General features: G+C 41.0%; 4 protein-coding genes across 4 annotated transcripts; 3 read left to right on the plus strand and 1 right to left on the minus strand.

The window, feature by feature from the left end:
- The first annotated feature begins 3318 nt into the window (after nt 1-3318).
- Nucleotides 3319-11150, plus strand: FGG (fibrinogen gamma chain). The gene is made up of 10 exons (XM_083755867.1): nt 3319-3505; nt 3616-3666; nt 3978-4161; nt 4269-4362; nt 5034-5164; nt 6517-6650; nt 6768-6952; nt 8265-8542; nt 9595-9761; nt 10724-11150. Exons 1-10 carry the CDS (start codon nt 3443-3445, stop codon nt 10736-10738), a joined length of 1302 nt encoding a protein of 433 aa, XP_083611993.1. The 5' UTR covers nt 3319-3442; the 3' UTR covers nt 10739-11150.
- A 5867-nt stretch (nt 11151-17017) lies between these two features.
- Nucleotides 17018-24504, plus strand: FGA (fibrinogen alpha chain). Its single transcript, XM_083755662.1, has 6 exons — nt 17018-17171; nt 18930-19058; nt 19733-19916; nt 21597-21742; nt 22244-23258; nt 23655-24504. The coding sequence occupies exons 1-6, from the start codon at nt 17121-17123 to the stop codon at nt 24356-24358; spliced, it is 2229 nt and encodes a 742-aa protein (XP_083611788.1). The 5' UTR covers nt 17018-17120; the 3' UTR covers nt 24359-24504.
- A 3891-nt stretch (nt 24505-28395) lies between these two features.
- Nucleotides 28396-36925, minus strand: FGB (fibrinogen beta chain). Its single transcript, XM_083755813.1, has 9 exons — nt 36731-36925; nt 36487-36507; nt 34891-35097; nt 33958-34141; nt 32530-32757; nt 31588-31701; nt 30487-30609; nt 29347-29632; nt 28396-28721 (listed from the first exon to the last, which is right to left on the minus strand). Exons 1-9 carry the CDS (start codon nt 36833-36835, stop codon nt 28493-28495), a joined length of 1497 nt encoding a protein of 498 aa, XP_083611939.1. The 5' UTR covers nt 36836-36925; the 3' UTR covers nt 28396-28492.
- Nucleotides 36926-41850: 4925 nt separating this feature from the next.
- PLRG1 (pleiotropic regulator 1) lies at nt 41851-57067 on the plus strand. The gene is made up of 15 exons (XM_083755784.1): nt 41851-41998; nt 46522-46628; nt 47655-47797; nt 48514-48567; nt 49502-49595; nt 50400-50490; nt 50684-50785; nt 51203-51295; nt 51604-51753; nt 51855-51956; nt 52922-53024; nt 53605-53713; nt 53904-54043; nt 55097-55290; nt 56532-57067. The coding sequence occupies exons 1-15, from the start codon at nt 41990-41992 to the stop codon at nt 56589-56591; spliced, it is 1551 nt and encodes a 516-aa protein (XP_083611910.1). The 5' UTR covers nt 41851-41989; the 3' UTR covers nt 56592-57067.
- The last annotated feature ends 14044 nt before the right edge of the window (nt 57068-71111 follow it).

Below are 71111 nucleotides of genomic sequence, written 5' to 3' on the forward strand. Positions count from 1 at the left end.
GCTTCCAAATCTTGTTCATTGTATGAGTGCTCAGTAGGTAGAGTGTGAGACTCTTAATGTCATGGTTTTAGGCTCAAGCCCCACGTTGGGCAAAAGAAAACTGCATTATTGAGGGTTAGACTAGATGGCCCTCATGGTCCCTACCAGCTATACAATTCTATGATTCTATGAACGCAACCACATCTTACAAACTCTGGAAGACATAGAAACTACAGCAGAAAAAAATACTATTGTATTTCTAATGCTATTATCAAATTGTCTCCTTTATAATCTAAGATGCAGTTTAATCTTCAATCAGACATGTTGAATAAAACTCATGTGATTGTTATAAAGGGATGTAATTTTCCCTCCTCTGAATTTGGTTTGAATGTGGCACTACTGTATGTGTAGTCAAGCAATATTTTGTTGTCTCTATTGCCAGGAGAAGCATGTACAGTAGCAGCAAAATGAGTATTTTCAAAATAAAATTGGTAATGAATATTTTCTGTGTTATGTGGAAGCAAGAGACTGGCAGGTGGGCCGAGACGCAGAGCACACCCCAAACAATGGCTCTGCCCGCCAGGAAGAAAGCCAAAGAGGGTGAGTAAGTGAGGGTGGCAAAACACTGCAAGCAGCCATGCAAGCTCCCCCCCCCCCCCGCTCCATCATGCTCTTTTTGCGTTATTTTGGCACTGTTTCTTGCTTGTTATTATTCATTTATATGTTGCCCATCTGACTGCATTGCCCCAGCCACTCTGAGCAGCTTCCAACAAATTATAAAGCATCAAACATTAAAAACTTCCCTATACAGGGCTGCCTATACATGGTTCAAATCATGTATTTATTTATTTCACAGTGATGCGCATAATGGGGGTGGGGGTGGTTGGTTGCCTGTACAAGTTCTGATTCCATTCTAAAGCAGGAGCTCTAAACTTCAATCTTCACGTTAACACAAAGTACAACTTCCATCCCATCATTGCTGTGGTACACAAATGTAAACAAAGTTGCTATGTACGTTCTTGCTGTGTCCTAACCTATTGCCCAAGTTTCTGAACTGCCTTATAAACAGATATTTCCATTCCCATTTCGCTTTTTAAAAAAACAAACCCAAAAGTTAATCTTAACAGGAATGTTCAGGATAACTTTCCAATGTCCCTTTGAAAGAAAAGGCTAACAAAGATCAGCTCAAACCTCTATGTACACAACCAATGGGATTTATAAAGTTTGACCTAAAAACTAACCAAATACCATTTTTACCTTTCTTATCAGTTTGAGAAAGGTACATGAGTATCTAGGCTTAAGAAATCTGCCTTCCATCTCCATCTGCATTAATCATTCAGGAGCTGCTTGAGAAATCCGTCAATAAACCACAAAAGCCTCAAAATTGCTCAATTCAGTCCACAAAGGGATTTACTTTGGCCTCTAAAAATGAATTGCCCATTCTTCTATTCATTTTCTAAAGATTTGTCTCTATAAGGACACCTTAGCAAAACCAAAAGCACTTAGAATGGCAAAGTAAATGCTGTCAGGGTCTTGATTAAATGCAGCAAATTACCTCTCTTCTGACTCCCTCCCTCCCTCCCTCCCTCCCTCTCTCTCTCTCTCTCTCTCTCTCTCTTGTGTGTGTGTGTGTGTGTGTGTGTGTGTGTGTGTGGTGTTGTTGTTGTTGTTGTTTGTATCAACATAACAACAAAACTATGAAGAAGAGTAAGGAGCATCTTGGTTTGTGCCAAAATTTTATCAAGAGATTTTAAGGATCAACGTTATTTCACAGCTTTATTGCCCATAGCAACAGCACTGTATTTACTTACTTACTTACTTACTTACTTACTTACTTACTTACTTTATTGTTAAGAAAAGAAAAGAAAACAATCCTCTAAGCGGTTTACAAAATTTAGAAATCTTTTTGCAGGATAACTAACTTGAGCTTTTTTCAGCCAACGGGCTTCATTCCCTCACAGGCAATTTTCTGTGGCCCTGCATGGCCGTGGCTGATGGGTCCACGGGCAAAAGTGTGAAGCAAAGATGGGACTCTTCCCTTTGTACACTAGGCTACATGCTAACCATGAAAATGCCAGAGGTTTCTGCATCCATGTACATCAAGATGCATTATTTCAGTCCAAGCACAGGCAAAAGCACTTGAGAAGGGTACAGAGCAGGGCAAGTAGGGATGTTGCTAGATGCGGGTGTGCAGCCTCGGTACAAACAGAGAGAGGCCCCAAAGCCTCAGGTTCCCCACCTCAGATGTCTCCAGCTCTGTAGAGTAGCTCATTCTTCCCAAGTGTGGGATCTTCTTGAAGGGATACCACTCAGAAAGAATGTGGCACTCTGCAAACCCTGCCTGGAGCCTCCACAGGCCTAGATGACATTTATCAGGTGGTTTGTGTGGTGGACTTTTAAAGAAAGAAATAGTCAGTGCAGGGGAGCCCAAGTAATATCAGGTCTGTGGCATAAGGAGAGGGGACCTTTATTCCTTAGAATCAGATCACATTGATGTCAATGGGAGCTTTCCACCCACAGCAAATAACCTAGAGGGGTTCATGCGCAGGAACTCCAGGATTCTGTTCCAGCTCAGGGGAACCACACAAAAGCTATTTCTTTTTTTGAGCATTAGCCGCACAGAAACACTTTCCATGCTGCTACATCCCCAACACTCATACCTTCCAAATTTTTCCAAACCTTTAAAGTTTATACCAATATAGTGGTACCTCGGGTTAAGAACTTAATTCGTTCTGGAGGTCCGTTCTTCGCCTGAAACTGTTCTTATTCTGAAGCACCACTTTAGCTAATGGGGCCTCCCGCTGCCACCACACGATTTCTGTTCTCATCCTGAAGCAAAGTTCTTAACCTGAGGTACTATTTCTGGGTTAGTGGAGTCGGTAACCTGAAGCTTCTGTAACCTGAAGCGTCTGTAACCCCAGGTGCCACTGTAATTTTTAAAGGCGGGGGTCCAAGAGCACAGCATAAGCCATTTTACAAAATAACACATTCACTTGGAGCTGTTTGAACTTTGTGGTGGCGCACGTAGACTCTTCTTGCGATCTTTGCTATCTCTGATCATCAGGCCCTTCAGATATACAGGTCAGGCTTAGTGCAAGTGGTTCCTGGAAGCGATTTCTCCATAGGGCAACTTGTCCATCTTCTAAAAACTTTTTTCTTTTTGTTGTTGTTGTTCCCTGCAAAGGAACGTGGGTGCTGAATGAATAATGCACTGGTGCTAAAAATGGGAAGAACAGGCAACAGATCCCGGAAACACCCCCGCAAGGTCAGGAAGAGGCTGCCCTCCCTCCCCACTCTGTCCCCGCCTATTTACAATACTGTGTCCACCCACTGTGTCCCACCTGATCCCTTAAGCTGCTGCTGTGTAGTCGGGAGAGCAATATCAGGTCCCTGACACTTGCAAAGCCGCACTGATTAAGCACTGCCTCTTCAGTGCTTGGGAAGTCACAGAGCCACAGGCACAATGAAACCAAGGTTCAACATTTGGCTGCCTCTCCTGTCCTTCCTTTTTTCAACTTGCAGCACAGTAAGTGTAGCAGGGCAGGGTAGCAACCTCTTAAAGAAATGGCTGAAATAGCTGTCATAGTAGCAAAATCACTGAAAGTCTCATTTTATTTTATTTATTATTTCACATAGTATGATGTTCCTGTGACCCGTGATAACTGCTGCATCTTGGATGATCGATTTGTAAGTCAATATCTCTTGTTATTCTTGCGCTTCTTACTAATATGGTTACTACTGGCATGTTGGTATGTGTATTCCTTTGTGAAGCAGTTGTTAAAATGTGTGGCTGCTTTTAACGTTGGTTACGGACTGCATGCAATATTTTAAAATAAACTCATTTATCATTGTGTTTTAAGCTCTCCTCTTGTCTAGCCTACAAGGGGGTGATTAATATTCATCAGGTTCTGCATGAGTAGGGGATGAAAAGTTATAGAGTCAGGCTGTTAAACATTTATTCTTCTGCAGTGTGATTTAAAAGTTCTCTTTTCCTTTAGGGTAGCTTTTGCCCCACCACATGTGGCATTGCAGATTTCTTGAATACATATCAGCCTACAGTGGATCGAGATCTCCGGATACTTGAACAAATCCTGGAACAGATCTCTAACTCTTCAGGTTTAACGGACCAACTGATAGCTCAGATTCGTCAGGCGTACATAGGATCCCCTCAAACTCAGCCAAGTGAGAAAGCAAAGGCCACTACAGTACAGTGGAAACATTCCTTTATTTCCCAGTTCATTTAGCAGCACATCCCTAACATTTTGCATGCTTTTGTTCCTGTTCTGCAGATGTGATTCCAGGTTATACTCAAAAATCCAGAGAAGTCATTGATGAAATCATCAGATATGAAAACATCGTTGTGGCCCATGAAAATACAATACAGTATGTATCTTCTGTTACTGCAGCTTTGAGAACTTTACTTAATCTTACTGCTTTGCTTCCTCAATGAAGTTCTGCTGATGTGTTAAAGAAAATGTGTGTGTTCTTATAACTTAATCTGTGTAAATAGACAAGTTGTTTGCTTAGTTAAGGTTTATCACCTAATCAAGCTATTTAGTTGTTTAAAGTTATAATCCAACCAAGATAATTAATCTATCTGTGTAGCTGCAGCTCCTATACCTGTTTACTTGGAAGCAAGCCTCACTTACTACATTGGCGCTAACTTCTGAATAAACCAGTTTAATCAGACTACAGTAGATGCTTCTTACACATCTAAAGAACACAGATACAGCCATCTATTATTCCTCCAATGAGCTCAAGGCAGCAGACATGGAGGCATGCAGTACAATTATTCTTTTAGGTTATATTAGTACAGGGGGGGAAAACACTTGCTCCTAGTATACTGACTGCATCGAGGGGAGAGTGGGGTCCCTCACTGGACCTGCCCCAAGCTCTGTGCCTTCAGTGGACAGTTTGCTGGACATGCAGAGAGTGAGGTAACTTGAGATAAGACATGATTCTCTGCCCCCCACCACCTCCTCACAATCTAAATGAATTCAGCTTCAACTGTTGTTCCAATAAACCTGTCCTGTACTGGGTTTTTCAATTGCTAGGCAACTGACAGACTTGCTGATTTCGAACAATAACAATATTCAACATTTGAAGCAGAAGACTGCTCAGCTTGAGGCACAATGCCTACAGCCGTGCAAAGACACTGTCCAGATACAAGAATTAACTGGAAGAGGTAAGAGTGAGAGCCTAGTACCTGTTTGATGAATTGTGTGCCATCACTCCCATCTAATTGAGGTCGCTAATAGCTCTCTTAAAAAAATTAATCTGTTTCTGATCATGAAGTCCACTCAATTCAAATATATACAGAAATTAATGGGAAGTCGCAGTGACAGGATAATGCCAGTTTATTGTGTACTAACATTTTATGGAAAGGCACTGCATGTGGCTAATTGGCCATTTTATAAACTTATTTCATTCTTGAGCATGAAGCCCAGCCATTTGAAAGCATATTTTTAAATCTGAAAGAACTGGATGTGGGTACAAAGACTGTGGGATTGAGATCAATAAAAATAACTCTTCATTTGACAGTTGTCACTATAAAATGGTTTCATCACTAAAGCATGGAAACAAGCAACTTAGTTCTAGTGACTTAGTTCTAAAGATCCAGATGGGCTTAAGTCCAGGCTAACATCTATGGGCTGTCATTCTGTTCTCACCTCAAGTCTAAGCAGAAATATTCATAGTTTCCATTGATGTCTGCTGCATATGCTCACAAATAAGTATATTTAAAAGTGGAGCCTTGAGGTCGACATGTTTACTGCATTATATCTACTTGTGTCCTTCCACTGATGGAATCCTTTTTGAATGCAGCACAGACTTCCATCAGCTTAAGGTAGTTTTTGCAAAACTTCCCTTTCACCTGAAGTTCCCACTTCACCTACCAAACTGTTCCAAAATTCCCCCCTCCCTCACCCCAACATAACCTTTGGAGCAGTTGCAAGAGGCCTCATCTCCTTCCCATTAGTGGAAGTCCCGGCTGGACCAATGAGTGGAGACAACTTGTGGTATTTTCTGAAGTTTCAAAAGCTTTGCTTGACCTATAAAATTATCAACATCTCTATCTATATAAGTAAAGAGGAGGAGGGCCATAGCTCAGTTGTAGGTTAATACAGTTCCAAGAAAACCACATTTTGGTGCAAATAGGAATGTATCTCATTAATTCTGCAGACTTGCAATGAATAATGTAGGTACATCTCAGTGTCCAAAGTGTTTTGTTAACAATCTTTAAATTATGTACTCCAGAACAGTTTCCATGTAGAGCAGAACCAGTGGTTTGAGGGGTGTGGGGTTAGTCTTAGGCCAGGGAGACTTGGGTTCAAATCTCTGTTCAGCCTAAGCTACTTCATGTGATTCTTGAGTGATTAAACTGTGTATATTGCCCTGAGTTCTTTGGCTAAAGCACTGGAGAAGAATGCAAATTATAATGATTGAGGTATGTGGTGTATTTAGTCTTGTTTAGTTAAAATGTGAATACCATAGACAGCAGTTTCACTAACATATGTTGATCCTGTTTCTTCATTATAGATTGTCAAGACATTGCAAATAAAGGTGCCAGACAGAGCGGTCTCTACTTCATCAAACCTCTCAAAGCCAAGGAGCAGTTCCTGGTCTATTGTGAAATGGATACACTAGGAAATGGGTGGACGGTTTTCCAGAGGGTATGTGATCTGCAAAGCGAATGTGTGGCATGCATAACATATAAGAGAAGATCAGTCGTATAAAATGAATCCTAATCCTGTTCATTTCCCTTTCCTACCTTTCCAATTCCTTATCAGAGGCTTGATGGGAGTGAAGATTTTAATAAAAACTGGATTCAGTACAAAGAAGGCTTTGGACACCTGTCACCAAACGACCAGACAGAATTCTGGCTTGGAAATGAGAAGATTCATCTGATAACCACTCAGTCTGCTATTCCATATGCCTTGCGAATAGAGCTGGAGGACTGGAGTGGCCAAAAAAGGTATTCCTCCAGGAGGATTTCTTCAGTAGTTCATGACTCTTATGCTGGTGGTGGTCAGACATTGGCTTATTAACCACATGCTCCTTCCAGGAGGAACAATGGGGATTTCCCCTTCCCAAACTTCACATTTTCTTCCCATGAGAACTTTGTACCTGCTGGTAACACTTCATTTGGCTCAGAAGGTTAAGAGGAAATAGTGCAATAAAAGCAGGAACACACATGAGGCCTCCCCACAAAAGGGCTTCCCAGGGAGTAAAAGATGGGTGAGTGGGGTCTGACCAGAGGCCAGGAGGGGAAAGTGAAGCAACGGTTGTCTGGAGAGAGGTACAATGGTGCCAGTGGAAGCAGGGAAGGAGGGCTTTGTGGGGGAAGGAAGAAGAGGTAGATGCAGGATCTGTGTATGAGCATTGCTGAGGTAGAGGAACTGTAACAGCAAAGGCTTGTGACTTGTTGGGGGCTGTTAAGTGCAGCAGAAAGGACTATGTTCTACCTGGTTCTTTGTCGCAGGACATCATCGCTCTTAGACTTTGGAACTCTGGCTATCCAAAGTTTGCACTGTAGAGCTGCCAAATTCTAAGGTATAAACTAGATCATTCTGCTGTCCTCTTCACCCATCCATGCCCCCACTCCAGGTCTGTGGGCCAAAGTCTGCAAAGAGAGCTCTTGCTTTGTCAACACCTGGCAAGCCTGTTATGCTGCGCCATCATCTTTCTGCCCGTTTGCTACCAGCCAATATAAGTCTTAAGGCTGTTGTTGGTTTCTGTGGGTTCTACTGCTTCCTGCAACATGTGATCCAGGCTCCTTCCCAGCAGCCAATCTGACATTGATATGTGTTCCGGCCATTAGTCCACAGCACTAATGAAAGACCACTGGGCTGTCCCCAGTGTTTTTTTACCTGACAATATTCCACTGAAGAGCATAAAAAGCACAATCATATTTGTTTAAAATAGCAATTTTTAAATTATAGAAGCAGGTAAAGTTACTGTACAATGTTATGACCCAGGCATGGTTTGCACCTCATCTCTCAAACAAGCTCTAATTTACTCCCGCAGTAACTGTAATAGCAGAAAACTGCTTTACTATGGTGCCCAGAGCAGAGGAGTGCGATCAAGTCCTCTACGTTTATAGACCTGCTAAGATGAAGTACTTACCAGGCAGTTGTTTTAGACAGTTTCTGCGCAAATGCCCCCATTTTGTATCCTTGAAATGCGTGCACCACGTAATATAATTAACGGACATGTCTGAGGAATCAAAAGTAAAAGACACTTAATGCTAGTAAAATTTGGAACGTTTAACTTTCTCCTTTCTACAGCTATGCAGATTACGCCCACTTCAAAGTGGGAACTGAAGCAGACAAGTATCGCCTGACTTATGCCTTCTTTTCTGGCGGTGAGGCTGGTGATGCCTTTGAAGGCTTTGATTTCGGAGATGATCCAAGTGACAAATTCTTCACATCCCACAACGGAATGCAGTTCAGCACAGCTGACAACGACAATGATAAATTTGATGGCAACTGTGCTGAACAGGACAAATCTGGGTGGTGGATGAACAGATGTCATGCTGCTCACCTCAATGGCAAATATTATCAAGGTAACGCTATGAGCTTTTTGCATGCCCCAAGTCCTCTCTCCCCCCCCTCCCCTCCAAACTTTTGAAGGTGGACAGGTAACGGGGCCTGACTCATCTGATCTCAGGTTGCAGAAAGAGATGGGCAAACATAGACACCTCCTCACATAATCTGGAAATAGTTCCACTTATTCTGAGCCAATCCAAGTTAAAATGGACTCAATCAGGGGTGTTTGATAGGACTGGTTTTTTTCTCCCTCCAGTCCTAAACATTCAGGGTAGGATCCAACAAAAGTGAATCCTAGGCTCACTGAATATAGTGCAACTTACTTCTGAGTTAACATGCATAGGTTGCTCCTTTAAGCACTTTTCTGTCCCATTGATTTCAATGAGAGAGAAATCAATTCAACTTTGATATGCTAGCCTTTGGCTACAGCCAGTCTGCAGGTGCTTCAGATTTTCCAGGATCAAGTATCCGCTGTGCTCTGGATCTGGATGGCCAGGTATATGCATTTTCCTGTGGTTTATGATTCTGAGATATCTTGAAATAGGAAACTTTAATACTGAAATGGTGCCATTAGCTGGTCAATTGACTCCTTACATATCACACATGAGCGATTAAGAATTGTAATTACAAAGTATGCCCCCTTCATCTCACTTCAGATGCTTACTCTGAGTAAGCCTGAGAAGGAACCATTTGCTTGCCAATTGACATTTTATATATCACATATTTATTGTGTGTATAACTAAGTGCCGTGCTTTTCTTCTTCAAAAATATTTAGGGGGACTCTCAGTTTCCTACTCATATTGAAATACTGCCCCTCAATGAGGCCAAACTTAGATTCACAAAATGTTTAGGATACCCCTGCGTCCCTTCAGAAAAAAGCACTGTTCTTATTATGAAATGTCCCATTCAACTAAGTGGAACTGACTTCTGAATAAACAAGTTTAGAAACTTGCTGCAGAATTGCTGAGGGCACAGAGAAGGGTAAAGTTAAGTGCAGCTTATCTTCTCATTCTGTAAAAATAATGTTACCATCCACTTACATAATATTATGTTGCTGCTTGTATTTTAGGTGGTTCTTACACAGAGAAAGATGCCGGTCCAAGTGGTTATGACAATGGCATCATTTGGGCAACCTGGCGAAGTCGGTGGTATTCCATGAAGAAAACAACTATGAAGATCATTCCATTCTCCAGGCTTTCAGTAGTAACAGGAGGGCAGGCCGGAGGAGTAAAAGAGGTTATTATTATTATTTAGTTGCTTTGCCTTGCCAAAGCAACCGAAAGTGACTTTCAACCAAACACCGAACAAACAAACAAAAAACCAAACATAAATACATTCAAATTGGGATGGTGGGGGTGGTGTGGTTGTACTTTACAAACATCCCACCCACTTATAAAAACCATACATTGTTAAAGGCCAAAGGTCTGTGTATAGAGAAAAATGGCCCGGCACCTAAAGATAATATGCACTGAAGGTGCCAGAGGAGCCTCCCTGGGGAGAGCATTCCAAAAGTGGGGAGCCACCACAGAAAAGGCCCGTTCTCATGTTGCCACCCTCCAGATGTCTCGTGGAGGAAGCCCATGAAGAAGGGCCTCAGATGATGATTGCAGGGTCCAGCTAAGTTTATATAGGGATAGACTCTTTGGGGAGAGGCTGGATTAGGAGGCCGAGGAGACATTTAGGAAGACAACAAAGTCAATTGAAAATTGAATTAATGGAAGCATTGCACCTGAACAATGTTAAGAGCATTTTACTGGCATCTTATGGAAAATATTCTCAGAGCTATTTCATTCTGAATACTGTGTTATCACATGAAAATCAAAATGGCATATAGATGTGTATATCGGACACATGATACCTGATGCCATGTGATGTGGTGTTGGAACTCTAGCAGAGAATGGCTTTAAAATAGGAGTAGACAAATTTCCTGGTGGATCATTCTATTGAAACTATCATTTAGCCATGATAGCTAAACAGAACCTCCATGTTCAAAATAAGTGTATCTTTTAATCCCAAACTGGAGCGGAGATTATTGTCCGTTATGGTCTTCCAAAGATTCTTAATTAGTAATGTCTTTGGTTGGAAATTGCAGGACTCTTTTGTTTCTGTGCTCACAAAATCCTCTTTATATATGTATATCATTCAGTCTTTTCTCAGGAGAAAAATGACAGTTGTTCCTTTTTCTTTCTTTCTTGTAGGTTGGAGATGTTTAAAAGAACATTTTAAACAAAGATATAACTGGTCAAATTCACAAACTTTTATAAAATGCTACTCTGAAGTTCACAAAGCATCCAAAATGTAGGCTCTGGAACTACAAGCAAATCATTAAATGTTCTTTTCCACCCTCCAATAAAAGACATTCATTGCTTACATTTTTCGCTGCATATTCACAGTTGCACAATTTTGCACAAGGTTGTGGAAAACTGAATAGCTCACATGTTTAAAAGCCTGGATCCTGAAGTTCTCCAGATTATGTCTGTATGCAACAATGGTATAGCAAAATCCACATGCAAGAAAATATCCTTCAACATAGGCAAAAACTGTTCTAGATTAGAACCACTATTTGTAGTTATTGTTCAATATTTCTTCTCCGTATATATTTGAATAAATATTAATAAATGAAAATGTACTATTAATTGCTTCTTAACTGCCACAATAATTGAAAGGAATTCGGCAAATGTTCAGAATCATCTTCAAAAAATTGTTTATAAATCTGTAAATGCACTCCTAGCTTTATTCATCAGCGCCCTAAAGGGACCCCTGACCATTAGGTCCAGTTGTGACCGACTCTGGGTCTCGCTTTATTGGCCGAGGGAGCCGGTGTACAGCTTCTGGGTCATGTGGCCAGCATGACTAAGCCGCTTCTGGCAAACCAGAGCAGTGCATGGAAACGCCGTTTACCTTCCCGCCGGAGTGGTACCTATTTATCTAATTGCACTTTGACATGCTTTTGAACTGCTAGGTTGGCAGGAGCAGGGAGCTCACCCCGTCGTGGGAATTCGAACCGCCAACCTGATTGGCAAGCCCTAGGCTCTGTGGTTTAACCCACAGCGCCACCCGCATCCCTTCATCAGCATCCTATATTGTTCAATAAGAAACAATACCATACAAAGCCCAATCTATTACATATAGTTGATTGCCATTTATTTAATGTCACCAAGTTTTATTTATGATGGACCACTGATGCAAATTGATTTTGCGAATAAAAGGAGCAAATTACCAGATTTGGCAATTTCATATCCAAACTCATTTCATTGAATCCCTTATTGTTAGGTAAAGGTGTTTGTGTAGTAAATGATACCCCCATCCATTCACATTTAAAACAAATTATTCTTCCCTTGTTATTTATTCATATTCTAGAAATTACTTCAGTTTATTTTAAGGGAATAGGAACAGTGCTTTATGAACCACACTGTTTTAATTAGGAATAAAATATACTTACAGCAAACACTTTGTGGCTGAAATTAACCACTAGTAAAATAACAACAACAACAACAATTTATTATTTAAACCCCGCCCATCTGGCTGAGTTTCCCCAGCCACTCTGGGCAGCTCCGAATCAAGTGTTAAAAACAATACAGCATTAAATATTAAAAACTTCCCTAGATCTGACAGATACACAGAACTGGCTCACTAAAGCTCATTCTTCAAGAAGCATCAACATAATAAGGCTAAGACTCAAGCTGCCGCTGTTTAAGGCAAAATTAAATTGAGATAGTCAGCTATGATACCTTGATTTGTGCAGTTGTATCCGTGTTACTTCTAGTTTGCTTTGGCACAAACATCATACTACCTTCCCAGATATGCTGCTAAATCTATTATATGGAAATATGGTGTTAAAATAAAAAGAGTTTGCATTGCTCTGAATATAGTGTGGACAGGTGGAGTCCCCCAAACCCTGGGCAGCCCCCGTGTTGAATAATGACTCAAGACAATGTGCTATGGGATTAAAATTGGCCACAACTTTATTATGTTTTAGATGTGGGTAGACCTTGGCTCAGGCCAGTGGCGTAGAGAGGGGGTGCACCGGGCGCAACATCTGGGGGTTAGGGTTAGGGGGCCCAAATCCACGGGTTAGGGGCGCAAATTACTTGCCTTGCCCCGGGTGCTGACAAGCCATGCTACGCCACTGGCTCAGGCATTGGGCATTTATACCTCCCAGTCCCCACCAGGGATCTGGGGAACATCAGAGTTATCCAGTGTGTGGGGTGGATGGGCTGACTCTGGAGAACACATGTTCAAGCAGAGATAGCCACCCCCATTACGCCGCTGTTGCAGGGGAGAGCAATGACAACCTCTAGGCGTACGGCCAAACCGCCCCTCAAACAACCCCTTTAACAGGGAACCCTGGTATCGCCGCTGCAAAGAGGAGGGGGGCGTGGGTCACCGCTGCACGCCCTCCCCCACTTAGGGAAGATAGAATAAAGGATTCTGCCCAAGGCCTGACATTGCCAAAGTTGTGACGTTTTGCTACGGGAAAGGCAAACCTGCCAATGTAGGAGAATTCCTTTCCGGCCCTTCAACAGCGACCTTGATGTAGCAGCGACCGCATTCCTGTGGAGAAAAGGTTAACCTGCAAAGGAAGTCTTAACTGAGGGTGGGTAGGGTGGGAGCCAACTGATGATTCCCAGGTAAGATCCTCCCCCTACTGTGTGGGCTGGTGGTCCCTCCCCCTACCTGGCCTGATCACCTGGGCAACGCCTCCCCAGGCAGGATTGGGCAACTGGCTGAGGTAGGCAGAGACCTCCAGGTATCTCACCTGGGGAAGGCGAAGCCAAGCCTGTGGTAATGGTGCTGCATAGGGTCCAGGGGGCTGCGCACGACCACGCAAAGGGCGTCCCCCATTTAATGTGAGGAGCGGTCATTGTGATATAGCATTAACTATACATCAGGTATCACTCCAGATAAGGATAGTTGGAATTAATGGGTTGGATCCATATCTGCCATTCTGCAAATAGAAGGGATGTTGAGAGACAGCACTGAGATCTAGAAGAGGTTCTTGCTGGAGGAAGAAGGTGCTGTTGGGTGATTTTGCCAGTTCCTCCTCCTCCTAGCAGTGCTACTTCCCACACTATTCTGGAAGTCCCACAACTTTATACATCTGTTGTGCTGATTTGAACAAATCTAACTCAATCCTCGACAGAAGTAGAAAAGCGGATAACTGATGATAGCCCATGAACGGGATATAGTCAAGAAAGGTTACACAGAAATATCAGGTATTAATTGCAACACAAATGTTATGCAAATCTCTATTCACTTTTTGGGTAATGCATTTCCTTTTTGTATGTAATGTATAGCAGGCCACCTTAGATCAGGTAGGCCTTTCATCTGGCCCAGCAAGACTTTTCTTATATACCGGTACTTGTCTTGACCAACCCCTGCAGAAGAATTTGTAGCAAACACAAGTGAAATACAAAAATACTGGATCCTGTTGTCATAATATCACTACATATTAAACAGCAGGCTACTAGGGGGCTTACCTGGTTTGAAGCTATGATTGTAGAAACAGAAAGCATGATGTCTCCCAAATACACAAACTGTGAACACTACGGGATATGGGCCACAGCAGGAAGTTTAAAACACATGTAGGAAATGTACTTGGAAATAGAAATTGAAGATGAATATTGGTTTAAGATCTGAGAGAAATTCCCTTATAAGTGTTCTTCAGCTGGTATTAAAGAAATGATGCTGAAAATACTGCAATAAAACTTTCTTATATTCATAAGAATTCTGTTGGAGTAGATGGGGTGACAGAAGCAACTACTGCCAAATGTGGTGGATGTGCCTGAAAAGTGTAATCATTTCGGGACCTGGTGGTTCGTGAAATACGCAAGATTTTACCCACCAACACATTACAAGATCCCGAAAGCTGCCTTATTGAACTTATACATGAACAAAAACAGGATTTGACTGATAAACCTTTACTTTGATACTGACTCTTTACAGCACACATGGTTATTGCCATCATGTTCTTTCTGCTTGTAGGCTTCTCGGAGCAATCAGGTGACTCCACTGTGGGAAATAGGATGCTACTTTAGATGGATTTTTTGTCTCTTCTATCATGCTCCTAAGATCCTATTCAAACCTTCCAAGGACATGCAAAATCTGTTAATGACCGCTCCCCACTTAAAACGGGGGTCGCCCTTTGCGGGGACGCGTGCTGCCCTGGATCTGGAGTGGCCCCATAAGCATAGGCTTTGCCTTCCCTCAGGTGGGATACCTGGAGGTCCCCGCCTACCCCAGTGAGTTGTCCAATCCCACCTGGGGGAAGCGTTGCCAGGGAAACCAGGCCAGGTAGGGGGATGGATTACCTGCCCACACAATAGAGGGTGGATCTTAATTGGTAATCCTCACTTGGCTCCAGAGCTTCTTAAAACATTTTGAATAGCCTGTCTACCATGTATATTTAAATATGCATTGCCTTCCTAACATGATAAATTGAAACTAGAAGATTGAACCGATAGAGCAGAGCTTCCCAAACTGCTCCATGACCATCAGTTTCATTCCAGAGACCTGTAGGGTCTCAGTGGATTTGTGGTTGACCATGGGAGATGGCATATCCATCACACGTAATATTCATTATGACATTTAATTATATGTTTATTGCTTCTGTATTTTATTGTATTACAATTTGAATTCTACAGATTTACAATTGCTACAATAAGAGGGCACTCAGCAATTTTCAGGTGGAAAGGACTGCAATGATTGGCAGTTGCATGACAAAATTGTTTTATGAAATAAAAGAAACAGACCATAGCCACTCTTTTAAAGCAAGCCACTTTCCAGAAGCATGTCACTTCGATCAATAAAAAGTTAGAAATTGGAATCTTGTACAAAAAATACCAAAGCCCTTGAAAAATAATCTTCCTGATTCATAGTAACCTTTTCTTTTTTGCACCAAGCACATTGACAAAAATATCATCAGGAAAGACTGAAGTCCCACTGATGGTTAAGACCACCATGATAGTTGAATGTGTGGCTCATTCAAATAGCCATCTGTCCATAGTCTTGTAACTCTGCAACTCTCCCATTAGCATGCTTTATCTTTGGACTGAGCCTAGCACTCATTTACTGATAGTGTTTTCAAAATGTGTCCCATATCAAAAGCATGCACCCTCGGTCCTACACAGATTGGGCATAATTGAACAAATGTCATTCACAAATTCTTACTGTGTAATTGGTGGGGTACACCTCTCTCAGAAGGGGTGTGATCTGTCCTTGGGGGGATCTACTGCAAGGCCTGCAGTCCACATTTTGGAGTCATAGGTAAGCTGAGAAATGACAAGTTAGGCTGGCTCTGTCTTGCAGCAGGCATAACGTGGGTGGGGAAAAGAAGGTAAAGACAGCGCATGTTCCCAGTGGTGAGCACTCTGAGGCATCACCCTGGTGAAGGGACATTTACCCAAGACAGTTCCGCAAACCTTCCCAGCTTGAAAGAAACAGGGAGAGGAGCCAACCTTGGGCAACTGAAGATTCACTGATCCGAAAATCTGATGCTTTGGGACTCATGGTAAATCAGCAACCTCTTCAGCACCAGCCATAAAGATAGCTAATGCTCTGACCTAGGGTGAGGTCACCTGATGGAGGTAGATTGCAGAATGAGGAATCCTCCTTCTAGCCTCAGAGGCAAGTACGCCACCCCATCCTCTTTGGAAAGTGGGAGATTAGGTTATTCCATTAACTGTTTCATCAGCCACTGTTTTTGGGGAGGAATTTAAGCGCATTCTCTAAATTTAGTTTTGCACAATTAAAGAAAGTCATAGTTTCTGTCACCATAGTACAAAAATAAACTTTAAAAAAATAATCAGGCTTTTTGCAGTTTGGAAAGTGATGGGGAAATTCATAGAAAATTGTGGGGTGAACAAAGGAAGACATGTAAAAGCCTCACAAGCAAATCAGGATGAAATCAGCACAAATTATACTCATCATATAACTGCCCCACAAACAAAACAAATGCTCAGTAAAGACCAGCTATAATCTATTTTTGTGTGTGTAAGCTTTGTACAAGCAAATGAGGATGAATGCTCAATGAACAGGTAATCTGGAGGACCCAATTGTTTAAATGAATTTGCAGCCCTTTATTTAAATCCATCCATGTTTTCATTCCTAGTGTTGGAAATGAGGCATTTACCCCATTGCTGGCTCTTTCTTCTCGATCCAAACAATAATAGTACAGCACAAAATGGCCATTGTAACCATGTGTTTCCTGTAATGTACTAAGCAGTGACACTCTATCAATGTTAGAAATGCCAGCTCTAGATTGTTGACATTTGTCAGTGCTGTGTTCTTCCCTATGTGTTCTATCTATCAATGATTCATTTCAAACTTTAGGTCCTCCTTTCCTGGAATACGGTTGGATTAACCATCCGTGTTTGCTGGAATTGTGCAAACGGACTTCTAGCAAACAAACCAAGGAATTTGTGCAACAAACCCCTGGGTCAACAAACTCAGATGTTGCACTGTGACTCTGCAAACAAAGGGAAACTAATCATTAATTGTGGGGGGAGATGGATAGTTTAAATTCAAGGTTTAAATTCAACCAAAAATACCTAAGTGGAACACATCCCTTCCTGTCACATCCACAGCTTTCTGAAGATGTTGCAGTTGAGAGTCTTCTGTGCCCTGCTGTGCTTCAGCATCACTTGGGTATGAGTTCATTTTATCCGATTCTCCTGTTAGCTTACCAGCTATGTTGCTTTTCGTTCTATTGGTCACCTGCTTGCTTAGAAAGTAATATATTTCAGCCCAAGTAAACCTCCTACTACCAGATGAACAGTGAAATGGAAGTGAAATCTGGGGGTTTCTCCTTTCAAATGCTTGAATTCGGGAGGGGCGATTCTTGGGACATCTGGCTGCATCTCCATCTATACAATTTGTACTTGTTTCTATATGTATATATACAAGAAAAAAGTAATGCATAACTGGTTGCATATAAAAGTGGCCCCAGATAAGGGAATATGCTTTCTCAACCAGCTCCAGAGATGGGATCTCAGTGGGACCCTGACGAGGGTTTTGATGTGGATGCACATCCAGCTATGTCTCTGTATTGTCATCTGTATGTGTTAGCCTATTTCTGTGCATGCATCTTCCTTGCTGGACTGGGGCAAATGAGTGCTTTATAGACATGTGTTCATAATAAGAGTCTTTTTAATATGCATTATCTTTGAATTCTTCGTATGAAACCTAGTCAATGAAAGTTGTAATTGTATACAACAAAAAAACTTAACTGAGCTCTCAGTTATATTACAGAAAAGACCCCAAAATTAATTAAATGACGATATGATAACTCCCCAAACCAAAGCAAACCCAAGGATAAATGCATTACCTTCATATGAAATCTAGCAGCGTTTCAGCATTTCATGAAATTTGTAACTGTATAAAGCAGAAATCATTCTGACAATCTATACTGCTGAGTTGCTGTTTTTAAGATTGAGTCTACAATTAAATCACAATAAAACTAAATGAATCACACCAGGGCATGGCAGATCTCAAAACTGAAACAAAATGCTTGCAGCAAAGATTCTTATGATGTATGAGCCTAACCAAACCAAACGTTTCCTATGGAACAGATTCAGATAAGCCTCTCTTTAGCTACTAAGCTAAGAAGCCAAGTCAACGGAACACCCATATATAGCCAATTAAATTATGGTTGATCCAATCCATTTGCTATTTTAGCCAGCTGTATTGATGAAAGAGGCATACAAAACTTTGTGTCAAAACACACTGATTTTAACTGAGGAGGATTGCAGCCTACATGAGTGATAAATTCCTCTTTAGTTACTATACCTTTCATATACCTCAACTTTAACAGCAGTTACTTACTAATATTTGCTTGGTGATTTACTTGGCTTATTACTTTCCAGTTGTTTGGTACTTGACAGCATATCAATTGCATGAAGTTGTCCTTTGTGCCAGAAACACACGTCCAGCAAATTCACTCATGACTCACAGCACTTTTGCTTGCATTATACTCCACCTATATAGTAACATTTACCTTTAAAGGCGGAGCTTGAAAATAAATGACATTGTTTCTCTGCTGTGATGCTAGTGAAACAAGAGTTTCTAATTACTAGACTTCATTATTAGGGGCATCTGGGTATATTTTGGGTTGTTTTGGTAACTCAGTGAATTATTATTAAAGAGACAGTGTGGTGTAGTGGTTAGAATGTCAGACTAGGACCTGGGAGACCAGGGTTCAAATTCCCATTCCGCCATGAAGGGTGACCTTGGGCCAGTCGCCAATTCTCAGCCTAACCTATCTCAGGGTTGTTGTGATGATGATAATATGGAGAGGGTGAGAACCATGTATGCCACTTTGGGAAGGAAAGAGAAAGAGATACGTAACAATAAATTAGATTAAATAAGTTATAATATTGTTTTGATGTTTTTCCTCTCCTATGACAGGCAGCAGAAGGTGATGGCTCCTTTACAGAGCTTGGAGGAGGAGTACGTGGCCCAAGAATAGTGGAGCATAAAGCCCAGTCTGACTGCAAATCTGAAAAGAGTTGGCCAGTATGCTCTGATGACGAATGGGTAAGAGCGAACAAGCCTGAAGCACATTCATCACACTTTTGCTGTGTACCACGGTCTCCATACAAAATCATAGTCATGGCACAATAGACCCTAATGACATAGATATACAATGATACCACAACACGCCTGCAATTCAGAAATTGCTACAAAGGGTTTCTTCAAATTTCTAGATTAACTGAAAATCAAGGATGAAAAACTATGTATTGTTTAGTAATTAAAAAGCTTTCACTGATTATTAATAAAGTCAATTCAGACTACACATATAACCCACTGAATTCAGTCAGACATCACAGCAGGAGCAAACATGTACAGAGTCTAGCTGTTGAGCACCCTGTGTGATAGATTTTGGGCACACAAATCTTAGAAAAAATACACAGCACTGGGTTTCCTAAAAATATATTCACATGTGACAAAGTTGCTATAAATACAGAACAATGTTATTACCAGCTTCCCCAGGTAGCATTCTTGCATAAACAGTGTAGCATAACAAGCAAACATGGTTGAAACTGGGCATGTGATTATAATTAAATCTCATGTGATAATTAAATTACATGTGATTATAATTAAATCTCTATTAGCAGTAATAATAAAATAATGAACCTTGAGGACCAAATAAGTGACATGGCAGATGTTTCATCTGTAATTTTATTTTATTTGCTATTTCCTCATTTCAGGGCACTAAATGTCCTTCAGGATGCCGGATGCAAGGACTGATAGACGAAACAGACCAGGATTTTGCTGACAGGATAAACAAAATTAAGAAACTGCTTGCGGATAATCAAAACAGCTACAAGACATCAAACATTATTAAACAGGAAATCAATGGCTATCTGGATAGAAATTTGGCCAGTGAGCAACGTGAGTATCATCCACACATGTATTGTCATCTGACTTCTCTAACAATCGCCAAATACAAACAATTGCTTGTTGCATCCTTCTTATATAAGACCAAGTGGACTCAATCATAGAACACAGTCACAGAATCGTAGAAGCGTAGAGTTGGAAGGGATCTCGAGGGTCATTTACTCCAGCTGCCTGCAGTGAAGGAATCTCAGCTAGCTCATACATGACAGAATAGAATTGTAGGTGTTATAATTACACACAAGGAAGACTCATCAAGAGCAACAAAAACTTTCACAACACACTTGCTTTGCATGATTCCACTGTCAAAATAATCTCCTTTCACAAGCTGCCTCCATGCATAATCATACAAAGAGGGGAGCAGGATCACACCAGCTGGCTGCACCCCTGGGCCCCTGCACTCAGAGCCAAAGCTCTGTAGAAGGGCACCCACTTCTAGGTGCATGTGCCTAGTGGGTCTATATCATGAGAAAGGCTGAACGCGTAGGATTCTTGAACACACGGTGTCAACCTGCATATCCAGTGTAACATTAGTTACAGCAGGCCTTTAACAACTGTCTGAGACAATTGGGAGAGAAGCACCCTTAGCCAAAGCCTAATCAGCAGCTTCCCAATTTACAATTATCACATCATCTTCATTAATTACTTTGCTTTTAACCAGGCATGGCTATCTGTTTTGGTGTCAAGGACCACATGGACCCATGACCAATCCTCCAAGTTGAAACATTATGGCAAATGTGGGCTTGGTCCAGATTTCCCTTCCAAAAGCAGACCATGTGATATACTTTCAAATAATGTTCTAAAATAATTCTGAGGATTTATCAGAGACCCTGTTTCAACAGTGAAAGCTTCATTCTTCAAGGATGAATATTCACTTATTGTCTTAGTATCTACAGTGTAACGACAACAAAAAACGCTTTATTCCTAGATGTGTTGTTGAAGCTGAACTTAACTAGAGATGTCGTGGGTTGAACTGGGGCCTTTTGCATGTAAAGGATGTGCCCTCCCAGTAAGTTGGGCTCCTGATATTGTTCCTGAATATTTATGGCCTAGATATGAGCAGAATTCATGGCTCATTATTACTTTCTTCCAACATTTCTTTAACAAATTAAGATCTAACATGAATGGAATACACAGAAAAGGGGGAAATAAAAAAAGCTAGGATTCAAATGGCTACAAAAGAGAGTGCCAGTTCATGCAGCGAGGTTTTTCAGCACCTCTCTCTAAGAGGTGAATTTTGTGGGTTCCAGTGCAGAACTGAAGGTTGGAAGATTAAGTAATAGGGATGCATAATTCAGGCATACATGGATGCATGCGTCCTTGAACCTAGCAAAAGAGTTGACAGTACCCAAGTGCTTTTATCTACAAATGGCACCCACAGGGCACGTTGATCTATGCTGGGATCATGACTGGGGTGGGTGTGTCTTCAGGAGTGTTTTTCAATGGGAAAGCAGCATGAGGAGGGAAGGTAAATCCTCCCTCTCAGAGACTGCTGTCCTGATCCGGAGAAAAAGACAATATCATCAAGGGTCATTAACGTTTGGGCCTACAGGAGCCATTTGCTAATTTCCTCCTACCTAGTGTCCTTATACAGTATAATGTGTTGATATTATCATTGTAATTCAATTTTTACCTTGAAAGGGAAAGACTAACCTATTGCAGCTTCTTTTGCTTCAGAAATTGATGATAACTATGGCCAAATATCTGACGATTTGAGAAGGAGACTTGTGACGCTGAAGCAGAGAGTCGCTGACCAAGTTAGCCGGATTAAAGTGCTGCATAATACCATCCGAAACCAAGTTGTAGAGATGAAGCGTTTAGAGGTAGGCTGCAATCATTTTTTCAATAAAATAAAATAAATTCTTGTTCTGGGCTGAATTCCACCCACTCGCCCTTTCTCTAGGGCATCCATCTTCTGTGAAAGTACAAGAGGCATTCTTCTCAACTTCTGGTGGAATTGGACAAATTCTAATTATTTTCTGTTGAGCAATGCCTTAGTGCTATAGATGAGGGTTTGGCTTCTTTATTTTACAACAAAACCTTTTGGGGTCACTTCAAGCAGTGATGAAACTGCCATCAGCAATAGCCCAGCAGCATTCCTCCTTTACAAACAAAATAGCCCGATAAATACTTAAGGATACAGTACAACAGCTTTGGCAGACTTAGGAATCAAAGCATGCACATTTATACTGAGGTTGTGGTTTTGTATTTTATACATTGCATTTTATCTTAATATTTAATACCATAATACTGTAAACACTTGCCAGATTGACACACTTCTCTTCTTCTCCCATTTGTATTTTCACCTTTCCATCTCTGCCTAGGTGGACATTGATATTAAGGTGCGATCCTGCGAAGGGTCCTGCTCTCGAGCTGTCAGCTACAATGTGGACACCGATAGCTATGACAAGATACAGAAGCTGCTTTTACAGGCCAGTTCCATCAACTTGCAGCCGGCGTATCAAGCTGCCCCCTTGAGGGTACTGAAAATGAGACCCCTGAAGGATTCCACTGTCCCTAGCCATTTTAAAACGGCTCCTCTGTCGGAACAAGAAGCAGGCATCATTAATCGTATCAAACTGGTTGAAGTCGTATTGGAAGATTCAGAGGCTGCTGGACAACCACACACTACCAAGTTAGTCACTCCTGGTTTTGGAGGGGATACCTCTGGCAGAGGCGATACCTCTAGTAGTTTGAAAATAGTCGGTCCTTCTGAGTCTCGTCTCTCCCGTACATGCGTCAAAACCATCACTAGAAAAGTGATCAGAGGTCCTGAAGGTCCCAGAGAAGAGGTTGTTGAAGAGTATAAAACATCTGATGGTTTAGACTGTTTCCATTCTAAAGATTTAACCAGAGAAGCAGGAGGCACCACCCACACAAGAGTGACCACTGGGACCGGTGGAAGTGGCTCCTCTGACTTTTCTACCCTACCTTTGAATGCAAAAGAGTTTTTCACCTCAGGTTCTGGTGGCAGAATCCATAGCACAGGGACTGGAACCCACACATCGACCTTTGAAGGACGCGACGTTTTCTCTGACCTTGGGGAGGGAGAAACCGATGACTTCTCCATCTTTGACCAGCCCTCCCCCGACTTCCATTCTCATACAAGTGGCTCCACATCCCATTCCAGGACGGTTATGTCCAGCAGCAGCAGCAGCAGCAGCAGCAGCAGCAGTTCTAGCGGCTTCAACAAAGGGGGCTCCACTTTCGAAACCAAGTCAATAAAAATCCCATCAGTTGAGCTGCAACATGACGAGAGTGGAGAAGACAGACCTGATTTTCATGCACGCAGCTTGAGTGCAGGAGGAGTGAAGCAGGGAGAAAGCTACACCGGGACAGGTACCCACCCACTGCATGGAAAATAATTATTGAGGGAGCAGCAGTGAAGTGTGCAACCAAACTGACACACGGGTTAAACGAGTGCAATCCATGCCATTGTTTAAATACTAAGAGCAATGTGTCTGTTGGTTGCCATTTTGGAAAGGTGGGGGACATGGTTTCTCGCCATGAATAACTGGAGAAGAAGGCAGTTGTGTACCTAACGTCATGGGTAATAAAAATGTGCATGTAAGCAATCAGTTTGGGGTGGGGGGAGAGTACAAGGATTTGTTCCACTGCAACCCCAAATTAAGTGTAGCCAGTTGACTTGAGCATGATTACTGTTTGGATTCCTGTGACCTTGTAATAAAGCTTAACCGAAAACTTCTGTCAACCAGATCAACTTTGTTTTTTTAGACTGTGAGGATATCCACCAGAAACACACTTCTGGTGCCCAAAGTGGCATTTTCAGAATCAAGCCAGCAGGAACCACTAAGGTTTTTTCAGTTTATTGCGACCAAGAGACCACTTTGGGAGGATGGCTTCTGATCCAACAGAGATTGGATGGGGCGCTGAATTTTAACCGGACCTGGGAAGACTACAAGAATGGTTTTGGCAGCGTGGATGGGAAAGGAGAGTTCTGGTTGGGCAATGAAAATCTCCATCTCCTGACCCAGAGGGACACTGTCCTTCGAGTCGAAGTAGAGGACTGGGAGGGCAATAAAGGTTATGCAGAATATAACATACACATAAGCTCTGAAGAAGAAGGCTATAGGCTCAGTGTCTCTGATTATGAGGGGACAGCAGGCGATGCTCTTATCAGGGGTTCAGAGGAAGATGGGGTTGAATACACCACTCACAATAACATGAAATTTAGTACTTTTGATAGAGACAATGACCAATGGGAGGAGAACTGTGCTGAGATATATGGAGGTGGCTGGTGGTACAATAATTGCCAGGCTGCTAATCTCAATGGGATTTACTACTCAGGAGGTCAGTATGACCCAAGGAACAACGCTCCCTATGAGATTGAAAATGGGGTGGTCTGGGTGCCCTTCAAGCCCTCTGATTACTCTCTCAAAGTTGTTAGATTGAAAATTCGGCCTATAGAGACACTCTAGATATCAAAGCAGCAAGAACAAGAACTTCCAAAATTATATATACCTCAACATTATGTAGTGTATGTCTGATTGTGTGTGCGTTTTTATTATTATCCAAAACAACTGAATGCAACTGCCTATAAAATAAATGGGTTCACTCAAAAATACATTTCTGGTGTGTTTAAGTTATTTACAAACAACAGCACAAATAAATATTATAAAATGTCTGTTGGGGATGTCTTCCTCAGTTAAGCCATTTGTATCTTTAAAGTTCTATAACAAACGTAGTATTAAACAACACACATTACACACTGAGATGAAATTCAGAACCATTCCTTTGAAAAACCAGTGCTGGCTGAGCAAAGAAAGATGATATACAGTATTTAAGTCAGAAATGGAGAACCATTTTTCAGCCTGAGGGTTTTATTCCCTCATTGCCAACTTTCCAAGGTCTTCGCATGCCAGTGGTGGGTGGGTCCAAAACAAAAGTGGGCATGGTCAAAGCAAGCAAGGACAAAGTAGGCACACGTATCAGGGCTGACCCTATTATTCAAGTGAGGCAGCAGTTTCAGTCAGCAGATGCTCATGAGTGCACCCTGCCCCCACTAAGCTAGCCTGCTTCCCTCAGGTGTCCCATGCTGCCCCATCATCACTGTTGAAGGATGCCAGTCTGGTTGGCTTTTGAAAATGGAATGGGGTGGAGGGGCACCATCTTTTCTTTTGCCTCAAGCAGCAAAGTGTCTTCATCAATACAACAATCAACAAAACCAGTGTGTGCAGAGGCATATCTGTAAATTTCCCTTTTCTCCCACAGCTTTTTTCAAGCTTAGTTGCTGGAGAGGTGGTGGTCTTAATGAAGACCACAGCCGAGGAGGGGAGGGTTAACCATCTTCATAAATATTGCCTCCCACCCCACTCTCCATGCAGTAATCAGGCCTGAAACAACAATAGATGAGGGTTTACAAGCCCATTTGCCATGCATTGCCTAGTCAGTTAATTTGCTAATAATAGAATAACTTTCAAAGGTGGATTTGTTTTGAACTATATAAATTAGTTTGGTGAAAGCAAGGCTGAGGCGACCAAAACAGAATTAAAAGCAGCTGTAGAACAAATGGAGTTGATCCCTGGTCTCTAAATGTTGGAAGAGAAGCCTTTTAAGGGACAAAATAGATGTTCCTTTAATTGCCCAGTCACCAGCCATGTCTGGTTTTTATTATTTACCACCAGCCATGGAGGCCCCTGGTTTTTATTGGGACTGCAGCATGAGGAGATGCATAACCCTCCCATCCCTGGCAATAGGCCTGAAAAATTCACCCAATGCACTGCAAATAGCATTAGTAAAAAGGCTCCCATTAGTGATATCCCATGCTTGCTAGCCAGACAATTATAGGAGCATCTATGTTGATCCAGCAATACACTTAAATAGAAAAAGCTTCTCCGGGATCTCTTATCAGTTAAAAATGAAGGTCGGAGAATCAAATAGCTCAATACTCCCCGACATCAGAAACTCTCTGTATTTAGAAAGTTAACATGTATGGGGAAATATGCAGTGTGTGTGAGAGAGAGAATGGGGAGGTCTCTGCGAGCGTATAATCTCTGTGAGAGAGGTGCACTTGAGCAGAGAGAGCGAGGAAAGATGCTTATGTGAAGTGGGTGACTGGTCTGTGTGTGGCGAGTGCTTGTGCATACTGTGTGTGTAAGCGAGGAAGTGTGGTGTGGTCACCTTGCATATTTTTTCTGGTACTGGGGAATGATCCTTGGTGTTGTTAAATGGCAACAGCATCTGGGTATATATGGATGTAGAATCAATATTGTGTGATCCCCATACTTGGCATCAGGAGGATGTGGCTGACTTCTCAGACTAAGCATGAGGTTTCCAGGGTGGCGTGGTGGGAGGAAGAAGAGTTTGGATTTGATATCCCGCTTTATCACTACCCGAAAGAGTCTCAAAGCGGCTAACATTCTCCTTTCCCTTCCTCCCCCACAACAAACACTCTGTGAGGTGAGTGGGGCTGAGAGACTTCAGAGAAGTGTGACTGGCCCAAGGTCACCCAGCAGCTGCGTGTGGAGGAGCGGAGACGTGAACCTGGTTCGCCAGATTACGAGTCTACTGCTCTTAACCACTACACCATGCTAACAACTTTGAGAGAGTAATCAGAGGGCTTGAAGGGTACCCAGACCACCCCATTTTCAATCTCATAGGAACAGCAATGCCCACTCTCTCTCTCTAATTTTGTGTTATGCCATCCTCCGATGGCAACCATTTTGTATTCTGCCATGCACCTTCCATGGCAGCCATTTTGTGTTATGCCACACCCCATGGAGGTTATTTTGTGATTGACATCCATAGCACTTGCTCAATATTCAAAATGTGCCGCTGGACCAAAAAAGCTGGTGACCTCTCTCTTAGTACAACTACCGGTGACAAGGATAAAAACACACCTGCAAGTTCTTAGCCTGGGGTAGCCAATGTGGTGCCCTTCAGGTGTTGTTTGACTACAATTCCCAACATCCCTGACCATTGGCTATTTGGAGGGCCCCACATAGCTAGAGGGCAAGCACATACTGAACAGGGGACTGTGAACTAAAAGGACTCTTGTTTTGTAGTCAACCAGAGAAAGCATTGATATCCCAGTATCAATTGTTTCTTGTTAGCTGCGTTGCATAATTATAGTCACAGCCCTGTTTTGTCAGGAAAGGCAGACTTCTGTAGGGAAATGTCTAACCGGACAAATGTTAACTGTTTGGTGACAATACACTTCAGCGAGGTCACATTCAAAATGTCCTGATGTGCATTAGACGTTTTTAGTGCAAACTGTGCAAGGGTGGTTCTGGTCTCAGGTGATTAAAAGGAAGCTGGGTAAAAAGTAGCTTGAAGACAAAAGAATAAAATTATAGAAAAATCACTTATTGGAATTATTTTTATTACTATCGTTTATTAAATTTATATACTGCCCATCATCAAGAAACCACAGGGCAGTTTACACACCCATGTTCAGAGAGAGTATACCTCTGTCGCCAAACACAGAAACATAATAGGATCTCTGCTGGATCAGGCCAGTGGCCCATCTAGCCCCGTATCCTGTTATCAGAGTGGCCATCAGGTGCCTATCAGACGTCTGCAAGCAGGGAGACCCAGCTGAAGAAGCATCAAGGTGAGTTAAGCACCCATTTATTTATTTATTTATTTAATTAATTAACACAGCAGCTCAGTTTGCTTCCCAGAAGCCTCTGGCTGACTTCTGGGAAAAGAATGCTGGACTCAATGGAATACTGAACAAATCCAGCAGGACCTCTTACGTGGTGAAGCTTTTCCCACAGAATTTGAGACAAGAACTCATTTCCTCACTTTGAATCTACTTGGAATCTACTTTTGAATGGAGAAGTTGTGGAATTCCCTCCACACAAAGATGCAGCTGGCTTCTTTACAGTACAGCTTTTTTCGCAGCTCATTACCCTGGCCTTTGACAGCTGTGAGGTGTGATTTAAATTATATAATACTTAAAATTGTATTAGATTTTCATGTAAATTGTTTTATCTTATTTTAAACCATGTGACGGTCTTGCAACTTGCCCTGGGACCTTAAGGTCAAGGGTATGTGTAAGAAATCCTGTAATAAAGAAATGAAGTTACTGGAGCAGAAAATGTCAATACTATAGAGGAAGTATGAGGTATTCAAAAGGTTTTTGTGTTGCCTATCTCTCACAAATGTATCACATGATGTTTGCAAACTATTTCAATGAGGTTAATCCAAGCCAGGAACCCCTGGACCTACCACCCCTGCAAGGTGGAGGGTTTCTTACTTGGCTTTTGGGAAGGTTGTGCAAAGGTTCTGTCAGTGTCCCCGAGCTCTCCTGCAAATTCCCAAAGCTTGGAACCTTGCTCACCTTCGTGGAAGGGAAATAAATGGAGAGTGGGTTTTCTTCCCCTCTCCCTTTATTTATTTATTTCCCTCCCATCCCCATCTGCACAAAGCTGTGATCACATAAGTAAAATAAGTGTAAGATGCTTTTATTCACAGCGCATTTAACCAACATAAACATGGCAGAGTGCGTGTGTTTGCCGGTTAATGTTTTAATGCAAAGTTAGGCTCAAATATATCATGAAACAGATATGAGCACAAAAAATTGCCACTGTTTATTTAAATAACCATCACTATTCTTGGATGATTGGTCTAATCTTCATGCTGGCTTTCTTCAGTGAATGCCAGGACCCTTTCCAATTCATCCATACCATGCCATCGTCTGTTCCGTGTTTTGCCATTTCTGAGGTATAATGCCCACCCCAGTAGTATCTGCCATTTGGATTGGCGGAATGGCAACGGTTGTACCACCAACCACCACCGTCTTCTTTGGAACACTGTTTCTTTGGGTCTGGATTTGGCCTGCGGGGTGAAATATACAAAAGGTATATTTTACATGCACCAATAAAAAAGTAAATGCATAATCTGCAAATCCAACATATATTAATTTATGTTATTAACTGTTTTCAATTCTGAATTTTAAGGTGCCCTGGTGAAGGGTGGGTAATAGATTTAAATTAATAGTAATAGTAATGATAATTACAACCATAATAAATGTAATTGTGCACCCAGTAATAGCTGTATCTTCCTTGGACAAAGTAATCTCTATTAATCACCCAGGAGATCATCCTATGGTTCTCCGAATGATGACTTATATAAATTATATAGCTTATAACTCTTAACACTAGGATACTTTTTATAATCTGTTCCAGCCTGACAGCATGATCCTATACATGTCTAATCAAAAGTCGCTCCCCCTGAATTAGAAATACGCCCCCCCCCCAAGCCTGACAGATGTATCTGTGTGCCCATCAGCCATCGGGGTTCATTTATTGCAATGGTAATAAACTATGTCAGCCCAATACGATGCAGTCGTGCAACATCAAGAGTTGCAAAGGAAGCAGTTCATCTTTAGTCATACCCAAATGTGTCCCAAATGTGTGTGCCAGAGTACAGTAGCAAACCAAGTGCAAACGCATACACATACCAGCCATCATTGTCTCTGTCGAAAGTGCTGAAGAACATGCTATTGTGGATTGTCATGGTTCGGTTTTCGCCATACAGCTGTGAGGCTCCTTCTAACAAGGCGTTTCCAGCTGTGCCCCTGTAGTTACTAACTGAGAGCTGATACTTGTTTGCTTCCCCCTGAATGCTGAATCCTCCATAGTGTGCTTTAACCTTATCACCATTCCAGTCTTCCAGTTCGATTAGAAGTTCAGTGGGTCCCATTTTGGTAAGCTGGCTGATTTTGTCATTTCCGAGCCAATATTCACCTGTGGGATAATGAAAACACATTGGCTAAAGAGATCTTCAGAAGGGGTTTTAAGGAATCTATTCTTTGTCCTAAATCTGTAAAACCTGAACCAAACAAGGCATATTCCAAGAATTATGAGAACACCTAGCTGGACAATGAGTTAAAACCATATGTCATTTTTTCAAACAACAGAAACACAGAAATCTTGCTTATCCCTGCTCTTCTAATCACTCCAATGCAACCAACAGTCTTTTATTGATTTATGTAAGAGGAAAGTTCAGAGACTGTTAAGACAGCTACAGAAAACACTTCTTGACACTGTTTTGCTGTACAAACTTTATGCATTGATACAAAAAGGAAGCAAAGGTAGTCAAAAGTGGCAGGCATTAAGGCATTAAGGTGGCAGTGTTTATCAAACCTGGGTCTCCAGTTGTTGTTGGACTACAACTCCTATCATCCCTGACCACTGGTCCTGCTAGCTAGGGATGATGGGAGCTATAGTCCAATAACAGCTGGAGACTCAACTTTGAGAAATGTTGTAATGATGATTCATTAACACAGCCACTTGATCCATGTAGCTGCAAGTACATAGGAAGATACATTATACCGAGTGGGACTATTGACCCACTTTGCTCAGAGCTGTCTACACTGATTGGCAGCCTCTGTCCAGGGTTTTTGGCAGGGGACTCCCCCCAACCCTACCCAGAGAAGCTGGAGAATGAACTTGAAGCCTTCCACATACAAAGCAGATGATCTACCACTAAGAAGTCATGCAACTCCCAAGTTGCAGTATGTCCTCTCACATTCTTCACCAGCCAAAGCAGCTGATAATAGTTCCATTAATAAGAAGCTGCTCAGAGTCAAGATTCTTACCAGGGGTGTCACAATAGTTCTTTCCACCACTGGATGCAACATTTCCAAACCCTTTTTTATAGGAATCCCATGTTCTTCCAAAGTTAACACTGCCATCTTGGCGGTTTTGAATAAGAAGCCAGCCTGGAAAAGGTAAAAGGATGCAAAAATCACCAGTCATTAACCAAAACAAAGGAAAGAAGAAGAAGAAAGAAATATGCTGGCACAGGTCATTTTAGTGTATCATCAATATGGCCTCAGTAATTTGTGTCTCAGTGTGTCTGAATGTACTGGTATATAGAAGACTTCAGTAAAATAAATAGCTGCACCTCTATCTAAAGGACATGCACTGTCTATTTGGACATTCTCATATCATTTCAATAGCAGAACTTGTCAGTGGATCATTGCTTGTGTAACAGAACGATACCTGCTAGAAATAATGAGATTTTAGCAACTGATTTCTCATGGGGTCAGATGCCCACTCTCTGGGTTATAACCTGAGATTTTTTACCTTGCCCATCTCGAGATGGGCAGGATATTTAATACCAAAATATGCAACTATACTCTAAAAATAAATGTTCACATCAAGGGTGGCACATGAGATTTCAAAGTGCTAAACTTTGATGTGATAGTATCCATAACACATATGCTACTGAGGGTAGGTTAGGGAATCTTCTCAGAATTGAATTCCAGCTGTAGTTTGAGAGAATGTGCATCATGCTTAACTACCAAATACTTAATTTCAAAGTTAAGTTGACAGGCTGTAACTGTTTTCTTGTTAACGCAAAAGCTGCAGGTGTAATACAGTTGGTGCAAATTTCTTTGCCACTCTTTCGGTTCTCTTTACTCAACATAGTAGCAGCTTCAAATGGGCAGCTTCAATGAGTCTTCTCCCTGAATAGCCTTCCCTCTCTCCTTGCCACTGTCACTTGGACTTGTTCTCTCCCTCTGGGACCAACCCACACCACTGGCTAGAAGGCAAGTGGAGGCTACAGTTCCCTCACCTTGCTCTTATCTCTGTTTGCATCCTGGAAGGGGCAGATGAACAGGAAGTAGCAGCACAGATGGGGAAGGGCAAGGGGTCCTGGAAATCAGAAAGGAGCTCCTGTGGGCCCAACTCACCTCCATTGTCCGTTTTCATGTCGCAGTAAACTCTGTATGGTTTGAAAAAAGGATCCGGTTGGACGAGATACATCTCAGATGTTTCACCTCCTTTCCGAATTATGTCTTCGCACTCTGCAATCAGAAAGCCATGATATATATTGCTGAGCAAGCTACAAAAATCTTTCCCTCCCCCCAATAGCTTGGTATTAGCAGAACCAATTACATACAGGCGTAAAATTGTTCACTGCCTCCCACTTTCTTTCTAAAGGATGAATTAAATTGAGAGGATGAAAGGAAGGAAAGAATACTGTAACTGTACTGTTCCACTCACATCCCTCAAACACGGAGTTTTCATAGGGTCTTTGTGTTTAGGGGCCACACCCAATACTTTTGGGGATCCTACTGATGTGAAATGTCTTTTCTCCACCCGTTTTGTTCAAAAACAAGGTTCCCTCAGTAGAATGAGGTAATAAGAGATTTTCATTAGCTTAAGCCGGCATGTGAGTGAACCAATTACCACGAGAGCCATCAACCAATTGGGAAGAAAGGAAGGAGAGGAGAATGGCAGGCAAGTTGGCCTTAGGCCAAGAATGTGGAACTTGCCGCTCTCCAGACATTGCCAGACTACAACTTCCATCATCCCTGACCATGCTGGTCAGTGCTGATGGGATCTGAGAATCCAACAACAACTGGAGGACCACACGTTCCCTGTCACTGTCATAGACCTTGAGATGAAGTTACAGGGCTGCTGTAGCCAGACCATCACCAGCTACAATGGACACAGAAGCTGTAGCTGGCGGTCGGATTGCCCTGCTCATTATTTGGTGGTCACAAGAGATGCCTCATTGGAGATGACAGTGCGGTGTAAGGGTCTCTGTGAATGCGCCAGTGGCACCCTCAAGGCTGCCTGTGCACCTTTCAAACTGTGGAGCAAGAAAAGTCAGGGAAGAGAGAGATTACCTTTGCCAGACACCACAGGTATATTGCATGAAACTGTACAGGGAGTGCGACAGTTTTGCAACTGAGAAGTGACAGTTTTTTGCAGCTCTTGTATTTTCTTTTGCAAACTATCCACAACTGAACGAAGAAGTCGCAGGTTAGTTGGGATGTTGTTGTCTAGGTTATCTTTGATGAAAGTGTAGTGCTCTTCAACCTCCTTGTTGTATTGAGAAATTACATTCTGGTTATCTGGGGAAAAAACCCAAATTCATGTATACTTTTTTTAAAAAAACTGCTAACAGAATAAAAGAGCATTTATTGTGTCAGTACATAGTACATAGTAGACTTTTTTCACCCAATAGGCTAGTAATCTGACACTGACTCCCACTGCCCTCGCATTCCTCTGCTGCATCCTTTGTGCATTTCTTTAAATTGGAAGCGCCTTAAGGCAGAGAACTGACCTCTCATTTTTGGTAAAACAGCATCAGTGTTAATAACACTTACCCAGAGTAGACCCACTGAAGTTAATGGACATGACTAACTTAAGTTCATTAATTTCAATGGATCTAGTCTGAGTAGGACTTAAAGGTAAAGGGACCCCTGACCGTTAAGTGCAGCCACAGACTCTGGGGTTGCGGCGCTCATCTCGCTTTACTGGCCAAGGGAGCCAGCGTTTGTCCGCAGACAGCTTCCGGGTCATGTGGCCAGCATGGCTAAGCCGCTTCTGGCAAACCAGAGCAGTGCATGGAAACGCTGTTTACCTTCCCACCAGAGCGGTACCTACTTATCTACTTGCACTTTGACGTGCTTTTGAACTGCTAGGTTGGCAAGAGGAGTAGGACTTAGCCACATATGTATGGAGGGTACAATATAAATAATAAATACTAATACAGTATGTTATAAACCATGATCAAGATTTCACTTCTGCTTTATCTCCTGGACAAGTACTTCAGATGTTTGTAGATGACATCTGCCTATCTGGTCCAGCACGAGAGTCAGGAATTATTACCCTGATTAGAGATTGATGGCTGGCTGATATGATCAAACTGCCATACTGCTAAATGTGTCATTTTCACACATGGTTCTTACATTCCAATCCCAATATAAATCTATTCAAAATAGACAGCAGTGTTTAAGTTTTCATTTAATGCTATTTTTATGTATGATTTTAATGTCTCTCCTTTTTTCTATTTTTGTTGTGTAAGTCACCTTGAGATACCCAATTACAAAAATATAACTAATACATAAAGGTAAGAACTAATTTTTTTTTTTAAAGCATTCTGCTGTCCCACCACATGTTTGTGCAGGGAGTGTGGTCACGAATGTGCCCTCTGGTGGTCATTATTATCATTCATCTTTCTTGAGAAGCCTTTCAGGACACCCAGAGCAAGGCAGTTTTGCCTATGTATTGATTTGCAGCAAGTGATAAATAACAATAGCAGGGTTTACCTAGTACTTGTTTCTGTTTCTTTGCTAGCCTCTCATCCAGCAGATGGGTATAAGAATATATAGTTGAAGTGGACTGCTCTAGCTTCTGCACTTTGTCCGTTAGATCCTGCACAGTTGGCTTCACCGTCCTTTCCTGTTTCAGCAGCGCAGTCCGCAGCTCACATCCAGTTGGGCATAAGACTCCCTTTAAAAAGCGCGCACACACAAACACAATGCAGCTGAATGCAGTAGGTTAGAGCTAACATGACATTAAGTACATTTTTTAAATTCAATGTGCAAGCTTTTTTAAAAAAAATTATGCAAGTAGCGATGCCATCCCATAGTGCTTGGGTGTGGGTGTGCATGGAGTTCTGAATGGGTAAAAAAGAGAGAGAGACATAATTGGCCCTGTCTATCTGACTCCTTAATTCATACCTGACCATGAGTGATATGGAACTGAATCACAAGAAGGTTACTGCCACAGAATTTCAGGCATATACGGATTGGGCATACAAAGTAGGTACTAACAAATCAATTAACTGGCTAGCCACACATTTGCAGCTAGTTTTGTCATAACAGATGGCTACTAATTGGGGGAGATAAAGAACAGAATGTCTGTGTTATGATGTGTAAACGAGATGAGTTCTTAAAGTTAAACCATTAAAATAGCAATTGTTTAAAAGCAGCTGCCATCTAAATACCTGATGGCCACACAGATGTTTCACTACAGACCCGACAAAGTAGCTCTGAAGCAAGCTCCCCAGCAGGGCATGTTTGTAATTTTTGAAATATCAAGATTACAGCCCAAAGCAAACCAACAAGAAATGGACTGATAAGCACATATACTTTCCCACCAAAGTGCTTCCGAGAGGTAGCCTTATCAAACAGGATGAAACCTACTACTTGGTCTTAAGAATTATCGCCCCACCACACTAGTAATGCACATAAACCTACCAGCTCTTCCGACATATGTTTGCAGCCTCCATGGTCAGGGAATACAATCTGCTCTCTTTTTCGGCCAGCCACAGGTGGTTTGGTTGGACGAGCCCGATATCGAAAGCCACTACTGGGAGGAAGAGGAGCTGGACGGAGAGTTGGATATGGCTCCCGTTTTTTGTTCAGTGGCCTGTGACCTCGTGCATCTACTCCATCGCCGTCAACCTGTTCACCGACGGCAGTGGGAGGATAAATAATCCTGTTACTGTTATAATCTGCAAACAATTTACGTGATAAAAATAATACGTCGTGCATCTACCGAAGTATTTATTCCTCCAAAGTTTTGTTCATTTTCCAGTTGCTCTCTCCTGTGTAGTTTGGGGAGGGGCTGGGGCTGCGTATTTTTAAAGTTTTTCCATATGTCCTTAATGGTTTAAAATGTTTTCATCTATTTTACTTATTTTTCTTTAACCTGTAGTGTTTTGCTGCTTTGTCATGTTCCACCTGGGCTCCTTTGGCAGGAATGGCAGGATGGAAATTGAATAAATAAAGCTGGCAGGTTCACATGTAACCACAAGCCATAGTTAAAACAAACTAAGGTTTTTAAGCCAACAACAAACCATGGCTTCAGATTGTGGTTTGTTGGCAGTGAATAAAGCACAGTTAAGCACTGGGCAAGGTTTATGTGTAATACTAAGTCATGGTTTAATAAACCAAGGGTTAGTATTATGAACAAACCAGGCCTGCTCTAGTATTTTGGACTGGAGCAGGGGGCACAGGGGTCATCAAGGAAGCTCAGAATAAAACTGTATGCAGAAATCTGTCATTGGAGGCAAGTAAATTCTTCAATATATTTGACATTCTTTTGAAACCCATTCGAGGATGGGGAAATCACTTAGCATGTGATCTGGAGAATAACAGCAGATAGAGAAATGCCTGCCTATTTATTCTTTGCTTGCAAATGCACCCTTCCCAGCTGCTCTCTCCTGTGAAAAAATATGCATTGAAATGTGCAGTTTGGTCATAAAAATTATGATTTTTTGTGCTTAAAAATACATAAAGATGCATAAGGAATAGGGCTAGTATTCCTTAGATATTCCTAACCTAACATCCCAATGAAATGAACAAAACCTGAGAAAAAATAAATCCAAAAGCAATGGAAAGCAAAAAACAATTTTAAGATAAAATGAGATAATATATTACAATACAAATAGTTACCCACTGAACTTCATTCAAAAGATTAACTGAATTCACAAAAGGTGACAGTGTTCCCATAGACAAAGTTAATGTGCTATTGAATTGTCATGTTAGAGAAATTTTCTTCCTTTTCAGTATCTTATGTGGAAACAGTCAAACTATACCTGAATAATCCCATGGGGACCAGCATGCTTTCTCACCCTACCCGCCAGCTTTATTTCAAGAAATGAATGATAAATCTCTCTGGAATGGCAATAGTAAATAAATTCTTAAATTGGAGGTAAGTGCATTTTTTTCACACACACAATTATTTGACAGCAAATTATAAGCAAATATATAAGTTTCTGGAACGGAATCCATAATTGTAACCATTATGTGGTTTGTTTTTCTTTAATTAAGAAGAAAACTCGGTCTTACCGGAGCTGCGGTTGTGGTTACCTATATAAAGGAAAAGGGAAGAAAGAAGGGGAAAGGATCAGCATTAATTACACATAACTCAAGAATTCAACCCTTCTTTCTTACATGTTTAGTTTGCAAATTATTATTTCCTTAATGCAAATAAAATGGTATTCGGTTTTGCCTCTATTTTCTGAAATCTAAACCAAAAATGCGAACACATGATTATTATTTTTTTTTTAAAAAAAAACCTTTATATTCTAACCTCCTCTTCATCATCATAGTCAACAGCAGCCTGGGATTTAACGACGACAACAACAGAAAGGAGAAACAGCAAGAGTAGTTTCATGATTTTGGATTGCGTGAGCATCTTAGCAGCTTTCCTCCCCTCTGTAAAATCAGAGAAAGCAAGTCAGTGATCATATATAAATGAATCAACCTGAAGTATCTTAGCTGGTTAACGATAGGTCTGCCATCCCACACTGTTAATATTTAACCTAAATGTTCAGAGTTTGTGCCTGGACAAAGTCTCCAGTTGAGCAACATCTTTTTGCTATGTACCATCTTCAAGGGAGGACAAATAGGTGTCATTTAAATATAGCCATGTTCATTTGCGGAAATTAAAAATGTTGTAGTCGTAAGAAATTGGGTAAAGAAAACAGACTAGCAGTGCTTGTAACTGTAATCAGGGTCTTGATAGTCTTGTTCCTTCGTCTCCTTTTTGCTCTTCAGGTCTCAGCAACCCTGACCCAAAGCTATGTATAACTACATTGTCTCAGATCTAAAGAAAATTAAATGTCATCCTTTAAGTCCCATTGAAATCAATAGGGAGAGTTATTTGTTGTGACTATGCCCCATTAATTCCTATGGAGTTGGTCTTTCCTTTACTCACGTGTAGTTTCAAGTCTGTTACTGTAATTTTACATACCCTTACTGTGGTTTTGGATATTTTTCATACTTTGTAAATGCTAACCTGGTCTTCAAACGGCATTGCATGCTGCCCATCCTAAACCACGTCATCTCCATTTTAAAAAGTGCAATTTATCCTTCAACCTTAAGTCTCACTGTGCAACAGATCAGCAGCTTTGAATGCTTACACAATGAGAAGAGCTTGTGCAAATCTTTAATGCGGCACATCAGACAGATTAACCAGATGACGATTTTTATTTAAGCTTATTAGTTGCATGCTACCTCAAGCTTTCTCCACGCCAAACAAAGTTTTATAAGCATCTATCATCTTCCTACTAACAGTGCCTAGCTAAGTGAGATTGAGGGGTATCAGATCTCCTGCTGCAATCCAAGCCCTGCTGGCTTGGGCCAGCCAGCACAGGAGATACGTGTGTGACTTATCTCCTTTTTTCCTGACATGGCTCTACTTGGAGAATGGCCATAGCTCAATGGTATAGCATCTGCCTTGCATGATGAAGATCCTAGTATCTCCAGGAAAGGATGGGAAATACTCCTGCATTAAACCTTGGGAGAGCCATTGCCAGGCAGCAAAGATGAGCCAGATGGACTGATGGTCTGACTCTGCATGTGGTAGCTTCTATGTAAGTTATGCCAGTTTCAGGAAGTCTGATCCTGGGGCCCAACAGAGATGGTCTCTGTCCTACCAGTGGACATACTTTGGGGCCTAATATTGACTACTATTAGTGAAAGAACTGCCAGCGGTAACTCTAAGCCCACAGAAATATCCATGAGCATAGTTGTACCTTGGAAGTTGAACGGAATCCGTTCCGGAAGTCCGTTCAACTTCCAAAGCATTCGGAAACCAAGGCACAGCTTCTGATTGGCTGCAGGAAGCCCCTGCAGCCAAACGGAAGCTGTGTCGAACATTCGGGTTCCAAAGAACAAACCGGAACACTCACTTCCGGGTTTGTGGTGTTCGGGAGCCAAAACATTTGACTCACAAGGCGTTTGGGATCCAAGGTACAACTGTAGTTGCTAGAATACCAGTTGATAGAATATCAGCTGCTGGGAACTTCAGAAGAGTGCTCTTGAGCTCAAATCCTGTTTGCAAGCTTCCCAAAGGCATCTAGTTGGCCCGTGTGAGAACAGTATGCTGGACTAGATGGGTCACTGATCCAGCAGGCTCTTCTTATGTCATAATGTCGTGTAAATACCGCTTCCCAGAACAGCAGTTGGAGCACACAGGATGAACAGAAGTGTGTATATAGCCAAAAACTTGACTATCTGGAGATATTTAACACTTTTTAGCAAATGTATAGACATATAAAATTGTGCTATATTTGGAAGTCTCACTGAGAGTTCAATAGGACTTACTCCCAGGACCAGAGTTGTTGAAGCTCAGACTTTGGGAAATCCATTCCTGAACATATTTACTGGTATCTATTATTTATTGGCTTGTCTCAGCCTAGGAGTATGTGGAAATGGAGCAGTGAATACAAGTGTTCCACAAACCCACTTAACCCTGCTCCCACTAAGGAAAATAAAAACCACCAGCATTAACTCTGGCTATAGCCATTAAAAGCTGGAACAAATAAAAATGTCTCCCAGCACTTCTTGAAAATGATTATGTTCAAGCCTTCAATATCCATGGGATGGAAATTACACGATTTTAGGGCAACACCAAGAACCTCTCTTTACATGTCCTTGTTGTTCAAATATGGCAAATAGGTGACACAGTATGTTCATTTCCTTGAATTGTTATGAAGTACGTTGCTTTTTCTTTTTTTGATGAGGCAGGAAAACGACCATCTTAGCAATTTTTGGAAGGTACAGTAATTCATTCTACTGAGAGAGAATATGTAGCAGATTCTTCTAGCTCAAGAGTTGGAGGTAAAGAGTTTTTCTTAAAACAAGAAAATGTTGGCTGACATTTCTCCTTTTCCTAGGCTTTCCTCTTATTTACCTATATATTTGGACAGTGGAGAACAGAGACCCTAAACTGCATCGTTTGCCTTGTGGGTTTGTTCAGTCATGGTGCAATGCCCTGCTTTGACTGATAAGCCAAGGCCACTAGTTAGTGACTCTCAGATCAAATGATATGTCTGTGTGCAGCTCTGCAGAATTATATGAGTAGGCCACAGATAAGCCACTGTGTTTGTGCAAGAGGGGGCTCTTTACTGGTTGTTAACTTATTTAGAAATGTCCTTTTCCCCCAAGCAGGGTTGCAAACCTACTCTGTCTTTTAAAAGAGAAGTGCAAACATGAAATCTCTCTCTGACCCTCTCAAATTGTAGTCTGAAGGCAACAAATATTTGTAGTAGTTTCTCGTAAGTGAGAATACATCATGACAATATGCTGGAAGCAAGCAAGTACACACATACACTTTTAAAGATTAATGTGTGGGATGCTTCCTGTTTACTTTCATCAGCTGAGTTAACCCAGTTGTGAAATTTAGCATGGAACTTGAACTAAACAATTAAAAAAAGCTCTGAAAGCTCTCCAGAAAAGTGGGACTCATCAAATGAATAAACAAACAATTTAAAAGACTTCTGTCCGTATCCAAAATAGTTAGCTGTAAAAATATTCGGAAGAAACTATAATCTGATACAATCTGGGATTTGTTTGTTTTTTGAAACTTCTTGGAAGGAATTTGAATCTTGGCTATCTCTAGCTCTAAGGGCAAGCAAGGATCTTTTTTAGAAACAGTGCAGCAGCATTTCTGCACATACATGCCTGGCAGCATGCATGTTTGCTCAGAAGTAAACCACACTGAGTTCATTGGGGCTTACTCACAGATAAGTATGTATAATATCAGAGCCAAGTAAATCTTGCCAGATTTCTAATGTTAAAAAAACAGAATCTTTTTCTTGAGGTCAATGAAAAGCTAACTCATGCACTCTTCTGTTCAGAATCTGTAACTACACCTACTGCCCTCTGAGGTACAAAACATAACTGAAGCCATCCGATTAAACTTGTCCACAGATGTAGTGGAACTCAGTTTTACAATAGTTATTACACAATGCTGTACACACACACAAATATTCCACAGCCACTTTTGCAATTCATTATATTCAGTGTATCTTGATGGTATGGGTGCTGCCTTGAGCACAATATTCCCATTTTTATTTTCCCAAATTTGCTTTAAGCATTATTCAGTAGCGGCGTCAGAAAAAACTTGGTGAGCAAGAATAGAGTTGCCACCATTTCTGCAGAGCAAGCAGCAATGCTAACAGGTACGACCTCTCAGAACTTAATTTATTTACTACACAAAGGTAGAAACAAATAAAATGATTTAAAACAGCAAAAATAAGTAAAAATCCACAATAAAATACTGCAGTGACCCAGGGAAAATTAAAATATGTTACTATACCAGAAGTGAATGCAGCCCTCAGTATGAAAAAGGTTCCTCACCCATGATATAAATAAAGGTGGCATTTGAACTGCTGTAGTGCATTATGGTAGTTTCAGCACAGGGATAGTTATATAGCATTCACAGGAAGCTGTGTTATGTCAGGTCCAACCATCGGTCCACCTGGGTCAGTACCATCTGCACTGACTTTCCATCTGCAACTGCTTTCCACTGGTTTTATCTGTCCATCCAATGAGTACCTTTTGCATGCTAAGGATGTGGCAACTGCTGAACCACAGCTCTTCCTGGTTACTTCCCAACACTGCCACAGTTTAATACCTTTGGAAAACTATCCAGCATCACTGATGTACATGGGATTAGAGCAGCCTTATTCCCACTAAATTTAAAGGGATTATTCCAAAGGACTGCAGCTTCAGTTAGTCAGGTAGCACAGGAAAATCCAATCTGATACCTTACCCTGGCATGTTCTGCAGCCTTACTTAAACGGAATTGATTCCTGGATCATACCAAAATGTTTCAGATGAGTAAATAACAATGATAAAACGTGTGTTTGAGTGGGAGGGGTGTGTTACTCTTGTTTTTATTATGTATTTTGTCTTTTTCATTTTGTCTTTTTATATTGTGAACCACTCTGAAATCTATGGATAAAGGGCGATATACGAATTTAATTAATAATAGGTTCGCAATGGTCCTATGGCTCTGTGGCTTTCAGTTTCAGAGCATTTTTGTTCACAAACCTCCAAGCTCCTGATTATAAATATCACTTGATGGCGTGACGTCCCGTAGGTGTTTCTATGAGAATGCCTAATGGGAAAAGAAATAGAAACACGGGGGTTTGAATTGCTTCCTTCTCACGCGCTTCCCTGGAAGTCCCACGGGGACTCGCTCTCTAGCCAGGCGCATATGGCATACGGCAAGGGCGTGAGGCTGCCGCCACACTGTCTTGAGCCATCAATTCATCTCCTGCCCTCAGCCCCCTTTGCTACGTGCGGGGTTCCCGTTTCGAGCGGGCAGCCCTCCGGTGACGCCATCAAGCGAGCGCCCGGCACTGAGTGGAATCGAAGAGGTTCCGCCCTAAACGCTGCCCCGCGCAGGCGCGGCAGAGGGAACATCGCGTCAGTTCCGGCGCGGCGAAGGCAAAGCGCCGGAAGTGGCGCCTTCTTGCTAACGGGCCTGCGTCCGGCGTCGGTTTTGCCGCGGTTTTCGCTGAATGACCAGGTGGTTGTAACTGAGGAGGCTGGCACCATGGTGGAGGTAAGAGGGCAGGGGTGGGACTGCCGAGGCTCGTGGCGCGACGAGTTGAGGGCCGTCTCGCTCCTTCGCGCCGCTTTTTTTTTGGGGGGGGGGCTCAGCTGCGCGAAAATTAGACCCTTTGAAATCAGCTGGATGAGGCAGTTGCTTGTCTTCGGTTTGGGCGTAGAACGGGGTCTGCCTTCCTCCAACGCCGGCTGTGCGGGTCGAACCGGCGCTTGTGTGTGTCGGCGAGAGTGAGGAGCTTGGAGAGGTGCGTTCAAAAGCCTCCCCGATGTTGGCTTGGAGGAGGGTTTTCGCACATTCAGGGTGTCTTACAGGCAGTCATATAGTAAGCATGAAACGTGAAGGTAGTCATGGAAAAGATCAAGAATCAGCGTTGACTTGCCGAAATGGCAAAAATTTAACTGGGAAGCTCAGAAATCGAGACGACAAGAATGGGGAAAGTTTATAGTTTATGCACGAGACCACTGTAAGTAGCTTAAAACATTGGTAAAATTTCAATCACACTAGTCAAGTAACAGAAAGTATGGATAATTTAGAAGGACAAAAATTTGGGCAAGTATACGCAGTTGTAAATATCATCATTGGGACCCATGGAAGGGATGGGGGGAAGATTTGGATTTGGAATGGTTTTTTGTTACATGTTTATACCTTTTAAAAATCAAATTATATATATATATATATATATATATATATATATATATATATATATATATGAGTGTAGACTTAATTCCACTTCAGAAATAACACCTCATGGATTCCATCAGTACACGAACTAGCCCCTCTTCCTGGCATTCGAACATGCCAGTGAACATCCATCAGTGATAGTTGGTAGCTAAAGGGGCTCTCAGGTGGTTCTGGATTTAGGAATGATGCAGGAATGTTTGGTTGCTGCTGCTTTACCTTCATCTGGTGATAAAGACTGAAGAGTTATTTATATATATCTCTCTTCTGAGGAAGAAAAAATTGTTCACTTGTATACCTTGAATGCAGAAGGCCTCCCATTCAGTCACGGACCTAAAAAGCGTCTTTGGTGACAGAACTGGGAAACCAGAAAGGTCTGAGATCACGGAGAGTTACATCCATAATAAGCAATGCTGACATTACAGGCTATATGCATAGTGTTAGTGTTTTTCCATTTCCTTGGATAGTGAGGGTTTTTTTTTAAAAAAAGGTGTAAGTTTTTCTACACCCAAAAATAAATAACACTTGGTGAACTTTTGTTTGCTTACTCATGAAAAGTGACAGGAAAACTGCATTTCCTTTTTAAAACTAGGTGCAGAAATGTTGGGAAATCCTTGTGCCTGGTCTGAGCTTTATTGGTGTGCTGTGCTTACATGCTCATAATCCTTTAAAAAAGCTGCAATTATCCCCAGATCTACTTTATTGTAAAATAAGCTGTCTGTAAGGCACACATACTGCCCAAGTGCTGTTCTTTTTTTTATTCCTCAAATACTTGACTGAAAACACAGGTCAGGCAATAGGAAGAGGAACACTGCTGTATCCATCTTGCCTGTACACATACGTAGAGGGATGCTGCTATTACATGCTGGGTTAGGCTTGTATGGGGCCCATGTGAATTAATTATCCCATGATAAACCATGTTTGTGGATGAATTAACTGAACAAAGAATTCTAGAGTATTTAGCTTTTCTGAATTTTGCTACCACTCAGACAAAAGTATTCACTGAAGAGCAGGGGAAGAAGTTTGTGTGATAAGTGAATTACTATTTACCCAGATCATCATCAGCTTCAGACCCTTTTTTCCCAAGTACTAAAGATAATGCATAAAATGTCTGATCTCATTCGCATGTTAAGTTGAGCGAAACCAAACCGTGGCTTAGGATGCCAACTAAGTGGCCCTGCATTGATACAGGAACGCTAGTCTCCATCTTGCAACAGTGCAGCCAGAGGTCTTAACTTTACATGGGTGCAAAAGCCCAAGAAGGCTGTGGGTGTAGTGCAGGGCCTTGCACAAATTGGGTTTGATGGCAGAGGGACAGTATACCTGACAGCTATCTATTATGTCAGATTTGGTATCTCATTTTGCGGCCCTGAAAAGTTTGAAAGTTTGTCTTGAAGCACAAATTCTAACCAATACAGAGTCTTGTAGGATAAACAGCATCATGTACCTTTCACCGAAGTGGCAAGAATATGAATGACACATTTCACAGACATGCAGCCTCCACATCCACAATTTATTTGTGTGTTAGAAAATGGGAGTCATTTCCGAACAACATGGGTCAGCCAAGAGCTTTGGGGAGCACAAATTCTGCAAACAGAACATGAGTGTTAAGGGACAAGAGAGAATGGAGGATAGGATAAGTATATGCAAGTGGCCATTTTCGTAGCTGGAGAATAAAATCAGGTTAGCAAAATTGCTGTTATGATGTTTAAAAGAGGCAGAGATATTATTTATGGTGTAATGGAGTACAGAAGCAAAACAGTTTCATCTACATGGTGAACGGCTATTGAAGTAATGACTGCATGATACTGAATAACATGCTTTGTTATTAATAGTAATTGGGGTTTCATGTGTGAACCCAAATACTTCCATGCATCCACATTTCATTTTGGGTGCAAATGGGTTTAGTAGGTGCTTTTGTTAAGGAGTAACTGACTGGGACAAATGTGTACACCCCACTTCCACTGCATTCGAGCATGCATCAGATCCTTGGTCTTTTATTCATCATTTGTTTGTCATAGCTGCTTTGTCACATAAACAAGGTAGGAAATTCCAGTATCACCAATGTAATTGACATTGGCTTCCCAGTGTAGGATAATAGTAAAAAGCAGTTTAATGTGGCCTCTGTATTAACAGCATGCTAGCCTGATCAACCAAGCAAGTAATAGTTGATTGGAGCCAACAAAAAATGAGAAACAGTTCTCTGACTGGACATGCAGAAAGCTAATGGATCATGTTTAATGTTCTGTAAATAATGTCCTCACTCTGTTTGTTTTTTATCCAGTTTTACAATGACAATAAATTTAGGGGAACTCTGGCCTCTAAATGTATATGAAAGGTGACTTGCCAGAAAGGAAGTGCAGGGCTTTTATGTTTGGATTTACACCCAGTTCACCCTAGGATGGAAAACAGACTTTTGACCAAAGCATTAGTCTAATGTCTTTGATCTTGACACTCCGGAAAGGAAGAAAGTTAACTTAATACTTCATTTGGAAAGTTCAGTCATAGTTTTTAGCACTTAGCAGATTCTGTTGCAGAGTAAACAGGTACTTATTAGGATGGAGGCAAGAGCTATGCTCCCTTTTCTCATTTGTTTTTGGTACTTTGCCTTCTTTTTGAATGGGGGTGGGGAAAGTGAGCTACACTTGTTCTAAAGGAGAACAAAATAAAGTCAAGCTAGCCATGTATGCATAAGTACTGTTAGTCTAATACCTTTTCTTGGACTCAATTAGAACATCACAATACTAGTGAAAGTAACATTTATGGATTATATTTTTCTAAGTACACATACTACTGCAAACTATTTTTAAAAACATTTTACATTTTAGTAGCTATTGTACTTCTGCTTATTTCTAGGACACATTTCTTTTATATACTGTAAATTAAAACAAAACTAGAATTGCATAACAATTTTAACAAGCAGCTAAAAACACATACCAAAGAAGTTCACCAAAACAAAGTATTTAGTAAACATTATTATTTAGTAAAGATGTATCAAGTACATACATACTTACCGCAGATAGTTAAACACAGTGAATTGTATCCAACTCAATTATGCTCAAAATAGTCCAATTGAAATTTTAATGCTACAAATACAATGCTCAGGTCAATCATGATCCCCACGAGGTTTTGCTAGATCGTGGTCAATCTCTGGCCCCCTTTCCTTAGCGTCGCTAAAACTGACTCCTGCCCTGCACCCTCGCCCCACCCTCCATTGTTGTTTGATCTCTGGAAGGTAAGACGGAGCTTTCTTTGTGTTGCTGTTTTCATTCATAGCGATCTTTTTGTGAATGACTTTACCCCTTTGTCCCTTGTCTTTAACCCCCCAAAAAACGGAAGTCCCCCCCAAAAGCTATATTTTTAACCCATAAAAACTTTGAGCTGAACCCCCCAAAAACGGGGGTAGATCACTGCCAGTTTTTAATTCTGAAAGTAGACCACAGTTTCTTGAGAGTTGGCCACCCCTGCTCTAGGGGAAGGAAAGGTCTCATGTCATCATGCTGAACTTTAGACCTGAAAGAAGTATTTTGTGTTTTCTTCTGTCTACTCCCAAACTTGGCAAGTTATGAAGACTCTCACCATTTGCCTCTTCTGACTTGGGAGAGAGAAGGCTGATTTCTCATATAGTGTTTATGTTTGAATCAGATAGAAGGGTATGAGATTTCTGTCTACTCTAGAGATCAGGAGAAATGAGAACCTTCCTTGAGTTATCTGACATGTGCAAAGGACTTGAGGAAGAGACGTGGGGGTGGGGGGGTCAGTGCTCGTCAATGTTTGTTGAGCATTTTTAATGAAATAGGTCTTACTAAAGATGTGTCTGAAACTTTTCTCCCCTTTAGGAAGTACAAAAGCACTCTGTGCATACCCTTGTTTTCCGATCTTTGAAAAGAACTCATGACATGTTTGTGGCTGACAATGCAAAACCAGTATCATTGGATGATAGGAGGTAAGGAGGATTGCCAGTAAGCTATTGGTGCTTTTGAAGCTACAAACCAGTCTAAAAACTTAATCCATTACTCAGCAACCCTATTCCATAGTATCACAGTATCATTTTGAAATGAACTAGTTCTTGAGGGCTTAGAATCAACATTGGATTGTGTTTACAGTGATGGAGGATGAAGTTAAAACTCGGCTATGTACCCAACTAATCCTGTGTTTGTATCACCCACTGAGTTTATGCTGAAGTATCAAAAAATATTTGGTGGGATATGCATAGTCAGAAATGTGTTGTCAAAAAACAACAACAAAAACAGAAGGGGCAGATTTGCTTAAAATTTGTATACTGTATGCCAGCAGAGGTGTACAGATGCAAACTTAGAAACTGAACTGTGTCCTCCTGGCAGTGGAACAGATGTCATTGGTGGAGCAGAACTATCCCCCTTCTGCAGCCTCCTGGAACCCCCAAAACCTGTTCTGGAGCTTTGTGGACCCTCTATAGCACATCTGGGCAGTGTGTGGAAGCTGTAGGGGGTAGGGTAGAAGAGGAAGGGAAGTTATGTCTCAGAAGCATGGCGCTGTATTAAGTACAATACAGTACTTAATCTCACTATAGTACAGTACAATCTCACTATAGTGGGAATAACTGTGACCAGGTGATCTGTGTGCCTGTTCAGCCTGTAGTCCAGGTCCTAACTGTTGAAGGGGGAGGGCCTAGCTCTCCGTTTTTAGAATTATTGATCCTTAACCTGGATTTTGACTGGGCAGCCCTTTAAATAGAGGGTTTTCCTTTATAAACTAGGGCCTATGAACACCTAGGGTGTAGTAAAATCTAGAAAATTGTAACATTCAGTAACATTCCTGTTTGCTGGACTATTTATCTAAATACTTAGAATACTGCATCCCAATATAACTCCACAAGAACATCAGAACTGTTATCAGAACTCCTAATTGCATATCTTACTTAAAGCATGAGTTTGTTATGATAATACAGTGCATCAAAAATATACATGTACTAAAGTGTTTTCTTATGCAGCCACAAAGTAAAGATGGCCGTTAAACTTCGTACAGAGTACGGTTCTGTGCTTCACATGCCTGTATTGAAAGAAAATGCTCGAGAGAAGGGTCCCCATGGTGTGATTGATTCTTATGGACATAAGCAGTATCTTCAGAATCAAGGTATGGCTACAGTTATAATCGTATAAACCTGAGTATAGACATTTGGGCCCCACTTGCAGTGAAAGAATTTTGCTGCACTTTCAGTTACAATGTGGTTACACAAATGAGGACCCTGGATTATTATTTTTTTATCTTTATTTCCTTTTCTTCTTTCATGGACCCAAGGCAGCATACATGTGGTTGACAAAGACGTGGCATGTGGAAGTGCATATTAAATGTTTATAGAACAACACGTCAGAAGACTTTGAAGTTTTTCTTCTTCTTTCACATAGAAAGTCTTTGTGTATCTGACAGTGGCATTGACACATGGCCTGATCTGTGACTTGCCATGATGTAGCAGCTGGTGATCTTTATCCTAAGTATAGCTTGCTAGTGCAGAACATGTTATTATTAATTATATTTATATCTGACTGTGTTTATTAATGGTTTATTGATACAGTAAGCAAGACATTTAATAATAATACTCAAAGAAACAAAAATGGAAATAAATGCTACTGTGCCAGAAGAATGAGTGGAAAAATGTGAATTCCTAAGTTTCTTGTTAAGTGTATAAGCAGCACATAATGCATGTGCTTACAAGGTAGACAGTACCAGCAGTTCTTGTTATGTGCAAATTATAATGAAAATTGTACAAAGGTGTGTTTAGGAATTTAAGTAATTATCTGTTTACTATAATATTTATTAAAGTAATAATCAACAAATCTCTTTCTCTTTAGGTGATGATGATGAATATTTGATAACAGGGACACATCCATATCCCCCTGGACCTGGTAAGATTTTGAACAAACTATATGGGTGAAATTGAGTGCAATTTTAGTATATATATTTTCCCCAGGAAGATGCCACTAATGATACAATGCTTGATAGTCACTGTCTCTTAATGAAGCTAGAGGATACAATACCAAAAATAATTGGATGCGACTTATACATGCAAGTTACACAAGTAATGTTTACTGAAGTGTGGTTTGCATCTACCTAATGAGTTCTTACATGTTATAGTGGAAGTGCACTAGGCAAATTTTGAAATGTTTAAGTATCTTTCATTATTCCATCACTACTTGAAATGAAGGAGATGCATTTGTTCTTAAACATTTGGTTATTAAATCTTTGGATATTGGCTAAGAGATATGATGGTCCTGGAAAATTGGGAGAGGTGTTCCCCCCATTTTTTCTGTTGGGGGGGGAAGGGCGTTTCTGGGCCTTAACATATCTAGCTGTGCTGCTGTTTAGTGAAAATTAACGGAGTATTTCTCTCATGGAACACTTTGAACCTAAGAATTTCATAATTTAAACTTAAATTATATACACACACATATACACCCACACTCATCCACCCACCCACACATTGGAGCTTAAGTTGTTAAAGTATCTAAAGTGTCCAAATGAGCATTACAAGTTGTCCAGTATACTTAGGTATCCAGAGTATCACGAGTTATATTTTTTTACCTGCATTATAGAGAACTATAGTTTCAACCTGTTCCAAAGAGAGAAAATGGACTCTTTGAATTTTAAAAGCCAGTTTAGCCCTGTTAAAGTCAAGTAAAATTAAATCAACTAAAATCTTTAGCATTAAATACATATGATCAATAATGACTAAGTTTTGAGGGCTGGCTTTTGTCAGCAAGAATAGATTGATCATGATTTAGTTGGTAACAAAAAGTAATTAAGATTTGTCTTAACTGTGTGTATTTTCTCTTTTATAAGGAGTGGCTTTGACTGCAGACACTAAAATTCAGAGGATGCCTAGTGAATCAGCAGCTCAGTCATTAGCTGTGGCGTTGCCACCTTCTCAGTCCAAGTAATTATATTCCGTTAAAAGCAAAATTATTCTGTGTTTTTAACTGATGATTTTAGCTGATGAAGTTTGCATGGAAAATGCAATGTAGAGAACAGCTATTTAAATCTGTATTAATGGAAATAGAATAATGTGTTCGATCTGAAACTGAGCTTTTGGATTTTTTCATTGATGCAGCTTCATTTGTTTTTCTATATTGCTGAAATTTAAGAACTGAATGTTGTCTGATGAGATGGTTTGGAATTACTGTGAGAGCCTTTTCCTTGTACAATTGATCAGCATTTTGTTAGTTCTGATTACCTCTCTGTGGAGATGAGACGAAAAAGGGGGCTTTGGATTAGGGAGTGATGTGAAGACAATGGCATATGTTCAGTTCTTTTCCATTTTTGAGTGAAGTCTTTGCGGGACCTTCCGGTAAAAGCTAGTTTTAAGGATTTGAGCTGTGAGCCACGAAGTCCTGGTTCAGATTTCACCTGTACCCACTAACCATGCAGTTTACTAACCATGTTCATTCAGAAGTGAGTCCCGTTCAATTCAGAAGGACTTCCTATTAAGTGTGCTTAGGTTTGCAGCCTAAATGGCTGCCTCTTCAAAACCTTAGCCCTTCATCTGCAGTATGGAAGCAGTAATGCTGACCAACCTTACAGGACTGTTTTAAGGACACTTTTTGTATTTTTTACATTTACATGCACAAGATTTTGTCAGTTACTTGAAAAGAAGCAACTGAAAACAAACGTCTGCTAACACTTTGTAGGATAATGTATCTTCACTTTCTCTGCCTCATGTCCACTCTCCCTGCCTTTCCAGAATGGAATCAAATCGAACTGCTTCTAGTGTTGGTGATATATACAGACATGCTGGAATTCCTGAGCGCTCACAGCCTCCAGGTTTGACTCTGGTAAGTCCCGTTAATTGAAAGCCTCTGATGGAGATGCAGTAAATTTACCATATTGGATTCTTAACAGTGACTTTGTCGGGAATAGGGTTGTGACAGAATGACACTGCATAACCATATAGGGATATTAGAAACTTATTGGGGCGGGGTGGGATATTTGTTGAGTGTAGTTTTAAAATGTCTGTTCCTTTTATAGGCTATGATGGAAGCTGGTGGGAACAAAAATTCTGCATTAATGGCAAAGAAGGCTCCGACAATGCCAAAACCACAATGGCATCCCCCATGGAAGCTGTACAGAGTAAGTAGGAAATAAGTTGCAAGGATGAATCTCAGGATAAATTGATTGCTAAGCACTGGCAGGCTCAAACCTTAGGTTCAAGCACACCCACTCCTGCTCCAGTGCAGTCTAGAGCATGGGTCAGCAAACTAAGGCCCGCGGGCCAGATCAGGCCCAATTGCCCTCTGGATCTGGGACGGTCTTGGAATCCCCACTTGGATCGGTGTGATTGTTCAGACTGCGCCATTTTTTTGCCATTTCCCCCCAGGCGCCATTTCCCCCACACCGCGACGACACCTCCTCCCTCCCTCCTGGCTTCTCCCTGCCCTGTGGACGATGAGAGCTGGGCTTTGATTGGTGTGAGCCAGTCTGAAGCCTCGCCACCCGCGCAATCCATCTTGTTTTATAACAATCCATCTCATTTTATAACAATTGCAGGTTATCAGTGGACACTTAGGTTGGGTGAGATGTATTGCAGTAGAACCAGGAAATCAGTGGTTTGTTACTGGCTCTGCTGACCGAACTATAAAGGTAAGAGATAGCAAAGAACTGAAAAATCACTGTCTGCTGCCATTGATGCTATTTTAGGTGCTGTTAAGCGTTTCATGACCAGCATAATTTATTACCCATCTTTCTTTCTGTTACCTAGAATTTTAGTTGCATGAGTGTGCCGGAACTGGAATTAAATAAAAAACTGAGCTTTCAGACTTTATAATTCTGTTTAGAGACTAATTTTGTACGCTGCTTAGGTCTTTGAGATGTTGGACTCCATTAAATGAACAGTCTTTGATGTCTTAACTTTTGCAAGATCATCAAAACATTTGTTTCTCTTGCTTCAGATCTGGGATCTTGCTAGCGGCAAACTGAAACTATCTTTGACGGGGCATATTAGTACAGTTCGGGGTGTAATAGTGAGTGGACGAAGTCCATACCTTTTCTCTTGTGGAGAAGATAAACAGGTGAAATGCTGGGACCTTGAATATAATAAGGTAAGCTAAGCACATTGGCAGCAGCTGAAATTTTGTTAGTAATTTAAAGATTACCTATTCATGTAGCATCCAGTTTTAACTGAAATATGTTTGATGTGTAGGTTATTAGGCATTACCATGGCCACCTGAGTGCTGTGTATGGCTTGGATTTGCATCCAACAATAGACGTGCTTGTAACATGTAGCAGAGATTCAACTGCACGTGTAAGTAAAACATATATATCTGTGATGTATTTGATCTGTGTCTTCTTACGTAAGAAAATGCTTAAATAGGTTTCCTGTCTCTTGCCAATTTGGCTTCCATTTCAAAAGGTACAAATTCTACTTACCCTGCCTGGTTTAGGGTATGTGATTTGGTCAGATCTAAATCATGCTATGAAGACTGAAACTTGGCCTTTGAGCAGGAATGTATGGCATTCCCTGTATCTTACATGGACATAGTCTCTGTTTAGGCAAATTGGGGTATCCCACCATATGTGATATATGCTGTGAATATATGTGTGCATACCTGCTTGTCAATAATGTATTGCTACAGGAAAATACAATTCTATGTTCTTCTGTATTATTCCTAATTAAAAAAAAATACAAATAATGTCACAATGTAGGAAAAATGTTGCATGTGTGAATCAGCTCTTCAAAGCATATATGCCTCCCGCCTGCCTCCTGTTTAGTGAACATTTAATACTTGGCCGACAGCTTCAGTTTCCATCCTAGTTTATGTGTTTCATTATCTTCAGGGGCATTAGAGTGGGTTGTAACAGATACCTTTGTATGAGTTAAATTTTTTGAAGGCTTCCTGTGGCCTAAGAATTATTGCTTTGGCTACAGTTCAGTGTGGTATCTGCCACTGCGGAATACACAAATTATGAAATGATTTAGGGCAGTAATTCTTAAATGCTGGGCTCAAGTTCACAAGAAGATAGGGAAGTTTGATGATAAAAGGCCAGGCTGCTAACAGGTAATACTGGAACTAATAGGTGAGCAGAGAAAGAGTTGGCCTTCCACATCAGGAGAGACCTGAGTGATACATACTTTTGTCATTGGCATGCACATAACAATACAAAACAGAGTGAATACACGTTAAATGGTTTGGCCACAGAAGATTATAAACCAGCTTTTGATGGTAGATGGTGTATTTATCGGTTCTAATTTGCTTCTAACCTCCCTAGATTTGGGATGTGAGGACAAAAGCGAGCGTGCATACATTGGCAGGACACACAAATGCTGTGGCGACAGTGAAGTGTCAAGCGGCAGAACCACAGATCATCACAGGTATGGTAGAAGTTGTTTACCAAATGCATACAGCATATCCAGCAATTCACTGTTACAGTCAGCTGGAGTATAGGGGAGGAAAACTGCCGTTCCAATTCCCAGAATCCCTTTGGAAACATATTGAGAACCAGAAAACAGCTGATTTGCAGTGATGTTGTGAATTGAAGATGGTAGAATATGTAGCCCATTTTGCTGCTTGATTTTCAACTGGAAACTAGCAGTGGGAGTTTTTACAATGTGTTGGTGGTAATCCACTAACCAATAGGAATCTATTTACTTACAATTGTGTATTCAGCAGATAGAAAGCCTTTTCAGAAAAGAAGTTCCTTGGCACTTTGAAAGTTTGGCTATTGGATAATCCTAAGTCTCCCCCAAGACATTGAAATGCAATTTAAGGTAACATTGATGCATTTGATGATGCCTTCTCTGCAGGGATTCTCAGAAGTAGAGTTGTAATTGTGAAACTTGGAAGTATAACAAAATTGGAGCATGTGATTCTTTAACAAACAGGCAGTTCAGATACTTATCCTATCCACATGCCTTTCTACAATCTATTGTTGTTATTATTTTGTATTTACAGGAAGTCATGATACCACTATACGACTCTGGGACTTAGTGGGAGGAAAAACACGGGTCACTTTAACCAATCACAAGAAATCAGTAAGAGCAGTAGTACTGCACCCAAGACAGTAAGATTTTTTTCAGGTTTTTTCCTGTCCTGTTAATGTAATATAATACATATAATAATATTATATTATAACTACAACAACTGCAACAATGTATATTATTGAAGAAAGTGGTAAATTAAATTGTTAATCAGATATAGTAGTCTTTGGTTAACTGAACTTCCAATACTTGCTAAGATACACCTTGTTACAGGTACACGTTTGCATCTGGGTCTCCGGATAACATCAAACAGTGGAAATTCCCTGATGGAAACTTTATCCAGAATCTTTCTGGTCATAGTGCTATTATCAATACACTAGCTGTGAATTCAGATGGAGTTCTGGTTTCTGGAGGTAAATGAGAATTTTAGAAGTAGCTTGAACAGGAACAATTCTTTTTTCCCCATATTATTTACGGTAACATGCTGTCTGCAGGGCTGACTTATGCAGACAGTTCTGAAACACTGAATAGCTCAGAGGTCACCAGTCCATTTTGATTGACTCCACAAATGTATAGCACTAGCATTGAAAGAGCTTTGGGTCCCAGACTATTCAAAATACGGTTTTTAACAATTAGAGCAAAGCTTTCCAAATTGTATTTCGACACATTAGTGTGTTGGCGTCGCACGAATGTTCCCTGCTTCTCTCGGGGCTAGAAAGGGGTTAGTTAAACCACTGGTTTGCTAGTAAAACTGAATTACTGTGTCGTGAAATGATGCATGTCTAAAAAATGTGTCACCAAGAAAATTAGTTTGGAAAGCTTTGGTTTAGAGCAGGCACCCCCAACCTTCGGTCCTCCATATGTTTTGGCCTACAACTCCCATGATCCCTAGCTAACAGGACTAGTGGTCAGGGATGATGGGAATTGTAGTCCAAAACATCTGGAGGGCCGAAGGTTGGGGATGCCTGGTTTAGAGCCATAAATGAACTTGGTCCAAGTATGTTGAGGGTGGTAATTGGAAGAATTCTTGTTCCAAATCCCAACTTTATCTGACATGGTGGCACCTGTGTTTTATTATAGACTGCAGATGGCAAGCACAATCTTAAGCAACATCCCCCATTTATCTTACATAAGACGAAATGCTTCTTCTAAACTGATGCCAGCTATGACATGTGCATGCGTCATCTGAAAGCACAGTATACTTGCTTCAGAACTACTTGCAAACCAACACAAGTTTAACTAATTGATGAACTGATATGCTGCAATTCTATGAATCTTTCCTGGGAGAATAAGCTCCATTGAACTCAGTGGGGTTTGCTTCTGAGTAAATGTGTATAGGATTGTGCTGATAGTGCTGTTGCGATTACATAGTAAGTGGGGGCGGGGGGTTATAATAAAAACATTAAAATGAATTTGGGCTGTATATTGAATTGTAAAGCATGTGTAACACTGATTTTGTTTTTCAGCTGACAATGGTACGATGCATCTTTGGGACTGGAGAACTGGGTATAACTTCCAGAGAGTACATGCGGCTGTACAGCCTGGATCATTGGACAGCGAATCTGGAATATTTGCATGTGCATTTGATCAGTCTGAAAGTAGGCTGCTTACTGCTGAAGCTGATAAAACCATTAAAGTCTACAGAGAAGATGATACTGCGGTATGGAGAATCATATTCTTTTTCACCACATATTTTATATATAAAACTAGGGTTTAAGATACTCTTAGGACAGAAATTCTGGAAGCATTATCCCTAAACGCTGCTTACTGCTAGAGTGATTACACATTAGCTCGGGCAGCCGGCCTACTTCAGCAGCAAACGCATCTCATGGGATGGGAAAATGTAATAAAAAAGCAGTCACTACAAATAGAGGGCAGTTAGGTTGCTTGCCTGTAACTTTCTAACAAGAATGGAATAAAATGATTTCTAATTCCATTTTCAGCCTGAACAGGGTAGATTTTTAAAATTTGTTAAAAAGAAGAAAGTACTATGCATTTATTCAGAGCAGAAAATGCTTGATACTAGTTTCACAAGATTACAAAAGGACGTATGGCTGCTGCATTTTAAAAGCAGACAAGTATTTCCTTAGCCACACTGATTATCTGCGACACTTAGAGCACAATCCTATGCATAGAAAAAAGTCCCACTGAATTCTTGTTACATGTGTGTAGGTTTGCAGCCTATTATCTGTTGTACAGAGTTCTGCTGCATTACTTGCTCCAACTTAAGACTATCGTGGCAGCAGCCTTCTGTCCATTATTATTTCCCTGTACATCAAACTACGCTTGTTTTACAGGGGAGAAAATCACTCTTGAATTTTTTATTGGGAACCTTTGATCAAAGGAAACTGAAATATTTTTTGTTGCTTTATTTTCTACTTTTAAACAAAAGCTTGTCACTGCATATCTTGATTGTATGGTGCATTTGAGCCACTTAAATAATTATAGTAGATCCAGTAAACAAATCTACTTGTGTCGTCATCTCCACACATTTGATGCATTGATCTATATTACACTCCAGCTGTGAAATGGGATTAGTGGCTTATATTACCAGGGCTTTTAATTGATAAATTCTAATGCTTGTGTGCAGAAGTTGAAAGAAACACACAGTGGTTTTCAGTTCTGCTGCCTCCTCTGCCACTGGATACCACCCATAATAAACATTTATTGATATGCTTATGTATATTGGACCAAAACTGATAACTTTCCCCCTCCTGTTGATGGCAATATTTTTATATTGTTCTCTTAACTTCAGCTGGATCAATAAACTTAGTTCATCAAGAGTGTGATTTCATAGTAAAATTCAATGACGCTGATCTTATTAAACATTCTGACTTTAACACAAGCTGGAATTCCAATATGTGTTTTTTTCTTTTCTTTTTCTTTTAAAAATACTTCTAGACTGAAGAAACTCATCCTGTCAGCTGGAAACCAGAAATCATCAAGCGAAAACGATTTTAATGAGAATCCACCTGAATAGCCGTGCCATAATCCTGACTCTGACTACAAAGCCTGAACTCTCCTCAAGTCATTGCTTTGTTTAGTTTGCAGTTTTTATATTATATATGGCTTCCCTCTAGGATATTATCCTCTCTCTGATCCCAGGAAATCAGCTGCAGATGTTAACGCACATCTGAAGAAGTGAAAGTTTCTTTTAATAAAATGGTAATGTGCTGGTGATCATATTCACCCAGTGTGTGCATGTCATTCTATGTGGGCAGAAGGTGGTGTGAATCCCACCTGCTCTTTTCTTGTATCCATCTTCTTTCCCCCGAGGAAAACAAAACAAAACAAAACTCCTGTTTGGTACTTGATCCTACGGCACCAAATAGTAAAACTGTTGGGGGGGGAAAGCCATTGTAAAAGTGATTTATGTCCTTAATACAATGTGCTACTTCATTGAGCTGGATTGCAATAAAATATAAATTTCTTTTCCAGTTTGTTCTTGGGCGTTAACAACTAAAGTGCAGAACTGTGCTCTTATATGTTGTGCGTGTGGTTCTGTTTCAGAGCAATGGTTTTGACCATCTCGTGTCAGAATCCTACTTAAAAATTTAATGAAACAACCTCTTTAAAATGCTTTTTGATGAGTGTCTATTATTTGATTCTCTGTTAGTCAAACTTTTAAAACACAAGTCTTTTTAAGACTCCACAGACAAAGTAGAAGAGCAGCTCTGAAACGACACAAGCTTTTTGGCTGAGATCAAAAGAGTCTTCTGAGTGAGTGGAAATGCTTCCACTTACAATGCGATGGCTTAGCAATTTTGCTTTCTGACTAGGGCTGGACGATATATCAATATATGGTCCAAAACCAATTTGATGCTCACATCGTGATAATTGTTTCATAATATTTGAGCAGGCAATATATCGCAAAGCATAATGTGTGTAAGGGCTAAGTGATACCTGGTTTTCACCATCACGATAACTCACCAGCTAAAGGTTGCAGTATACCACAATGTCTGAAATAAGGATTGAATTATACAGAGGTGAACAGGACAATGTCCAGGCAACTGCTACTACTTAAGAGGTCTAAAACGGATAAATGACAGTATTATCAATCACCACAAAGTCAGTTTCATCAGCAGGCAAGCCAAAATTAATCCCAATAGGACTTTTGGTTTGGGGCTTTGCTACCTAATGGTGGCATGTAGGACAATCCAAAGTACATCAATGAGGTATAGTGAATACAAATAATCTGGAACTGCCAGATTGCCAGCAGGCCTCCTAGGTGGCAAAAGTGGCAGCAGCCAGGAGGTGGCAAAATCAACAACAGCGGGGAAGGAGCAGAAGCAGCGTGGCAGCAGTGGCACAATAATCAGCAGCCTGCGAAGCCTCGCCACAGCAGTAGGCAACAGCAGCCTGTGAGGTCTTGTAGTGGGGACAGTAGTGGCTTGCAAGGCCTTGTGGTAGTGGCAAAAGCGGCAATGGCCTGCAAGGTCTTGTCATAGCGGTGGCAGTGACAGTGGCTTGTGAGGCCTTGCAGTGGTGGCAGGAGACAGTGGCAGAAGCAGAGGTGGCCCACAAGGCCTCACTGAGGCAGGCTGCCAGCTTCCGCCACTTCCTCTCACTACCCTCAGGAGGACTTGCAGGCTGCCACCACTTCTTGCCACTGTGGCGAGGCCTCGCAGGCCCCATTGTTTGTGTGGCTACGAGGCCTCGCAGGCTACCACTACTATTGCCATCACCATTGCCAGAATATTGCAATATTATGTTGCCGCCGCAAGGCCTCGCAGGATGCTGCTACTGCTGTCACCTGTTACTGCCGCAAGGCTCCCCCCCCCCCCCGGGTCTCCACCGCGAGGACTTGTAGGCCACTGCCATTTCTGCTGCCAAATCCTGTCACCACTGTGAGGCCTCACAGGCCAATGCTGTTACTGCTGCCACTCTCTGGTAGCCAAGCCCAAAACCAAAAGTCCTGTTAGGATGCATTTTGGCTTGCCTGCTCCTGAAAGTGACCATGAGGTGATTGATAATATCATTTATCAGTTTTAGCCCCTAAGTAGTAGCAGTTGCCAGGACATTGTCCTGTTCACCTCTGCGTAGTTCCTTATTTCACATACTGTGATATATTGGTTTAGCTGGTGATATATCGCGATATTGAAAACCAGTTATCACCCAGTTCTATTTCTGACTGCAGTTCTGCACGCGTCATTGAGTCCTGCTTTGGGATTCTTGTGATCTTCGTGCTTAGCTTTTCAGAGGATGGAAGGGGCCGTGTTGGAACAAATTGCTAGAAAATCCATTGTGTGCCAACATAACACTTTGGGTTTTGCCTTCAACTCGGAGAGCCCTCCCAAGGTGCCATTTAGGTGCATTGTTCCAGTCTTGTACACTTTTTTTTTAATGGGTTGGATATCTTCAAAATCTTCACTTACTCTGTTCCAATAGCATTTACATGAGTATAACACATATTTGTGTACATAGAAATTTAATATTGCCAGTGAAATACTTGGTTTGTAATATTGGTTATCAACTGAAGTCGCATAAAACCACAAGCTAGTGTTAACTTACACATGAATTTTTTTTTTTTTGAAAAAATGTTCTATTACAGTTAGAAGGTATTGCAAATGTGTGTTAATGTAGTTATGATGCAATTTAAACAAAAGTTTGACCTCGTGAAATAGCGTTTAATTTTCTCCCCATAATCTTCACAGTGGTGTAAGTGCCAACTCCCTGGGTTAATACGATTAAGGATGTTTAATGCCAAATAGACATATTTATGGTGTGGTGTGCAAGTTTCATTAAAACATATTAAACAGCTCCGTGGCTGCACCATAAGATCAGCCAGAGCCCTAATTTGAAAAACTGCTCAGTTGGTTAGCTCCATTTGGATTCTCCTGTATGTGCATGATAACATCTGCTCATGGAAGAGCTATTGTACATTTCTCATCAGAGCATTATGTCAGGAAAAAACCAGAATAAAAATATATTCTACTGCTTGTGGAAACGTGCAGTATGCTCTAAGTTCCCGGTTTCATCATATGTGCACAACCTGTAGCACAAAGATTTGCAGAATAGGGCTAATGGCTATGCACATGGTTTCTCATATACGTTATGAAACAATTTCTTGTAATATGTTGAGCAATCTGATACCTAGTTTTTAACTAAAATTGGTTGTATTCCAGTTGGAAAGATTAGAGCATTCAACTAATTGCTGCTTGGCTAGTGTACTTTGTTGAACAAGTCAGTATATGGTAGTGTTTCAGAAAGTAACCACCTTTTACACACTGTTGGGACTCTGCTCCAGAAACAAGAGCCTGATCTGGTCCTTGGATCTCAGGCAAAACCTTTGTGCTTGGTTTTCCTAAAAGGCTCACTAAACAAGCCCCAGCAGTTAGTTAGTCTGCAACTGACCAACAAACACCAGGGGTGAACTGAGATTAAAAGAAGATAGAAAAGTGCAGACCAGGAACTCAGTCTTGATGGTGAGCAGCAAATTAGTTCCTTGGGCAAATGTCAACATTTGCCAATACTTTGAAGAAGAAGAAGAGTTTGGATTTTATATCCCGCCTTTCACTCCCCTTCAGGAGTCTCAAAGCGGCTAACAATCTCCTTTCCCTTCCTCCCCCACAACAAACACTCTGTGAGGTGAGTGGGGCTGAGAGATTTCAAAGAAGTGTGACTAGCCCAAGGTCACCCAGCAGCTACATGTGGAGGAGCAGAGACGCGAACCCTGTTCCCCAGATTACGAGACTACCGCTCTTAACCACTACACCACACTGGCTCACTTTGTAAACAGCTTTAATTTTGAAACCTGTCAGATGTGAAAGATCAGGTGCACCATCATGGCATGTTTTAATAAAACAATCTGATAACGTTTGTCAGGATCAGATTGTGAGTCATAACAACAAAGGCCTAGTATCAGAGAAATCTGCTCTGCCAGCACAGCAATTTATAGAATCAGCCAATTGTGTTTTGGAGGCTGGAGTAGAATTCTGGGCCATAGAAATTTGGAGTGATAGCAGTACCCAAGATTTCAGTGGGCTTTCTCTTGAATACTGTTTGGTTGGCTATAGCAGATCGTAACAGAGCTCCCGTCACAACAATTAGTGATGTCCTGTTGGCATATAATAGAAGAGCTGTTACCATTTATGAATTCAGCCTATAATACTTTAGAAAGAATAGGAGGTATAAAAATCTTGGGCAGCCTTGCTGTTCCATAAATTGTTCTTTGTCCTTCAGATTGAAAACGTGTTTTTTTTAAAAACCAAACCAGTATTAAAACAAGCTTCATATGGTCAAGATTACTGACTCCAGGGGTACATTCAATATTACAAGTCTGCACACATTTCATTAAGTTTTAGAAGCAGAAAAGCTTTTGGCCCTTGCAACATGACAAATAGGAAACTGCAAATAATATTCCTGCGTATTTTAATAATTTTATAAATGTCAGCAGTTGCTTTCACAAGGAACTGAGTGGCTCAAATATAGGCCTGAGGGAGGAAATGCAAAGAGCAGGTGTTGGAGAACAATGCTTACTTATTTGAACTTTTAATTAGTATTTTCAACAATCTTATTTACATTCACACTGTGGAAGGTGGTGATTAGAACAGTGATTTCCCCAGACAATAGTTTGGCACCACAGCCAGGAGAGCCATTATCGCTGCCAGCTAAGGATGCCTCTAGAAACACCTATGGATGCAATCTTAAACACACCCAAGAAAATAAGCTCCATTAGATACAGCAGAAATTTTAAGTAAACATGAATAGGATAGCACTATATGGCAGAGGGACTGCTAAGCCAGCAACAAATTTGGTGCAATGACAAAATAAATCTTAGATGCCAAGATCCAAATTTGGGGCAAGTACTCTGGTATCCCAGCAGAGATTTGAAATCACAATATGCAGCAAAGTAAAGTATGAAAATATAGGTTATTAGACCTTTAAAATATACACTTTAAAGTGAGTTCCAAAAATGTTCCCTTAAAAGTTTGTTTCCAAAGTTTCCCTCTTCCTTCAGCATAGGGGGGGGAAACCCACACTTTTCGTATGTAACAAAATGGCTTACTTACAAACGCTTCAAAGGTCAGATTCATGTGCTTCAGAAAAGTTGCACAGGCAGTAAAACTTAGTTCAGTTACAAAGTGGCAAAAGCTCCTCAGGTCTAAGAACCTGAGCGGCTTGTAAAAGCCATGCAGCTAGAGGCAGCAGCTCAGAGCTCACACACTGGATCCACATGTAGACTGAGGGTGAACAATAGACTTGATTACCTGTTTCCAGAATTCTAGATTAAGTCTGGCAGGACTGTATGGTATTAACCCCTTCATGCAATTAATTAGATTTAAGAGTGTTGGTTAGATGAAGCTGGTTATCCCATAGAAATAAGTGTTGGCACAGAACAATGCTGTTGGCTCTAATAATTTTTCTTGCCTGTTTTTGTCCTTAGCAGTTTCTTTTTTTTTTTAATAAAATTTTTATTAGGGTTTTTTACAGAATAAAGTACAAAGACAATAAACAACCTTACTTTTATCTCAACAGAGTTTCATAACTTCTTTGGACTTCCTCACATCTCCCACTGCCATTTTCATCATCATAAATTTTTTCCAAGCAATTTATCATCTAGTTTGCAAATTTTATAACCGCTTATTTAAATATAGTCCTCTGAAAATTTGTTTCTCTTAGTCTCGCTTTACATCCCATTCCAATCCGATTTTGTGATGGCCAATTATTTATGATCAAACATCCTACTTAACTTTCCACCAAATCACAATATTTTTGTAAATAAGTCTTAAATTTCCTCCAATCTTCTTCAACCCTCTCTTCTCCCAGGTCTCGAATTCTGCCAGTCATCTCTGCCAGTTGCATATAGTCCATCAGCTGCATCTGCCATTCTTCCAGCGTGGGTAGATCTTGAGTTTTCCACTTCTTAGCGATAAGTATCCTTGCTGCTGCTGTTGCGTACAAAAAAAATGTTCGATCCTTCTTTGGCACCATCTGGCCGACAATGCCCAAGAGGAAGGCCTCTGGTTTCTTAAGGAAGGTATACTTAAATACCTTTTTCAGCTCATTATATATCATTTCCCAGAAGGCCTTCACCCTGGGACAAGTCCACCAGAGGTGAAAGAATGTTCCTTCATTTTCCTTACATTTCCAACATTTATTGTCTGGCACATGGCATATTTTGGCAAGTTTAACTGGGGTCATGTACCACCTATATATCATTTTCATTACATTTTCCTTCAGAGCATTACATGCCGTGAAGTTCATCCCCGTGGTCCACAACCTTTCCCAATCCTCGAACATAATATTATGCCCAATATCCTGTGCCCACTTTATCATGGCCGACTTAACCATTTCATCTTGTGTATTCCATTTCAACAGCAAGTTATACATTCTTGAGAGTACTTTAGTCTTAGGTTCTAACAATTCTGTTTCCAACTTCGATTTCTCCACCTGGAATCCTAACTTTTTATCATTTTTAAAAATTTCTTGGATCTGAGCGTAGTGTAACCAGTCTCGCACTTTGTCTTTCATTTTTTCCAAACTCTGCAATTTCCAATTATTGCCCTCTTTCTCTATTATTTCCCAATATTTCGGCCATTTGGCCTCCATATTGGGTCTTTTTCGGGCCTTGGCCTCCAGAGGTGATAGCCATCTTGGAGTTTTATTTTCCAATAGGTCTTTGTATTTTGTCCAGACATTAAACACTGCTTTCCTGACAATATGATTCTTAAAGGCCTTATTGATCTTAACTTTATCATACCATAAGTATGCATGCCAACCAAATGCATTGTTAAAACCTTCTAAATCTAAGACATCAGTGTCTTCTAGAAGTAGCCAGTCTTTTAGCCAGCAGAAAGCTGCGGCTTCATAGTACAGCCTTAAGTCTGGCAGGGCAAAGCCCCCTCTTTCTTTCGCGTCAGTTAGTATCTTGAACTTAATTCTGGGCTTTTTGCCCTGCCAGACAAATTTAGAAATATCTCTCTGCCACTTCCGGAAACACTCCGTTTTGTCTACAATCTGCAATGTTTGAAACAAAAACAACATCTTTGGCAATACATTCATCTTGATAGCAGCAATTCGGCCTAACAAAGAGAGCTTCAAATTTGTCCAGCTGTCCAAGTCTCTCTTAATTTCAGACCAACATTTATCATAGTTATCCTTAAAGAGACATAAATTTTTTGCTGTTATATTTACCCCTAGGTACTTCACCCTTTTTACCAGATTTAATTCTGTTTCTCTCTGAAACCGTTCCAACTCTGTATCTGTCAAGTTTTTTCCCAACACCTTAGTTTTCTGTTTATTTAGTTTGAAACCCGCCACCCGACCAAAGTCCTGAATCAATTGTAACACTCTTTTTGTGCTAGATTCTGGCTCTTGCAATGTCAAGACAAGGTCATCTGCAAAAGCTTTAAGTTTATATTGTTTCGCTCCGATCTGAATCCCTTGCACCAACCGGTCCCCTCTAATCAAGTTCAAGAGCACCTCCAGGACAGAAATAAACAGCAAGGGGGAAATCGGGCAGCCTTGTCGTGTCCCTTTTTCAATCTTAAACTCTTCTGTAACCACATTGTTAACTATCAGTTTTGCCTTTTGTTCTGAGTAAATCGCATCAATCCCATTTTCAAAACCCCGCCCCACTCCCATTTCTTTTAAATTCCCCTTCATAAATTTCCAAGAGATGTTATCGAAGGCCTTCTCCGCGTCTATAAAAATTAAAACTGCTTTAGTGTTAATATTTGTTTGCAAAAGTTCCAAAATGTCAATAATATTCCTTGTATTAGCAAACAAGTGTCTTCCTGGGAGAAAGCCTGCCTGGTCTTTATGAATTATCTCATTTAAAACTCTTTTGAGTCTTCCTGCCAAAACATCAGCAAATATTTTATAATCCACATTTAAAAGGGAAATGGGACGGTAGTTCTTAAGTTGTGTCTTTTCAGTTTCTGATTTTGGTATCAATGTGATGAAAGCTTCCTTCCACGATTCAGGCGCCTTCTTTCCCTCCATAATTTCATTGCTGACCTCCATCAGTGGTTGAATCAAATAGTCACTTAATGTCTTATAGTACTTGGAGGTCAAGCCATCTGGCCCTGGAGACTTGCCCAGCTTCATATTCTGAATGGCATGTTCTATCTCTAATCGTGTTATTTTGCTATTCAGGAGTGATCTATTTTCTTGTGATAGTTTTTTAAGTCCATTTTTCTCCAAAAATTTTGCAATCTCCTCCTCATTTTGTGGCCCTTGAGTATATAATTTCTTGAAATATTTCTGGAAGCATTTTCTAATTTCCACCGGGTTCTGAATATATCTTCCTTCGATTTCCAAATTTGTTACTATGTTCAACTTTTGTCTCTTCTTCAACTGCCAAGCCAGCAGTTTCCCACATTTGTTAGCCGATTCAAATGTTTTTTGTTTCATTAATTTAATCTTCCATTCTATTTCCTGATTTATCAGTTTAGAATATTGTGCCTGATGAAGTTTAATTTCTCTCAAGATCGGCTGTGACTTCGGGTTTACTCTTAGTTTCTTCTCTAATTCTTTAATTTTCCCCAAAATCTTATCTTTTTTCTCATTTTGTAGTCTTTTCTTTATGGCGTTCTGTTGTATCAAGAACCCTCTCATCACAGCTTTGCTTGCGTCCCAGATTGTTCTTTTTTCCACTGCAGTGTTCAAATTTATCTCAAAATAGTCCTTTATTGTTTTTTTGGCCTTCTTAATAATCTCCTGATCTCTAAACAAATTGTCATTCATCTTCCATCTAAAGGAGCCGGTTGGTAATAATGTCATGTCCATTTTCAACGCGTTATGATCGGAGCAGGTCTTTGGGCAGATTTCCACTTTCCTAACCTTAGGAGCCAGACCTCTAGAAATCCATATTTGGTCAATTCTTGTCCAAGTCAGTTGGGCTTCAGAGAAAAATGTTCCTTCTTTCCCCAAGGGGTTCTTTGTCCTCCATATGTCAATCCAGTCCATGTTGTCTGTCATTTCGAAAAAGGTCTTTGGTAGTCTGCCATCTTTAGTAACCTTTTGGCTTTGTGACCTATCCATGTTCGTTGAGACGATCCCATTCATATCTCCCATCATGATGATGTTATCGTAGTCCAGATAGTCCAGCATAATCTCATGCAACTTCTTGTAGAATTCTGATTTCCCTTCATTTGGAGCGTAGATTCCTAATATCAAAATTTTCTCTCCTTGGTGCTGTATTTCAATTGCCAAAATTCTTCCATGTTCATCTTTAAATAGAAATTTTGGTGAGAGGCTCTCCTTTGCATATATCACCACTCCTCTCTTCTTAACTGAATCCGAAGATATAAATTCTTGGCCTAACCTTTTATTTACCAATATTTTTCTGTGGGGCCTAGTCACATGTGTTTCTTGTAAACAAGTAATGTCTAGTTGCTCCTTTTTTAATATGTGAAAGATTTTCTTCCTTTTTTCCGGGCTGTTACAGCCATTTATATTCCAGCTTAAAAGTTGCAGAGACATCCTGGATGAATCTGTTTAATTTCCTTGGGATGGTGTTTTGTTCTGTGAGTCTTCAGGGTTCTGTGGTGCAGGTACCTCTGGTGGTTCAGGCCCTGGGGGTAGTTCAAGTCCTTTATGAAGGTCCTCTCCGTAGGCAGTCAAAAACTTATCCCTATCTTCCAAAGTTCTGATTTTAATCTTCTTCCCTCTAAAGGTAAAGGATAATCCTTGAGGAAAGTCCCACCTAAAGATGATTGAGTTGCTTCTCAGCAGTTTTACTAAGTCCAGATATTCAGATCTAAGGTCCAACAGCTGTTTAGGAATGTCCTTAAAAATCTCAATTCTTTTGTCCAAAATGTTCAGGGATCTTCCGTAGTGCAGGCCCAAAATCTTGTCCCTTTCCTCCTTTGATCTCAACGTAATCAAACAGTCTCTGGGCTTCTCTCTCTTTATGAGTCTTCCAAGTCTGAAGGCTGACACAATTTTAAAGTCTTCCTCCTCTAGACCCCAGAACTTGGAGAATTCTTTGGTCAAAAACTCAGCTAGATTACCTTCTTCCGCTTCTGGTATCGATCTTATCCTTAAGTTAGTCTCCCTGTTCCGAAGTTCCAACATAGAGAGGTAGGTCTGATGTTCCCCAATCTGCTTGCTGAGCGGCCTTACTTCTTTTTCCAACTCTCCCACTCTTTGGCTGGTCTCTTCGGCCAGTTTCTGATTTTCACCTGCAGCCTCCTTCAGTTGTCCAATTGCTTGTGCATTTTGTGCAACTTGCCCAGATAATTTGTTTAAAGTTTCTGTATTAAGGTCAATTTTCGCAGTTTGTTGGTCAACTTTCCTGTCCAAAGACTCCAATTTCTCAAGAATTCTCTCTAATACAGAGCCAGATCCTCCTGAGGCCATCTCTTCTAGTTGTAATTCCTCAGTTTCACCCTCCCCTGCCTGTGACAGGGAGGTAGCTTTTTCCTCCGAGGGCAGAGTAGGCACAGATGATCTGCGTGTTTGTGAGGCTGCAGTTAAGGTTGTCAGAGTTGTTTGTCTAGTTCTTAATCCCTTTCTTTTTGCGCCACTCATTCCAGAGTTATCTAGCAGTCAAGGTCAAGCTGAGTTGTTCCCATGAGAAAGCAACGGCCCAGGTGGTAGCAGTCAAACAGAGGGCCGGGAAATAGAAAGTAAAACAATATTTTTGTTATAAATCCTCAATCCTCTGGGGGGAGCATAAAATGTCCTAAGAAGGAGAGTCCATTCCAATCATACAAAATCTGAAACAATACTTAGGAACCTTCACAAAAGTAGTTTTAGCAGAGTTGGTTTTAGCAGAGTTGGTTTTAAGTTTGCCACAATATTTCAAGTTGTGCTTACTGGAGTTCCGTAGTGCAAGAACGTAACCATTCTGAACTCCCTCAGAATGCCTCAAAGTTTAAATACAATGTATCCAAATTTGCAGTCTGACAGTTCTACTGCTCAGGCAGTTCTGACACCTGGGCTTCTTAAGTAAAGTTGTAATCCACAAAGAAGAGGATATATAAGTCCTGATAAAAGTCCAAAAGTCAATTACTTACGGTCTTTAAGGGGATTGAAAGTAATTTCTGCGGGTGCTCAATCTGAGCTGTCAAAAGTTCTCTCTGTGCCTCCACTCCTCCTGCTCTTTGCTTTAAAAGTCAATGGCTGCGGAAGACGGACTTCCTTTTCCTCGTCACTCCGCTTTCAGCTTATTTTAGTATTTTTAGTCCCACAATTTAGTGAAATCCTCAGTTACTCACGGGTTGTTGCGTTTCAGAATCTTGTGTTGCAGGAAGAAAGGTCGGCGCTCACCGGCAATAGCAGCGCGGCTTCGCTCCGCTGAATGCGCATAGACCCACAGCGCCGCTGCCCCCTCTGCGATCCGGAGCCCCTTACGGGGTTCCCTCAACGTTTCGGGGGTTGCTCCTGGCGCCCGCCGGGTCCCGAGACCGCAGGCTTCCGCTGCCTGCGGTTTTCCAAAGTGGGTCTCCGCTTCGCCGTAGCGGACGACCCTTTTCCAGCGGAGCTTCCCTCTCCCGGTTAGGAAAGGGCAGCCATTACCGTTCGCGCCGCAGAGGGACTGCTAAGCCAGCAACAAATTTGGTGCAATGACAAAATAAATCTTAGATGCCAAGATCCAAATTTGGGGCAAGTACTCTGGTATCCCAGCAGAGATTTGAAATCACAATATGCAGCAAAGTAAAGTATGAAAATATAGGTTATTAGACCTTTAAAATATACACTTTAAAGTGAGTTCCAAAAATGTTCCCTTAAAAGTTTGTTTCCAAAGTTTCCCTCTTCCTTCAGCATAGGGGGGGGAAACCCACACTTTTCGTATGTAACAAAATGGCTTACTTACAAACGCTTCAAAGGTCAGATTCATGTGCTTCAGAAAAGTTGCACAGGCAGTAAAACTTAGTTCAGTTACAAAGTGGCAAAAGCTCCTCAGGTCTAAGAACCTGAGCGGCTTGTAAAAGCCATGCAGCTAGAGGCAGCAGCTCAGAGCTCACACACTGGATCCACATGTAGACTGAGGGTGAACAATAGACTTGATTACCTGTTTCCAGAATTCTAGATTAAGTCTGGCAGGACTGTATGGTATTAACCCCTTCATGCAATTAATTAGATTTAAGAGTGTTGGTTAGATGAAGCTGGTTATCCCATAGAAATAAGTGTTGGCACAGAACAATGCTGTTGGCTCTAATAATTTTTCTTGCCTGTTTTTGTCCTTAGCAGTTTCTGTCAGATAACAAATCTGGAATACATTTTGTATGTTTTGCTCTTTTGTTAACTGATACAAGTGTGGAAATTTAGAAAGCTCCATGTTACTTGAGACTCAGAACTTGTTAAGTGTATTTCAAATTGGAATCAGAACTCCTATAGTTTCCTCTTATCTGGTAGCCTGTACTGTTCTAAGTGTGTAAAATTTCCTTTCCTACCAACATGACTTAAAAGGGTTTTGATTTTAATATTGTACATAACTATAAGAAAGGAAAACAATTTCTTGTAACATAATTGCAAGTTTTATGTGACTGATTAGGATCATAAAGCTTCAAAACAGGATTCCTGAATATGAAAGCATGCAGTGCGGATTAGAGTGGGGATGTTATCATTTGTTAATGGAAGATTGGGCAACAAAACTAAGTATTTTGTGTGTTAAGTAAAATATGAATATTGTGTATTCTTTGCAACTTAATCACAAATAAAAATTTAATTACTGAAGTATGTGTGTGTTTCTCTTCAGAACTCAATCCAATTAATTTATTATGTTCATGTGCAGACCTATGTCATGGTTACATGTAAATAATGCAGGAAATGAGTTCACTCTCCGGAATATGCATTTTTTTTCCAGAAGGGGAAATGGGTTTTATGTTTCTTAAATAGATGTAAATATAGAAAGAGGCTTGGATCCATTCAACATATTTTGCACATCAAAAAGGGTCTTAGAGAAATAAAAGTTGAAACAGCGGCAACTGTACGGCATGGAAAGCATACTTTGCAGACTTCTGCAACTTGTGATAATGGCTTAGGGTCTGCTGTTTAGATTCATCTACCTGAAACACATCCATGTCCCTGAACAATTACAGATTAGAACTGGATTGGCTGAGATTTCTCAGTGGTGGCATCTTGTTTAAAGAACTTGAACAGCAGGGGTGGGGAACCATTTTGGCCCAGTGTGCCAGATTTTTATCATGTTGGCAGGCAACCTTTGACAAGGTGTGTGGAAACACCCACCTAACAAACTTGGGGTCTGCTGGGGTCCAGGGAACTACTGCGCAAAGCAGGATTGAATTCTCCGTGCATCAGTTTATAAGCGCTAGGCTCATTCCTGCTTTGAGCAAGGTTCAGACATTCCAGACACTTCCCAGCTGAGACCTGGCTGGCATGCCGAAATTGAACTGGGCAGATTTCCATCACTTCTGGTTTGTTACCTGGGGGAAAGAGCCGAAAGTAGAATTTCACATACAGTGGTACCTTGGGTTAAGTACTTAATTTGTTCCAGAGGTCCGTACTTAACCTGAAACTGTTCTTAGCCTGAAGCACCACTTTAGCTAATGGGGCCTCCTGCTGCTGCCGTGCCGCTGGAGCACGATTTCTGTTCTCATCCTGAAGCAAAGTTCTTAACCTGAAGCACTATTTCTGGGCTAACGGAGTCTGTAACCTGAAGCATATGTAACCTGAAGCATATGTAACCCGAGGTACCACTGTATAAGGAACTGACTAGGTCATAAAAGATACATTTCTAGCTTCCGCAAACCACAAACTTTTCTCCTTTGGAATAAATTTATTCTCCACATCACATTGATAGGAACAAAATTTGTATCTACTTTGAAGAAGCTGCTTTTAACAACACAATCAACTCATATTGGAAGATTAAATACCTGAGAACTAGAATGCAAGAGTAGAATTTTCGAGGTATAGATTGCCCAGTGAGCTGTTTATAAATTCTTTCCTTGTGCTCTCTTATTCCACCTTGTTAGCCTTTTAGGTAACTATTATACAGGTCTGATCCAAGCTGTGTTACCATTCCAGACTCTTATGCCTGGCATGGATTCCACATACTGGATTGTACTGATCCAAAGCCCTGTTAAATCACCATGCCAGTATTGGCGACTTGAGCAAATTTGAGAATGCACCCCTGTGTTCAAAGGATCAAGCAGGACTTATCCCCAAACACAATAAGCAATATTTGCAGTTGGCACACAGTATTAGACAGAACTCATCCCAGCACACTCTTGTTTATGCTGGTTAGCCAGTTGGAAAAGCACCTGTGCAACCAGCCATCATAAATTGCAACTGCTGAAGAGCTTTGCTAGCCCTACCCTTTCTCTGTTGACACGCTCTGGTTGGCTAGAAGGGCCCTCTTGTCTAGCATAAACACTGATAGAGAAGAGAAAGTAGTTTCCTTGCTAGCCAGAGTAGAAATATAGTGTTTTCTGGGAGGATCAAGTGAGCACAAGGCCAGCCCTACCATTAGGTAGAGTCAGGCATCTGTCTTGGGCAGCAGTTGCTGTGGGGCACAGAGGTAGGCATTGGGAGATAGCTGTGGGTACCACACAGCTTGCCCTGCAC

Source organism: Podarcis gaigeae (genome assembly GCF_964106915.1).
Source record: "Podarcis gaigeae genome assembly, chromosome: 9".
NCBI classification, from domain to species: Eukaryota; Metazoa; Chordata; class Lepidosauria; order Squamata; family Lacertidae; genus Podarcis; species Podarcis gaigeae.

What these genes read in the sequence shown, in the direction of transcription:
- FGG (XM_083755867.1), top strand. Translation starts at nt 3,443, where the DNA reads ATGAAACCAAGGTTCAACATTTGGCTGCCTCTCCTGTCCTTCCTTTTT. An exon ending in GCCCATGAAAATACAATACA is followed by an intron (nt 4,363 to 5,033) that starts GTATGTATCTTC and finishes TTCAATTGCTAG; the next exon opens with GCAACTGACAGACTTGCTGA. An exon ending in GACTGGAGTGGCCAAAAAAG is followed by an intron (nt 6,953 to 8,264) that starts GTATTCCTCCAG and finishes TCCTTTCTACAG; the next exon opens with CTATGCAGATTACGCCCACT.
- FGA (XM_083755662.1), top strand. Translation starts at nt 17,121, where the DNA reads ATGTTGCAGTTGAGAGTCTTCTGTGCCCTGCTGTGCTTCAGCATCACT. An exon ending in TATGCTCTGATGACGAATGG is followed by an intron (nt 19,059 to 19,732) that starts GTAAGAGCGAAC and finishes TCCTCATTTCAG; the next exon opens with GGCACTAAATGTCCTTCAGG. An exon ending in AAATTTGGCCAGTGAGCAAC is followed by an intron (nt 19,917 to 21,596) that starts GTGAGTATCATC and finishes CTTTTGCTTCAG; the next exon opens with AAATTGATGATAACTATGGC.
- FGB (XM_083755813.1), bottom strand. Translation starts at nt 36,835, where the DNA reads ATGCTCACGCAATCCAAAATCATGAAACTACTCTTGCTGTTTCTCCTT. An exon ending in CATGAAAACGGACAATGGAG is followed by an intron (nt 30,610 to 31,587) that starts GTGAGTTGGGCC and finishes TACCTTTTCCAG; the next exon opens with GCTGGCTTCTTATTCAAAAC. An exon ending in GAACTATTGTGACACCCCTG is followed by an intron (nt 29,633 to 30,486) that starts GTAAGAATCTTG and finishes ATTATCCCACAG; the next exon opens with GTGAATATTGGCTCGGAAAT.
- PLRG1 (XM_083755784.1), top strand. An exon ending in TTGCCACCTTCTCAGTCCAA is followed by an intron (nt 49,596 to 50,399) that starts GTAATTATATTC and finishes CTGCCTTTCCAG; the next exon opens with AATGGAATCAAATCGAACTG. An exon ending in AGCCTCCAGGTTTGACTCTG is followed by an intron (nt 50,491 to 50,683) that starts GTAAGTCCCGTT and finishes TTCCTTTTATAG; the next exon opens with GCTATGATGGAAGCTGGTGG.